Source organism: Cavia porcellus, unplaced genomic scaffold, assembly GCF_034190915.1.
Source record: "Cavia porcellus strain 051 isolate PalLab524CR breed Dunkin Hartley unplaced genomic scaffold, mCavPor4.1 scaffold_4, whole genome shotgun sequence".
In the NCBI taxonomy this organism is placed as follows: Eukaryota; Metazoa; Chordata; class Mammalia; order Rodentia; family Caviidae; genus Cavia; species Cavia porcellus.
In genome coordinates this window covers 118,865,163-118,925,137 of record NW_026947487.1, presented here as the reverse complement: position 1 = coordinate 118,925,137, position 59,975 = coordinate 118,865,163, and the positions used below count along the sequence as shown (strand labels likewise).

General features: G+C 58.2%; 1 protein-coding gene across 1 annotated transcript; it reads left to right on the top strand.

Moving 5' to 3' along the window:
- Positions 1–36,326: 36,326 nt before the first annotated feature.
- Positions 36,327–44,252, top strand: LOC134475556 (basic proline-rich protein-like; the record flags this gene model as incomplete). Its single annotated transcript, XM_063246685.1, has 5 exons — positions 36,327–36,504; positions 36,573–37,267; positions 37,660–38,295; positions 43,635–43,741; positions 44,174–44,252. Coding segments are annotated over 5 exons (1,695 nt in total), but the record flags the coding sequence as incomplete, so codon positions are not given.
- Positions 44,253–59,975: the final 15,723 nt, after the last annotated feature.

Below are 59,975 nucleotides of genomic sequence, written 5' to 3'. Positions count from 1 at the left end.
CAAGACTGAGCTCCCTGAGCATTGTGCCCTGCCCAGGGCCAGCAGGAGGTCAGCGCGAGGACAGAGGGCAGGGCTCACTCCCCTGTCTCTGGGCTGGCTGAGTCTGCCCCGGGCAGGGTTTCCTCTCCCTGTCCCTTTGGGCTCTGTGGACAGCATCGCTGCTGCTTGTCCTGGTCCCTGTGCCATCTCCTTTGGCTCCCTACAGGCCACCTGGCCCTTTTGTGGCAAGGATGGAGTGGGGCGGTCACAGCAGAGACGCAGCACCTGCAGTGCTCTGGGCCTCTGCTGGCCTTGCTCAGGGAGCCTGCTGCCCTGGGAGGCCGCTTGCCCAGGGGACCGTCTCTTTGTGGGTCTCACGGGTCAGCTGATACCTGCAAGGACAGTGTTCTCACCCTTTCCATTTCCACAGGGGAAACTGAGGCCTGCTGAGACTGGTGACACGCTCAGCCAGGGCCAGGGTTAGGTCCTAGCTTGGAGACACCTGCACTTCCTCTCAGGCCCCAAGCGTGATCTGAGCCCCAGCTCTGCGCCTTGGAGCCTCTGCCTGGCATCTGTGTCCACACTTGGGACCGCAGTCAAGGGAGCTGGGCCTGCAGGCGGTGTGCGGGTTGGCAGGGCAGCCCTGTCCTCCCCCTCTGCCTCTGCGCCATTCCCTGGATGGCATGGCTAGCTGATGTACACGGGCATCAGTGGTACTCCCTGGACTTCCTCTCTGGCCCCAAGTGTGACCCAGACGCCGGCTCTGGGCCAAAGCCCCTCCTGCCGGGGGAGGTGGGACCCGCAAGCCAGCCCTCCTCCCCAGCACTGGGACGGGGGCGCAGTGGGGACCAAGCAGGTGCACTCCAGGGGTCATGTGATCTGCGCCCTCCAGGCAGGGTCCTCGTCCAGAGGCAGCGTGGCCCTCAGGGACATCTGGGCAGGGAACCATCAGGGCTCCTCTGAAGACCTCAGACGCTAACATGGCCTCCGGCATGGACTGCTCCTGTGTAGTGACCAGGAGACTGATGATCCCTAGCGGCCGCCCTGCTGTGCCTGTGCAGAGCTGGGAACCAAGAGCTGGCCCGGCTCCCCCTGGCCGGCTGTGGACACCTGAGGGGCTGGAGGGTGGCGAAGGGCAGGGCTGGAGGCGGGGACTGGCTCGCCAACCCTCTCCCTGTTTGTGCTGTGCAGTCTGTGAGGTCCCTGATTCCTAATTTCCGATCCCTTTTGCTCACCTGGAAAATGGGAACCATCGTGGCGGTTTTTCCTGAAAAGGCGTTGGCAGCGTCCCGGTGACCGCCTGGCCGCCTCCCCTCAGCCTGGCCTTTCCACCCCTGCTCCCCGGGCAGCTCCGCACCTTCCGCCCTGGTCATGTAGTGGGCTCTCACGCCTATCCGTGCCGGCTTGGCTTCCTCCGTGGATGGTGCCTGGCTTCTTTGGGGCTGGGTGGCCACTCCGGCTCCCGCAGGGAGTGGTCCGGTCACCTGCACATGTCCAGTGGCAGCCTGCCGTGGCCGGGGCACCACGCCACCTGGGGCGTGGTTGTGTCCGGGGTCACGTCCTCTCCATAGTTTACACTGAGTTCACCTTGACTGGCTGCCACTTCTCTGAGGTTGACAGGGCCGGGCCATTGTCAGGACTGCGGCCATCTCTTGGTGCTATGACCCCTGCCTGTGTCCCTGAGATGTCCCCTGGACCAGGAGAGGGCCCAGAGGCTCTACAGAGCTGTGTGCTGTGTGCTCTGAACAGAGCAGTGCCCTTTCCCTGTCCTCTTGGCGAATGGACTCTGGGTGGGGACAGCAGTGTCCATTGAGGCCTGGTGCTGCCCACGTGGGCCTTGATCTCTCTCCTCCTGTAGGTCCTGGTGGCCTCCAGCTGCAGCCCTGAGCTGCCTATGGCTCTGCCCGTGTCTGCCTAAGGTGACAGGAGTTCCAGGGTCCTGGCCTTGCCTGTCTGCTGTCCCCTGGGCCCGACTGTGTCTCTGCCTCCCACACATGGGCCCTGTTCCACGCTCTGTGGTGGTCCAGGGCCGGGAGCCCCGTGGCATGTGCCCCAGGGGACACAGGTGCTGCCTGGGCCTGGAGGCTGCGGGGAGGACTGCAGCAGGTGGCAGAAACCCAGAGTGTGCAAGGGCTGGGCTGTGGGGGACCCCATCCTGTGTCAGGTTTCTTCTCTGCCTAGCTGGAAGGTGTGGGGTCAGTCCCATGAATGCTGGCTACCTGAAGGCCAGTCATCTGACTTGTCTGAGCCTCGGGGCAGTCACTTTGGTCTCAGCTCCCAGGCGAGGGATGGAGAGAGGGACAGACCTATGCCCATTCCACCTGTCATGGGCCCTGCGTGCCTGAGAGTGGCTGGGGTGCCTGGTGCTTGGTTAGGGCTGCCTGGGAAGTGCCTGGTACCAGAACCAGACCCAGACCCAGGTAAGGTGGTGTGCACAGCCGGGCCCCGGAGGGAGCTCAGTGCCGGGATGAGGAACCCGAGGGGCTCTGTGCCCAGTTCTGTCTAGGACAAGCAGCCTGCACCACTGGGGAAGGTTCCTCACCTGTCTCGGGGCCCAGGAAGACTTGGGCAGAGCCACGTGAGACCTGGCCTGGCCTGGGGAACAGATAGGGGCAGGGAGTGGAGGGGCACACAGCAGAGCCAGGAGCAGGTCAGTGGTGGTGGAGGGCGACAGGGCCAGGTGGCAGGAGGGCTCGGGGCTGGGCCTGGTCCTGCTGTCCTGGACTTCCCCTCATGCAGCAGCTCCCTGCTGACCTGTCCCTGAGCTCTGGTGCATGGGTCGCTCGGCTCCTGCACCCTGGCAGCCATGCATGGGGCTGCTCTGCCTCCTCAGGACCAGCTCCTAACTGCAGGCCTCGACTGCCCAGACGCCGCCCCTCTGTCTCCCAAAGCGGCGGGGTCCTTTCTCTTCCCATCGATGGAAGAGCTTCCTGTTGTTGAGAAGTTTTATTTTATTTTGCATTGCTGGGATGGAGCCCAGGCCTCACACACTAGGCGAGAGCTTTATCTCTGAGTGCACCCCCTGCCCTTCTTACTTTGAGTCTCCTTAGGTCGCCCAGGCTGAGGTCAAACCTGTGACCCTCCCACCCCGTCCCCCAGTAGCTGGGATGACAAGCCCATGCCACTGCCCTGGGCAGGAAGGTTCATTTTTACCCCCACCCCATCTCCATCCAGCAGGTGACTGTAAACCCGGCTTCCAGCAACAGGGTGGCCCAGCTCTTCACCCCGAGGGACTGTGGTGTGGTCACTTAACGCCACCTCCATCTCTCGCACCTGTCCCCAAGACAGGCCAGGTGTGACTGGTCCCGGGGGTCAGGGTGAGGTGACTTTTCACGGCTGGGGTAGACCAAGCCCCTGGAGACCAGGCTCCGTGTCGGATGACCCCTGCAGGTCCAGCGTCATTGCAGTGTCCTGCAGAAAGGACTCAGGAGGGGACGACAGAGCCGAGGTGGGGGAGGCGACTCCCGGCTGGCTTTGGGGCAGAAAGGCAGGACAGGAGCCCTGTTTCCCCGGAGGCCGTCACCCCTTTCCTGTCCGCGCCTCCTGGTGGGCAGAGCTGGCCAGCGCTGCTGAGGCCACGCCCCTGTGGTCAGCCAGCGGTGGGGTGGCTGCAGCTGCTGGGAGAGCAGAGCCTCCTGGCTGTCCCGCACCTGGCTTCTTGTTCATCCCTTTCAGTCTGCCAGCCTCGGCCTCACAGGGGAGCCACACTGGCCCGGCACTTTGGGGACACTGGGGTGAAAACCCCAAAGTTGAAAATAGCTCGGCACCTTGCTTGGTTAGGTTTCTGCTTCTCCGCCTGCTGTGCGGCTGCGGCTCACTAAGCCACTTCCTCCTGCCGGCCCCTGCCAGCCCCGTCCCCCGGGCACTGCCCTCTCCCCGGGCCCCAGCTCGGGTCTCTGCTGGCCCAGGGCTCAGCCCCCAGGGCCGGCCGGAGGAGCTGCCCCCTGCAAGGCTCTGGGTCCCGGGCCGGGCCATGGAGGCTTTCTGGACCGGAAGATGCCGCCTCTCCCTCCTCGCTGCCCGTCTTCCTCGTTTCGAGGTTAAAGTTGGCGTTTCCTCTCTCTCGGGGTGTGAGATGCAACCATGATGCCGTCACAGCTGAGCAGTTATTTCCACCCAAACTGCTGCGAGCCTGGGCCTTCTCGAGAAATTTTCCTTCTCTCCCGTCGCGTTCGGGGGCTTGACCGAAGGCCAGCGGTCACTGGGAAACGTAAATGGCGTCATCAGACGCCTTGTCTCGGGCTGCGTGGGAGGCAAAGGGTTATTTTAAACAAGGCTCGAGATCACTGTTTCATTTCACGTGGGATTGTTTAAAAATACCAAGAACACGGCCGAGGCGCAGGGACCCAGAGGAGACGGGAGTCGAGCCCCACCGTGTGCAGGAACCCAGTCCCCCCCACCTCGTGCCTGCCGCGGGGCAGCTCCGGGCCTGCAGTGGCCCTGGGCCCTGGGACACAGGCTCAGGAATGCAGTGTGAGCACGGGCAGACCCAGGCTGTGCTCCCCGCTCTTTCAGTGTGGGGCAGTGGACTCCGTGTGGTCACCAGAGCAGTACCTAGTGGGGAGGGCGGGGGGCTTTCCTAAGAGGTCCTGGACATGGGCTCTGAAGGGAGCAGGAGCCAGCTCTTCCGGAAGGAAAGGGAGTGTATCCTAAGCAGAGGAAATGGCATGTGCCAAGGCCCTGGGGTCGCTGCAAGGGTCTGGCATGCTAGAAAGAGAGGCCAGTAGGCAATGGTGCAGCCAGAGCCAGGTGACGAGGGGAAACAAGAAGGAACCTGGGCCCAGGCCTTCATGGGCCACAAGACAGTGACATGTGACCTGGGACATGTGACATACCCCTCGGCTAAGGAAAAGCTGCTCGGGTCCACTCATTAGCAAACACCTTGCAGGGTCACAGGACAAAAGGCACCTGGAGACCAATGTCCCTGTTTTCCTGTAATCTAAAACCGTGCTGAAGAAAAGAGAACCCTGTTCCTAAGCTCCGGACCCCAGTGCGGTCTGCAGAGGGTGGATGCGGGTGCTAACCTTGCAGCCCCAGATGTGTGGCCAGGGGTGTGTGGTTCTGTCCTGTGGGGACCAGGCAGGGAGGAAAGGCCACTGGGCAGCTGCCCAGCCTAGCCACAAGGCTGCCTGAGTTAAGTGGGTGCTGAGTGGTGTGAAGCACATGGTTCAGGATTCCTGAGTGGGGCTTCTTGGTCCCCACACCACGAGGGGCCCCAGCTCTCGAAGGGAACAGTCGCCAGACTCGGGCGGCCTGGCTCAGGCCTGCTGACTTCTGGGTGGGTCACTGGGAGCTGCCATCCCCACAGCATCATGGCAGCTCACCTGCTGCTCCCAGCCCCCGGGCGGGCCACATGTGGTCAGGCTACATCCATGCCACAGCCCTCAGGGAGCACCACACCAGGATGGTGAGGGTTCAGCGCTGAGCCTGGCCTCGAGCTGGGCCGTGAGTAGTCTTCGTGGCCTCCGGTAAGCTGCTCTCCCTCTCCGAGCCTGTTTGCCCATCTGTAAGGTGGAAGAGAGACCTGAGAGCAGGGTGATCTGCTGACCGAGCCATTTAGGAAGCGCTCCTCAGACGGCAACTGTTACCACCGTAGGCAGAGCTCTGCCACATCAGAAGGCGTGGCAGCTCTGTCCCTGTGTAATTAAACACAAGGTCTAGCAGGTCAGCCTGGAGGGAGCAGGGAAGGAGACCCAAGCCCGTGCCCCCACACTGGACCCCGGCTTTCCTGAGCACGGGCTCTTCCGAAGGGGCCTCCCTTTGCATGTGATGTGGGTGACACAGGAGAGCCCCACTCACAGGGGCCAGTGGAGACCCAGAGGGGGCTGGGCTGGGACCCCAAGGCCGTGCAGTCCTTGAGGCTTCAGTTGGCAGGGCGGGACTGGGAGGGGTAAGGAAGTGGAGCGGGAGATGTCCTTCAGCATGCCGGAGGGACAGACGCATCGCAGGGGTGTATGCTGCAGAGGCGTGTCTGAGCCCGTGGCCTGGATGGCTCTCCAGCGCTCATGTCCAAGAGCCAGCACCACCCATGGGCAGACAGCAAGATGGCGGCCCTGTGCCCGCACCACACGGTGGAGCAGGTGGCCTTCCCAGGAGCCCCAGCCATCTCATTGGCTGTTATGCAGTCACATGCCCCTTCCTGAACCAATCACTGTCAGGGATGAGGGGCCACGGTTGCCATAGAGACTGGGTGGGACTCAGAGCTGGGCAGTGACACTGCCTCAGGAGATTCTCATCACTAAGTCCCTGTCGTTCCTGCCTTTCCCGTTTTGTCCTCCCTTGGGTGGCATTTAACATCACATTCCAAGTGAGGGGACACGAAAGTTGTGAGTTGTCAATTTGAGATTTCTAACTTTAAGCCGGTGCCCCAGTCTCCCCGGCTGGCTCCATCCAGCTGGAGTGATGGTGACTCCAGCAGGCCTGACCCTGTGACTGCCACCCACAGCCCAGACTCTGGGCATCTGGAGGGCACACGGCCCCTCGCTCTTCCCCGAGGCCTTGCCAGAGCTGGCACGGCACTCCTCCTGTGGTGAGAGAGACAGCCTGGCTCAGCTCGGGCTTCTGTCCTCGGGGGGCTCCCTGGGACTCTGTCCCCCTAGAGAGCTTGCTGACCGCAGCCTCAGCCTGCCTCACCCTAACCCAGCCCCTGAGCTCTGGCTGCACGCTTGATCTCAGCTTTCTGGGGACCAGCAGTGCCAGTCTCTGGCCCAACCCTCGCCTGAGCACCCAGTCAGTGCCTGCACTGCAGGCATCTGTGTGTCTTCTGTCAGACAGAGCTGCCTGCTGTCACTGAGGCCAGGTGTGGGCCCTCCGCTTGCTCTCGCTTGCTCCCTGCTGGTTCACTGCCCCACATTCACTCATTCACCCACTTACTACCAAGCCAGTCATCTACCCATTTACCCACCCACCCATCCACCCATCCATCCATCCATCCATCCACCCATCCATCCATCCATCTACCCATCTATCCATCCACCCATCCATCCATCCATCCACCCATCCATTCATCCATCCATCCATTCATCCATCCACCCATCCATCCATCCACCCATCCATCCACCCACCCACACATCCATCCATCCATCCATCCATCCATCCACCCATCCATCCACCCACCCACACATCCATCCATCCATCCATCCATCCATTCATCCACCCACCCATCCATCCACCCATTCATCCACCCATCCACCCACCCATCCATCCATCCACCCATCCATCCACCCACCCATCCATCCATCCACCCATCCATCCATCCACCCATCCATCCACCCACCCATCCACCCATCCATCCATCCACCCATCCATCCATCCACCCATCCATCCACCCACCCACACATCCATCCATCCATCCATCCATCCATCCATTCATCCACCGATCCATCCATCCATCCACCCATCCACCCATCCACTGATCCATCCACCCCCCACCCACCCATCCATTCGTCTACCCACCCATGCATCCACCCATCCACCCACCCATCCACCCATCCACCCACCCATCCACCCATCCATCCAGCCATCTATCTATCCACTCATCCACCCACCCACTCATCCACCCACACATTCACCGACCCACACACTTTCCATCCTTCCATCCACCCTGTTTCCTATACCCACCTACCTACTCGTGCCCTGGTCTACTGAGTCAAGTGCAGAACAAGCTTGAGACTAAGGTCAGAAGAGTCATTCCTACCCTCAAGGAGCTTACAGTCTCGGTGACCCACCAGGTGATGAGTCCAGCCTGTCCGTGTCTTACTGGACCTTCCAGGCCTTTGGTACTTGGAGCTCTCTCCAGGGCGTAGAGACCCTTTAGATATGTCTTTAGGGCTCGGCGATCTCCCCTGATGGGGAGGTCTCTGTAGGCGGCCCCTTTAGGACTTGGAGACGTCCTTTAGCTATCTCTTTGGGACCTGGAGGCTTTGGAGAGGCTCTGTGAGTTCTGACAGTGGTTCAAGGTTGGGGCATCACATTTGCATTTTGTGCCATTTTGGTCTCAGTTGCACAGAGGACACTTTCCTGGAAGTTAAAAAAAACCAAAGAAAAAAACACAGGACACCGTGTCTTGTGTTCTTAGTGGCGACTCTGGGGCTCATTTTGCAGCCGGCTTTTTTCTGTTTGAAGCCGAGTCTGGAGCATGGAGCGAGGTGCTTGCTCCGCAGAGCTCCTTGTACAGATGAAGAATCCGAGGCTCGGCAAAGCCAAGTGACAAGTGTGCCCTGTTGGGGCGCACACTGACTCCCCCAGAGGCCTTGCGAGCAGGGTCTGCTCCGGCGTCCCCTCCCCACACACGATCCCGGCCAGAGCAGGGTGTCGGCCCCGCGGGATGTGCGGCCCGCGCCCGCCCGGCTGTGTCTTCTGCTTTCTATTTCGGATCTTCTCACTCTGAATTTCATTTCGGCTCAGATTCCCACCTCGGCCCCCGCCCCGGACACGAGAGGCAGGTAGTCGGTTCCACAGGCCGGCCCGGCTCCCGGGATTACTCATGCACCTGTCTGATAAGAAAAGTGAAAACGTGAAGTTGGAGGCTGAAGGCGCCCGGCAACTTCCTGAATCCAGGCTGGCTGCGTCCTGCCCAGGGGAACAAGCGACTCCCGGCCCGGGGTCCTGGGTGGAAGTCTCACGTTCGGCTGTGTCAGAAGGGGAACTGGGCCCCAGGGAGGTTTGGTTTCAGGATCTCACCTCGACCGCAGGTCAGGACGGTGGTGGCGAGGTAGTGCCCATGCCATGTTTGGCAAGGTGTCCGTCCGTCCTCGGCCCCCGGGTCCAGCATCTGGAAGCTGTGTCTTCCCTGCCACCCTCTGGCGACACAGCTCTGGAGGGCCCGAGACTTCTGGCCAGAGCTGGCCCCGGTGCCCTCGGCGAGGGCCGAGGGTGATGGTGGCAGGAGACCCCGGGGCGAGCCGGCACCCTGCTGCAGGCACTCCGTAAACAGTAAGGCCTGACCCCGAGGTTAAGGATCAGACACCCCAGGAGAGGGGCTGCCTCCTCCGCCCAGGAGCTGGGCGACCCCGCCAGCTCTTCCTCTGGGGGCCTCGGTTTCCGCATCTGTTCAAGGTGGGGACGTCAGGACCTCCCTGTGTGATGAGGCTGGACCCCAGCACCGAGAGGCTGAGCCTCCGGGGAGGCTGTCGTTGGGCAGGTGCGTGCGGAGTAGGTGAGAATAAGGGTTTATGTCACCTACAGAGGCCAGCGGGGGCCCCTACAATCCTGCCCACCTGAGGGACTCGATACCCAGCCAGCTGTTGAGAAAATCTGGTTCGGAAATCATTTTAAATGTGCAAAAAAGTTCTGAGAATGGTACGGAGAGCGTCCCTATACTTTTTAACCTAGATTTCCCTGGTTGTGTGTGTGTGTGTGTGTGTGTGTGTGCGTGCACACGTGCGATGTCTGCTGGGATAGGATTCAGGCAGCGCTCACCTGAAACAACCATTCAGTGCTCTTCACCTGTGCACAGCTGTGGGGCCGCCACCCTGTCAGTTCTAGAACTTTCTTTTCACTCTCCTCCCCTGAGTCTCCCCAGCCATCCACGTCTCCCTATTCCAATCTTTTCCCAGTGTGAATACTTTACGCCCCTGTGGGTTTGCGATTTGCCTCCTTCTGGGGTCCTGTCAGCAGTAAACGCTCTGCAGAGGCCTCGAGCTCGGTTACTTGGGCAGCTCGGGCTGAGCGCCTGCCCCGGGCCAGCTCAGTACCTGCAGCAGATGGAAAAGCAGCCCTGCGGCCCAGGGGTGGGGGCTGATGGAGGGAAGCATGGCGCCCTCGGGAGGTGCGGCAGGAACCCTGGGCCAGGGCACCAAGTGCAGATGCCGGGGAGCGGCCTGGAAGCCCAGCTGGCCTCACGCCCAGTGCTGTCCTCGGGCTGCACCTTGCTGGCTGCTCCGGGCCGGTGGGCGCCGTGGGGAGGGGCAGGGCCCTCCCATCGTGGGTGCAAGCCGCTGAAGTTTGACTCCAGCCCTGAACTTTGCCGCCGCCTGCTGCCCACGCCTGCTGCCCACGCCTGCCAGGCCTTGGCCTTGGCCTCCGGGGTCCAGTGTGGCAAATCGGGGCCACCTTGGGGTTCTAGAAGGACCCGGTTCTGGAGGTCGGTGGCCCGATCTGGCTCTCACTGGGCTAATGTCAGGGGTGGGGTCCTCTTTGTGCCTCGACCACCTGTTAGAGCTCAGAGCTGCTGCACCCCTGAGCTCGAGGCCCTCCCTTGTCCTCAAAGCTGGTGCCCTCCGGTCCTCACGCCGGAGGCCCTGCGAGGCCCAGGATAATCTCTGTCCTGAGCCGGTCAGCCGCAGCTGTCCATAGGCCACCCTCCCCTTTCCGTGTCACCTGACGGTCACAGCTTCTGGGTGAGGACTGGGCCTCTACCGGGCACCTGCCCACCGCAGTGTGTGCCAGTCATGTTTTCCATTTGCAGACGGAGAAACTGAGGCTCTGGATGACTGACAGGCTGGCTGTGTTCCTGCAGCTGGCCCCCTCTGCTGTCCCTGCAGCCCCGGCCATGCCCTCACCCGATTCAGGGTGCCTCCCGGTCCCCGGTCAGGGCAGACGTGGATCACGCAAAGAGAGGTGGCCTCCTGTCCACTCCCAGTCTCTGCTTCTGGATGGGTCAGCGGGCTCCCCAATTCAGCGCAGAGGACACACTGAGCTCAGCTGGAGGGATAAGAGGGCACCGGGGTGACAAGTGGGGCCTCTGTGCGTGTTTTTGGAGGTGGAGGAGCCAGGCAGTCTGCAGGCCTTGTGTGGCTGGACTTGGGCTGCTTTTTTTTGTTGTTTTGTTTTGTTTGGAGAGGGCCTCATTATGCAGTTCAGGCTGGCCTTGAGTTTGCAATGATCCTCCTGCCTCAGCCTCCCAAGTGCTGGGATTATAGTGCTGGCTTCACACATGGTCACACTCACGGCTCTGGCTGAGGTGCACGGTGTGCATGCCAGAGCGGGGACAACAGGAAATGTGTCCTCCAGCTTCCTGCGTCTGGGGAGAGTCAGAAATGAGGGAGGGTGTCGGGGTTGGGGGTGGACCACGTGGAGGCCAAGGGCCCACGCAGCCCAGGCCAGAGGGGTGACATTGCCTGGGTGGAACCTGGGCCTCGGGGGCAATGTCTTTGTTGAGGGCCCAGAAGCCACTTCTGGCTTGTTGGGAAGGGACATTGTGCTTTGTGTGTGTGCTCCTCAGACCCCTGTTACGAGCTTCCAGGTCCTGAGCCGGGCGGTGCCCCAGAACCCTTGATCACAGCAGGGCCCAGGTCCTGGGGGTGCAAAGCCCCCAGGTGACGGGCGCAGGGCAGCTGGAATCCTGAAATCCTGTCCACCCCTCTCCTTGAAATCTCTACCTGCAGACAGAGGATGTGGGGACAAATCCAATCTGGGGTTTCATTCCTTTCTCTGGGTTTTTTGAATTTATTTTTGTAATGAAAAATTAAATCACCAGGCAAATACTATTTGTGTGGCGTTTCCAAGCCTGACTACAGAAGCCAGAGCCTGAAGACTCCTGGGACACATTCAGCAAATCTGGCTGCGTGGCCTGCTGGTGAAGCCCTGCGCCCAGATGCGGACGGCACATGGCCCCTCGGTCCTGGGCTCGGAGTGGGGCCGCTGCTCGTCCCTCCTGGGGCGGCGGGCGGGGTGGGAGGGCGTGCTGCAGGCTGCGGGGGCTTCTCCATGGCTTTGCTGCACAGTCCGGGGTGCCTGCACCCCAGCTATTCCAGGGCCTCTCCTCTGCTTCCCATTGAGATCCCTCTCCCCTGGCACCCACTCCTGGAGCTCTTCACCCCCAGGTGTGAGGGCAGTGGGGAGGGGGCCTCTTCCTGGTCCAGCCGGGAAGCTGGTGCTGCTTGGCTGCTTGGAGGTGGTGAGAGCTGGGCCCGGAGCTGGCAGCACAGGCCGGTGCTTGACCCCAGGGCAGGGTGGGCGAAGGCACACGGTCCCCCGGGGAGCCCCGCAGCAGGCCTGGTCTGGGGTACCCGGGAGGAGGGTGGCGGGCGGGTGGGGGAGCGAGGCTGAGGACAAGCGGGGCAGAGGCCTCTGCCGGCCCGCAGGTGGCTGGAAGGGGTTTGCAGCCTGGCGTCCTGGCTGACTGTGCGTAGCATCCAGGGAGAAGCCTGGGTGACTCCTGCAGGACAGCGGTGTCGCACTGATGCCGCCTGGCGCCACAACTGGGGGCCTCCCCGGGCCGGCCTTGGGCCTCGGTGGGTAGGTGACACCCCGAGACCCCGTGGGTCTTGGAAGGTGCAACTTCAGGCAGAAGCCAGGTGTGTTTCGGGGTGAGCGTGTCCGGGTGACCTGTGCAGGACGGCCGGGCCTGCTGGCTGGAGGCAGGTGAGACAGGCGGGCCACGCGGACGGGGCTCGGAGGAAGGGAAACCAGCTCGGCGCGGCCTCCCGCTTGGCCCCGGGTTTGGTTAGAACACATTTCCCCCCTTCGCGTTTTTTTTATACAAATTATAAATATAATACGGCGCAGCTGCGTTTCATGAAATCTGAAAATGGGAAAAGAGAGCGTCAGCAGTGGTCTGGCCGCCCTCCCCGCCTTCCAGCTCCAGGCCACACGTTCAGCTGTGATTTAAATGAAACAAAACAAAAACTCATTATATAACGCATGTTTTCCTCACGCTAAAATGTCTTCCATCATCGCTTGGAGTCTGGAGAGCTGGGCACCACTGTCTGCTAAAGGGTCCCTTGTGGGCGGCTCATTGATTTCCTGGGAGGCACCGCAGTTGGTGCATGACACCCGACCCTGGAATTACCAGGTAGCCATGGGGCTGGTGTCCTCTCCGGCCATTGCTCCAGCCGCTCCCCTTGGTCCTGCACTCCCATTGTGTGTGACCACATCAGCTCCTGCTGTCCACGATGCATGACCTGAGACCTGCCCCAGGCCCTTTGCACGGTCACTCCTTCCTCCCAGATCTGCTGCCATGCTGTCTCCTTGGAGCACTGCCCTCTTTCTCTGTTTCTGTCTGGCCTTTTTTTCTGGGAACACCTGTCTCCACCCAACGCTGACCAGCTGCCACCTGTCAGGGCAGGGAGTGGGCACATGTTGGTGGATCTTCAGTGCTTATGTGTGCCTGGCATGGGGAATCACCATGTAAACACCTCAGGGCATGGGTGCTGGGGGGTTCTGGGGAAAAAGCATGACTCTGTCTTCCAAGGTGCACACTGTGGGCATCCTTTGGTCACCAAGTCTGGAGATTTCAGAGTCAGAGCGGGGCCTCAAGTGCCAGGGCCGAGTCTCCCCCAGTGGGCACGGAGCTCACCTGCACTCAGCACTGCTGGCGGGGCAGAGCTCCCTGTGTGGAGGGAGACCTGTGTGGGTCTGCCCCTGTGCGGAAGGTTGTGGCTCGCAGCTATTTACCGACCCAGGGGTGAGATGCACCGACCTGGAAAGGGCAGGGCCTGACCAGAAGGGCCCCTTTCTCCAAGGCAAGGCTGCGGCTTGCTGTGGCTTGAGGACTGCTGGACCTGGCTGCTGGGTCCGGGATGCTACCAGGCAGCGTGACCAGGCAAGGGCTGCTGAGGAAACCCGAACCAGCCCAGTTGCCGTGTGACCTCAGACAGGCCACACGCCCTCACAGCTGTCCAGCGTGAAACATTTGCGCCTGGTTGCAGCAGCCGGGTGCTTGGGATGCGTGGAGCCTTCTCCTGCGCGGTGGCTGGGTTTCGTCCGGTCCCTGAATCACAGGACTCGGCGGTGGCCTGGGCTCAGCCCCAGCTGCTCTGCGCCTCTGTCTCAGCCCACCTGGGTCCTTGCTGTCCCTGTGAAATGTGGCTGAGGACCTGTGGTAAGGGGCGTGGACTCAGACCCCAGCCCCACACAGGAGGCAGCCGCCTGCGCGCTGGTGGCTCTGGCCTCCATCCTGGGTGGCTGTGGCCGGGTGGCTTGGACTCTGGAGCTGGGCATTCTCAGCAAGGAGAGCCTTTGGCTCCTGTCTCCTGGGGCCATGGCCAGTGAGCAGGGTGAGCGGTCAGTATGAGGTGCTGCTTAGCTGACCTGGAGGGGAGACCTGGCCTGTGGGCCCACCGCAGAGCCTGACTGCCTACTGGGCACAGCACTTGATTGCTCCCCTCTGAATCCCAGGGCTGGGGTCTCCCGCTGTGTCCCGGGAGATGGGGGAGACCTCAGCAGGGCCCTGAACCCCAGGGTGGTGCTGATGTCCAGGCAGAGGGCCCAGCCTGGCTCTGGCCTCAATTTCTCCCTCTGCTGACCAGGGACCATAGCATGCGGGGGGCTGGAGAGATGCGGGGGCCAGGCTGTGAGCTGCTCTCCGGGGGCTCCCATGTGCAGTGGGGGATCCTGAGTCCTCAGTGCTTTCTAACCCCAGGTCGGAGCTGGGTAACGGTCCCCTGGGCTGGTGGCATTGTTTTTCCCATGTTGCACAGCAGGAAACTGAGGCTCAAGAGCCCCACCATGACACAGTGAGAGGCAGAAGGGGACGGATCCCGGGGCCGTGGCAGGTGCAGGAGGAGCCATCGGCAAGGGGCCGGCTGGCTGCAGAGGTGGCCGTGGCCCTCGCTCCTGCCCTGTCTCCCTGGCAGGGCCTGGCCCGTCCTTCCGAGCGCTGGCCAGGTGATCCCAGCGCATGTGGGCCCCGGCACCTGGAGAAGCCACAGCCCCGGGAGCCCGGCCGGCCGCGCGGCTCCTCTTCCCTAAATGCCGACCGCGAGGTGGAGGCAGCTGAGGCCGCGGGCGGGCGGCACCTGCACCCCGTGGCTGCTTCCTCACCCAGGGAGGAACCGGTACAGGGAAATCCCACTTTCACTGCGCTAATTAAAGCTGCGACAGATGGCGCGGACGCTGGATGGAGGGACGCTGGGAAGTCATGCGACACCCAGGTGTTGTTCCTTTTATAAATCAAAGAACAGGCTTTCTTCAGGTTCCCGGCGAGGCTGAGGGCAACCTCAGAGCACCGTGCACCTGGGCTGGCGCCGGCACGGCCCATTTGCAGTGGCCCAGGACATGATGATGGGCCTGTGTGGACGAGTCACGGCCTCCAGAGACCCCCACTGGGCAGGGCCTGCTGCGTGGCTGGAGCTCCAGGGGGATCTGGACAAGCCTGAGAGATGTGCCCCCCTGGGCGGGTCCCACACGCCCCTGGAAGCCTCCTGCTTGCCCAGGCCTCTGGATTGTAGCCGGGTGTCACCTGTGGCCAGGGCCAGGAGCAGTAGGACCCAGGCGGTGGGCTTGTCTGCACCTCCATTTTAATAAGACGGGAGGGAGGGGGCGGGGACTGATCTAACTGGTCATGAACAACTTTTTATTATAAAAAATAATGTTCTGTGGAGCAATTACAAAACACAGGAGTTTTGAGGTTGTTATTGGTTTTCCTGTGCTGTGGACAGAACCCAGGGCTCTGCGCATGCCAGGCCAAGGCTCTGCCACAGGACTGCGTCCCCAGCCCTCGAGTGAGAAGTTTGAAGCTTAGACCAGATGTTTCGAGGATGTTTGGACCTTTAAAGCTGCTTTAAAGTAGCAACCTGATATGTGAAAGTTTGCCAGTTTGCAGGTGCACCACAGTCACCTCGTGATGTCATAGGCCGCAGAGGTGGGGACACGGCCATGGACACCGCTCACCAGCTGCCTGTGCTCTGTACACGATGGCCTGGCCGCCTTCCCGAGCTCAGATTTCTCTGGGGGAGGAGGGTTGTAGATCTGGAGAGGTTGGAGAGGAGAACACCAGTCAGGGGTCCCCTCACCTGCAGGCCAGGCGGCAGACAGCCTGTCACAGGTGACTGGACACACCGAGGATCAACACAGCACATGGCTGCAAACCCAGCCCCAAGGCCTGTCGGTCGGCCTCCTCACAAGCCGGTTTGCACGTGTTTACGGAGCACCCTTGAGGCCCTGGGGGTGCAGCAGGGACTCTGGCTGGGCTGAGGTGCTCGAGGCCCCCAAAGGCCATGCAGGGTAGAAACAAGCAGGTATCTGACAATGGCCCTGGGCTGCACCCCTGGCCAGGCGTCTCTGCTGCCCAGCTGTGGCTCGATGTCCACTGGCTGCCTCTTCCCCAGGTCTCAGTGACCAATGTGGGGATTTCACAGGAGCTTGGGTCACCAGTGCCACGTGATTCCAAATGGGCGGACCAGCGATGAAGTCTGGTCCTTCAAAGAGCTGAGCTGGCTGAGTGTGGTGGTACACAGCACTTGGTAGACTGAGGCAGGGGGACGGCCTCGAGTTTGAGGCTGGCCTGGACTACACAGTGAGACCCTGTCTCAAACACCACCCTAACCCTAACCACCAGCAACAGCAGCAACACCAAAGAGCTGAGCTGGCCCAGAGGTGGAGGGTACAGTGTGGGCCCCCGACCCGGTTCTGCTCTCACTGCCCCGTGCAGTGGGCCCAACCCCCTCCGAGCCTCAGTCTCCCTGTCTGTGCGGTTGGGGGAAGGCAGCTTGGCTGGCCCGGCTGCCGCAGGGTAGAAGGGCACAGTGCATGCCTGGGCCTGGCAGGGAGGTGCCTACCATGGTACTGGTGGCAAAGCTGTGGACGTCGGCTGCTGTGGAAAACCTCAGTGAGGTTAAACCAACGGGCCGCTAAGTGATCCAGGTTACACTTTTCAGACGGGAGAACCAGGGCCAGACAGGGAAGGAACTTGCCCAGGTCACCTCTGGGATGAGGATCGAGGATTAGCCTGGGCCTCCGGCTGCCCCCAGGAGCTGGGCTGGGGTGTGGTGACCATAGGGCAGCACGAGGACGTCATGTTTTTTCTTTTTTTGAGACAAGTTCTCACTATGGGGTCCAGGCTGACCTGGAACTCACAGAGAGCCTCCTGCCTCAGCCTCCTGAAGGCTGGGATCATGGGGGCATTATTTGAACTTGGGTCTACTCTGCCTTTTGACCAGAGAGACAGACACATCTGGTTCTGCTGAAGTGCGGCTGGACCCTCCAGACCCGGGGTGCCTGTCAGTGGAGCGCAGATTGTGGGAAGGAAGCTGCCACATGGCTCTGTTGAATGAGCATCGTAAGCCAAGCAACCGCCACCTCGTGATGACTCTGGGGCCCTGGACCGCATGCTCTCCTCCCTCACACCCCATGCTGCCCTGTGCCAGTCCCGGGCCCCTCTGAAGGTCCCTCACTTCCGAGCCACCAAGCTCGCAAGGAGCTGTGGGAGCCAACGGGACATGGACCGGAGCTGCTTTGGGACGCTGGCTCCCCTGGCCTGTTTCACAGGAAGCCGTGCCCACCCACCTCCCCTTCCCTCGTGCAAGAGCAGGCGGGGTCCCTGGAGCCGCGAGCTCCTCCCCGGGCAGGTGGACAAGAGCGGCCCCAGGTGACCACTGGCTGAAGCTCCGGGCCTGCTGCAGTGCGTGCCAGGGGCTCTGGCCGGAGGGGAAGGGTGTGGGCTGCAGCCGCCTCTGAGAAGCCTGGGGCTGTGGCTGGTCCAGGGGAAGTTCGTGGGAAGGGCTGGCTGGGCGGAGGGCAGGGCTGCACCCACCCCCGGGGAGCGCCCTGAGCTTCTCCAGGACCAGACTCACCCCGACGTGGGGGCGAACGTCCCTGCCTGGCAGGTGGTGCCCGGGGCATTTGCCGGACGGCCCCTGCGGCATCGCTGGGTGGAGGTTCCTGGTCTTGGGGACAAGGAAGGCAGTGTCACTTGGGGCAGGGCCGTCCTTCCCGGGTCAGGTGTGGGCTGGGTTCTGCTTCCTGGGCTTGGCCAGCAGTGGGAATCAAACCCAGTGGTCTGAAGGGTGAGTCTGTGCCTGGGTCACAGGCAGGACCACAAAGACAGGCTGCAGGATGTCCTCGAGGACCTGGCTCTGTGCCTTTCTCTGCCACGCGGCGGTGGCAGCTCCAGAGCCACACTGGTGACACCTCTTCTGCGGCTTCCTCCTGGGAGCAGGTGCCTTCCCTGAAGCCCCTGGAGGCCTTGGTCTTCCGTGTGATTGGCCAGATGGGGGTCACATGCCCATGCCCTAGCCAATCACTGTTTGTGCTGGCCCCTCCATCAAAAGTCCAACAGCTGAATACGCCTGGGCGTCTTTCCGTCTCCTTTTTACCCCAGTGGTCCACACGTCTGCCTGCCTCTGTGCACTGCAGGCAGGTCTCTTCTGGTCCACATGAATGTTAGGGTTACTGCCTGTATCCTGCGGGGAGTGCTGTTGGTATTTATGTAGTCGGGATGTGGTGAAATCCACGCATCGGTTTGGCGCTGTGGCCACGGTGGTCTCTCCATCCTCTGATGTCCTCTTAATCCCCTTCCCCAGAGCGCTGAAGTTCTACTGCAGAGGTCTGCGTTCCCTCCGTCAGCTTAATTCTCACGTATATAAGTTTTCTTGATCCTCCTGCGAACAGTATTATTATTTCCTAAATTTCTTTCTCCACGAGTTCATTGTCGGCATACAGAAACGCTACTGATTTTTGTGTGTTGATCTTGTATCCTGCTGCCGCTGGATCCGGCTATTAATTCTGGGAGTCTCTGGGGAGTTTTGGGTCTTCTGTGTAGAGGATCCTGTCGTCCGGAAAGAGTGATAGTTTGACTTCTTTCTTCCCTGCATCTCTTCCATCTGTGTCTCTTTCTTGCTTGCTCTGGCTAACGCCTCAAGTGCTACACTGAGCAGCAGGGTGCTGACGGTGGCCGTCTCGTCTCGTCCCTGAGGTTGAGGGCAGCTTTCAGTTTCTTCCCATTTGACACGATGCTGGCAGGAGCTCGTCATCAGTGGCTTTTGTGAGATCGAGAGACACCCTTCTCTACCCATGTCCTTCAGGCTTTTTCATTTTCAAATCATAAGTGGATGTTGGGCTCTGCCAAAGTCTTTGTGTGTGTGTCTGCTGAGATTATTATTTTTGTCCTTCTATTTCTGTGATGTAGTTTATTGATTTACACATGCTGAAGCATCCATGCAGTCTTGGGATGAAGCCCGTATGTTCATAATACATCTTTTGACGATTTGTTGCATCTTGTTGAAGTATCTTGTTGAAGATTTTTGTGCCTGTGTTTATTAAAGGAATTGGCCTGTAATTCTCTTTTTTGGTTGGATCCTTGTCTGGTTTTGGAATCAGGGGAACGCTAGCTTGCAGGAGTGGCTTTGGATGGTCTACCTGAGGAGTGTTACTGACATAAAAAGAGACCTGGAGAGGAAGAGTGGTGGTCTTAGTGCTGCTTCTCCTGTTGCTGTGGGTTCTGGAGGAGCTTGGCGAGATTCTTTCTAGATACGAACTTGACTGTTATCATCAGAGGAGCTTGGGACCTCTCTGTCACTGAGGACGGCTTGGTATTTTTCAGGGGAGCCCTGGCCTTACCTGGAGCATCGCTTCCTGGCTCCAGTACGGACCCCTCAGCCTCTGGCACACATCTTTCATCCCCCTGGTGCAGACTTTCTGGTTCCCACCATGGACCTTTGGGCCTTCCCAGCCCAAATCTGTAAACAGACTTGCAGGAGTTTTCGTTGTGGGCTCTAAGCCTCAGCTGGACTCACGCAGGACCTTGCCGTGGGATCCAGGCCCTCAGCTGGATTCTTTGGGTCTTGGTGTGTGGACAGATCTCCTGCACTTTTTCTTTTGTGCTCGAATCTTTGGGTCACCATTATAGAATGATTCTGTGGATTATGTGTCCCGTTTACCTTCCAGTCCCTGACTACAACAGGGACCATAAATTCCTTTCAGAAATGGAAATATTTCTTTCTTATGTGGAAATATCTTATTCTCCATCAATTTTGGAGGAGAGTTTTGCTGCCTGTATTTTCAACAGGAATTTTCGTCTCCTGAATTTCTGCTCATACCTTTTCATGGACTCTGGTTCTTTCCTGTGCTGGCCTTTGTGTCTTGCATTGCTTTGTTTAGCTACTGTTCACAGCATCAGCGCAGATTTGCTGATCATTATGCTTATTAGGATCATTATCTATTTAGCTGTACAGTCTTCGAAATGGCAAAGCACCTTACCGATGTGTTTTTGAATCTCTTCTGTTATCCTTTCAAATAATTTGGTGGTGTGGCTTTTGATTCCTCTCCCTTAATGATCCCCTGGGTCAGCCTTGGGGAAGGCGGGAACTTTTGGAGACATTTTTTTGCCTGGTCTTTTCATGTTTTATTTTTATTTGTTTGTGCTGAGGCCTGTGGGAAGACTTTGTGGCTACTATGGAGATCCATTTAGTAAGACCTAATTTCCAGTGGCGCACTCTGGATGTGGCTAAATATCAGCTTTTGCCGTTGTCACAGAATCCTACAACCTCTGTTTATTTGGGAGGGGAAGCTGCAGTGTGTTGGCTCGGAACCCAGTTCTCGGGGAATCGATCACTGAACTGTTAACGACGCCAAGGAATCCAGCCATCGGCGGACAAGGAAAACCAGTTGATGCACTGACGGTGTTACCTTGGCTGTAGAAATACAATCAGCAACAGTGACAGTGTCAAATCAAACTGGACGTAGATGTACCCTAAAGACCAACGATGCATCACACTTACCCACAGAAAAGAGACCTACGATTGTGGTAGGAACCTACAGTAAGCAAAAACCAAATGGGGCACCTTCATCTCCGCTGACTGTGGAACAGGATTCCACAGTAATAGCAGGTGTTTAACTATCTGCAGATTCACGAAGCCTGCCGGACACACTAGTAATCCAGAGGGTGTGGCTGACAGGGCCACGCTGAAAGTCACACCTGAGAAGTTAAGCAGCGGAAGATGAGGAGGCAGGCAAGTGACATAAAGGATCCTGTGGAAGAGAAAAGGCAAATTAATAGGATTAGTTAAAAGTAATGGAAAAGGACAAATAGAAAAAGGAGAAGAGAGAGAGAGAGAGAGAGAGAGAGAGAGAGAGAGAACAAACTAGAGGAAAAAACAAGAGAAAAACGACAGTTCCAAACACCAGAGAAAAATCAATAAAGGAGAGAATAAATACAGATCCAAAAAGTTCCCCTGCATTTCCAAATAAGTGTTTTCCCTCCCGGATCTGCAGCGAGTCCTGGCCCTCTTCACCCAGCTTTACAGGGCTCTGGGAGGCGCCCCCTGCCCCAGAGGCCCCTCCACCCATCCACCCCGGGCCGCGGCAACTGCCCAAGCCGAGGTGCATCCCAGCTCCTGCCAGTCAGCAGGAAGGAAGGAAGGAATCAGGCCACGGGCCTTTGCCGGTGGCAGGCGGGGGGCATCCGGTCAAGGCGTGGACTCCATGGCATCGTCTTCGGGTCCAGCACCCTGAGAGCCACGCCCGCCGAGCCTGGCTTCCCTGAGCTTGGACTTCTCGGGGGAATCTGTGGCCAGCCCTGGCCCTCTCCGGGTCTGTCTCTGGGGCTGTTTCTCACTTAGTGGCTCTGGTATGCCGACGCCCGAGGTCCTGAGTCTGTGGTTCTCCGTGGCTCCGTCCCACACCAGCAGCTCCTCCCGCAGTGGCCCCGTTACATTCTCTGTGCTGCTTTTTCTGCTCTGACCCTACTTCACCGTGAGGCAGTCACCCTGGGAGTAAACCCCAGACTGCTTTGCAGTTTACAACAGCTGTGTACTTTTCTTGGCCTGGCACTGCCAGCCTCTCCCTTAATCTCCTCTGAAGCTGCGGCTCTTTGAGGACTCACCTCCTGTCCTGGGCCATTGGCCCCGTCAATGTCCAGGTTGCTTGGCCGGTCATCGCCTCTGATGCTTGTGTGAGGGGACCACAGATGAAGAGCAGGCTGGGACCTGGAGGTAGCCAGGCATGGAGCCCGAGGTGCAGACGTGGCTGGGGTGGTCGTGGTGCAGCAGGTCCGCTGTCCACTCCTGAGGGAGGGGCTGCAGGATTGGCTTAGAGCACCGATGAGCAGTGGCCTGGGCGCTGAGGTTGGCATCCACGTACACTATGGTCTAAAAGGTCGTGGTTCTCTGGGCCTTGGGGGTTCCCTGGACACAGCACCGCTGCACTGGAGATGCCACGCTTCAAGACCAACCTCCAGCAGCTCCCCTGGCTGACGTGGCTGTGCTGCCCTCCACCACGGGCATCGCCGACATGCACCCTGCCACCCGAGGCTCATGGGCATCTTGGCTTCGGCTGAAGCACACCATTCCCAGCCTGTCTCCTTCCTCACCCTGACTGGAGATCCTTACCCTGCCGCCTCTGATCTCTGCCACCTCCTCTCAATCTGGGACATGCCCTGCCCCATCAAGCTGAGTCTGCGGCAGGGTCCAGAGAGCCCTTTGGAGTGTTTGCTAGGAACAGACTTCTCCTCCGTGGCTCCAGAGCTGTGATTGCATGGAAGACCTTTAATACCGCTGTTAATATCCACCTCCTGTGGAAATTCCCTTCCGTCACGGATCCACCTTCGTTTGACTCCAAAATAAAGTCCACTTTTTCTGGCCGTGAGGGGCTGGGAAGTTTGCTTGAAACGACCAAAAGTGCGCTCAATTCAGAGCAGCTCTCCGGGCAGCTTCCTCCTGCCTTTCTCTTTACCCCCCACGATCTCTCAGGGGAGGATTTTCCAGGTCGCACCCAGGGCGGACCCCAGATGGCATCTAATCTGCAGCTCAGGTGCCCTGGTGTCAGGGGCTCTTGGCCTCATGTGACGCTAAGGCCACAGCTCCTCGGGCTCTGGTCCCGGTTGACGGCGTTGATTGACTCTCCCAGGGAAGTGGCCCTGAGGTCTGTGGCCGTACAGCAGTGGTGGCCTCCATCAGGCACACTGTAGATGTTTTCCAAAACACTGGGTGATAGAATGGTTATCGTACTTTCTGGGGCCCCAGAAAAATCAGCTGGCACCTCAGAAGATGACGCTGGCCCCTTCGCTGTTCTCCTGTGTCCATGAGGCCTCCGGCCTGTGGTCCAACCATGGCCTCGAGGAGTTCAGCTGGCACCGCAGGCCGGGCTATGCACCAGGTGAGCTGCCTCCCTGGGCTTGTGGGCTCAGGGACACCACATCCCCACCCTGGGGCCTGAGATGGCAAAGACAGCCTTCGTGGATGCGACAGAAAGACTTGGCACAAGGAGATGACCTCGTGGGTTCCAAATTCAGTCTCAAGGGTTTTAGTAAGAGGGGCCCAGGAGACCTTTACACAGAGGCAGGGGAGACGGGGTGAGGACGAGGTGGACGCTGGCTTGACGAGGCCACAGCCAAGCAAAGCCAGTGGCCACCAGGAGCAGGACGGGACAGGAAATCGTTTCTCCTGCAGCCTCCAGCACAAGCGTGGCCGTGCTCACAGCCTGACTTCAGCCCATGAACTGGACTCTGTGGCTTTCAGACCTGTGAGCAGAAAGGTCTGTCCTTGAACCGCCGGGCTGGTCCCTGTCACAGCAGCTGCAGGCAGTGACTGTGGCTTGGTACAATGGGCTTATCTTTATTCTCCAGAAAAGCCCCTGAAGCCCCACAGGTAGGCCAGGCCAGTGAGCCCGGGGGCAGTGGCACTCTGGTTCTGTCCCTTGTGCTTTGTCATGGATTTCGTTTCAGCCCGAGGCCTGAAGACATGGCCTGTGTGGGCGGCAGCCAGGTTGGGGACCGGGCTGGAGAAGGAATTGCATTGGTGCCCAGGATGGGCACAGAGGCAGCTGCCCAAAAGTAAGCCCCTTCAGTGCACAAATGCAGCCATAGGAAGCGTGTGTCCGCTGTGTGCCTTGGAGCCGATTTCAAGAGCAAGAGGGGCAGCGGGGTTGTGGGGTCCAGTCACATAGGTGGGCATCGGGGAGGAAGCCAAGGGCCCTGCAAGGCCAGGCAGGACACTGCCCTGGGTGTCTCCGTAAGGAGACAGTGTGAGCCCATCCCAGAGAGATAAGCACACACGCCAACTCGGTTCCAGGGTAAGTGTTAGAACCGGGTTGTCGCCCTGGTTCCTGTCGTGCGTGTGAGTTAGGCCAGGCCAGGTGAGGCTGCAGGAACGGATCCCAAGGCTGGGGATTTAGCTCAGCGGCATAAGCGCCTGCCTTGCAAGCAGGCAGTTGTGAGTTCGATCCCCAGTACCGATAAAAAAAAAAAAAAAAAAAAAGAAGAAGGAACGGATCCCAAGGCGCAGCCGGGGCGGGCTGTGGGGCTTCCCCAAGAGCCGCACCGCTGGGTCCCGGCCAGTGTCGCGGGAGGAGAGAGGCTGAGCCTCCTGCTGCCCGCAGGGCCTCGCGTGCTGCTAACTTGAGAGGGAAAGGAGGGAACGGAAGACACGGGTGACGGGGACTCTGAGTCCCCAGTTTTACTGAGAAGCCAGGGCACTGTGTTCCCCAGCGTGGCGCCCTGTTAGGTTAGCAAGGCGTGAGGGCTCAGGCGAGGGCTCAGGTCCTTGGAAACTATCCCATGCGGCTCCTTCTGTCTCCCCTCTGCCTGTCTCCCCTGCGCCCCTCTTCAAGTGGCTCCAGCTCCTCACCAGCAGCTGTCTTTTGCGCCCCAGTGTCGCCCTGAGCCGATGTTAACCTGTTGGTTGCCGAAGGAAGCCCGTGGTTTGCTGTTGCTGTAACATCCCCAGGTTGGGTGCTTTATAAAGAAAAACGTTCCTTTAGCTCCCAGTGCTGGCTACTGAGGTCCCGGCAGCTTGGCACAGGCTCTGGGGGGCACCTGGTGACAGGTAGTGTCACACCAGGAGCAGAGGGTGGGGGCAGAGGAGTGGGGGCGTGGGGAAGGTGGGATGCCCACAGCAAGGAGCCCGGGTCCCACTCTGCATCTCGGCCCCTCTCAGAGACTGGAGCCGGGTCCCCTGGGAGCCATCCCAGTCCCTTTCAAGGGCCGGGCCCCCATGGCCCGATGAGGTTCCCTGCACCCTGCTTCTTTTTTTTTTTTTTTTTTTTGTCCTTTTTGAGACAGGGTCTCTATGCAGTTCAGGCTGGCCTTGAGCTCACTTTGTAGCCCAGGCTGGTCTCCGACTCACAACGATCCTCCTGCCTCAGCCTCCCGAGTGCTGGGATTACAGGCGTGCACCACCACGCCCGGCCAAGGCCCTGCTTCTTTTTTTTTTTTTTTTTTTTTTTTTTTATTTAAGAGGAAAAAGAGAAAAACACAAAACAAACCAAAGCGGCGGAAGGGTACACGCAATACAGAACTACAAAACAAAACAAAACAAAACAAAACAAAACAAAAAAACATAACAGTAAGAAATCACCTGCTAGTAGATTACACACTATCTTCTTGAAAATAGTTCCTCAAATCACGGTATCAAAGAACACAAGGTGGACATTCAAACAGGGAGACTGCAAACAGCTGTGTTCAATGTTCCAAAAACATTGATAAAGTCAGCTATTTAACACCCCCAAACACACTTGCTGTTATATCCGTTAGAGCTCTTTTTCTTTTTTTTTTTTCCCTCTCTTTTTTACAACAAAATTTACACATCTTGGATTTTATTACTCCTTAGTGCTTATTACTTTTTGGGGGGGGGGAAGAATACAGTCAAATATGGCAAAACAAAGCTGTCAGTCAATACCAAGGATAGACATAGCACATGGTGTAGAACAGAGTACAAGTTTATCAACAATGGTTATCAACGTTGTCCCTTGTTTCCTTAAAAAGAATTGTCTATCTTATTAGATATTATAAAGTTGGACAAAACAGTAGAGAACAAGACCAATAAGACTTAGGCATTGTAAACATTACAGGACTTCCAAAGAAGACAATAGTCAAACCAGAATGGGTATCTTAGTGAATCTTATTGTCTTCAAAGTAGTTGCCTATGTCTTCAAACTTGATACTATCATATAGAATGGAACAGAGTCTAATCAGTCAAAACAAGATCGTGGGAGTACTACAGGACTTCAAAACAAGTTAATAGGAAATCGAAAAGAGTTACTATTTATATATCCTAATTTTTTTGAATTTTTTCTTTAATTAAGACAAACATAAGAAATGACTAAATAATTTTTTTTTGAAACAATAAGGGGGAGATTGAGATAAAACAGGACATAACAATATAACAATAGAGGTCACAGCATGACTGTTTCAACAACCTAGTACTTCACCACCTTATAACCTGACTTAATAGTAGTTACCATAGTGTCTTTTTCCTTGAAATATTTGGATAAAACTTCATATACTCTAGCTTCAAATATTTTCATATCAAGAAGCCCAGAATAAAGCCTTTCTAATTAATGAGTGAAAACTTTATAAGGCTTCAAGGCCACATAATGGGGAATCATGATTACCACATATTTTTATATATTTGAATCATTACTTACATTAGGGAAACTATTCGGTATTCACACATGCGAGATTGATTTATTTCACTAATGAGTATGGTCTCAAGCTGCGCCCATTTATTGATAAATATCTCAATGTGATCCTTCTTTATAGCTGAATAATACTCCATTGTATAGAAATACCACAACTTTTTTATCCATTCCTCAGTTGATGGGCACTTGGGTTGTTTCCAAGATCTGGCGATTACAAATTGTGCTGCTATAAACATAGGTGCACATATATCACTGTGGTATGATGCTTTCAGTTCTTCTGGGAATATGCCTAGAAGTGGAATAGCTGGAATAAATGGGATTTCCAGTCCCAACTTTTTGAGAAATCTCCAGACAGATCTCCACAAAGGCTGTACCAGTCTACACTCCCACCAGCAGTGCAGGAGAGTTCCTTTTTCCCCACAGCCTCTCCAGCATTTGTTGTCGGTTTTCTTGATCCTGGCCATTCTTTCAGGAGTGAGATGGTATCTCAGTGTGGTTTTAATTTGCATTTCTCTAATGACCAATGATGATGAGCATTTTTTCATGTATTTATTTGCCATTTGCATTTCTTCATCTGAGAATTGCATATTCATCTCAGATGCCCATTTTTGGATTGGATCTTTGAATTTCGGAGGTCTGAGTTTCTTTAATTCTTTATATGTTTTAGACAAGAGGCCCTTGTCTGAGAGAGAGTTCACTAAAATGTTTTCCCAGTTTGTGGGTTTTCTTTTCACTATGCTGGAGATTTCTTTTGACACACAGAAACTTTTTAATAAGAAGTGGTCCCAGTTATTGATTCTGGGAAGTATTTCCCGTGCGGTTTGAGTCCTGTTCATGAATTCTTTACCTACTTCTATGTCTCCAAGGTTTCTACCTATTTTGTCTTCCAATAGATTTAGTGTTTCTGTTTTAATATTCAGATCTTTGACCCATTTAGATTTTAATTAAGTACATGGTGATAGACATGGGTCTAGCTTTAGTTTTCGGCAAATGGAGAGCCAGTTTTTCCAGCACCATTTATTAAAGAGACTGTCGTTCTTCCAGTGAACCTGCTTGGCTCCTTTATCAAAAATAAGGTGGTTGAGTGTGTTCGTAGTTGTGGTTGTATCTTCTAATCTATTCCACTGATCTTCAGCTCTGTTTTGATTCCAATACCATGTTGATTTTACTACTGTTGCTTTGTAGTATAACTTCAAGTCAGGGATTGTGATGCCTCCTGCTTTGTCTTTGCTGCTTAGAATTGCCTTTGCGATTCTAGGTCTCTTCTGGTTTCAGATGAAATTTAGGAGTGATTTCTCTAGATCTATAAGGTATGTTGATGGTATTTCTATTGGGATTGCATTGAATCTGTATAACAGTTTTGGGAGAATGGCCATTTTCACAATGTTTGTTCTTCCTATCCATGAGCAAGGGATGTCTTTCCATTTTCTGAGATCATCTTCAATTTCCTTTTTCAGTGTATTATAATTTTCACTGTATAAGTCTTTCACTTCTTTCGTAAGAGTAATTCCTAAATATTTCATTTTTTTGCTTGCTAATGTGAATAGTCCAGTTTCTCTTATTTCCCTCTCTGTAATTTTGTTGTTCGTGTATAGGAATGCTATTGATTTCTGAGTATTGATTTTGTATCCAGCCACATTACTGAATTTATTTATTGTATCTAAGAGTATTTCAATGGAGTTTAGGGGGTCTTCTATGTAGAGTATCATGTCATCTGCAAACAATGATAATTTAACTTCTTCTTTTCCTATCTTTACCCCTTTTATTTCTCTTTCTTGCCTAATTGCTCTGGCTAGTACTTCCAGTACTATATTAAATAGGAGTGGTGATAAAGGACATCCTTGTCTTGTACCCGATTTTAAAGTAAAGGCTTTCAATTTTTGGCCATTTAGTATGATGCTGGCTGTTGGTTTGTCATAAATGGCCTTTATTATATTGAGGTAAAGACCATTTATTCCAATTTTCTGTAAAGTTCTTATCATGAATAAGTGTTGGACCTTATCGAAGGCTTTTTCTGCATCTATAGAGATGATCATGTGATTCTTATTTTTGGCTTTATTGATATGGTGGATTACATCTATTGATTTGCATATGTTGAACCATCCTTGCATTCCTGGGATGAATCCCACTTGGTCATGGTGTATAATCTTCTTGATGATTTGCTGGATCCTATTTGCCAATATTTTATTGAGGATTTTTGCATCTGTGTTCATTAGGGAGATCGGTCTATAGTTCTCTTTTATAGTTGGGTCTTTCTCAGGTTTTGGTACTAGAGTAATATTTGCTTCCAGGAATGACTTAGGAAGGATTGCTTCCCTTTCAATTTCATTGAATAGTTTGAGGAGTGTCGGCATTAGGTCTTCTTTATATTTCTTGTAGAATTCTGCAGTGAATCCATCTGGCAAGGCCCTGCTTCTTAACAGCCTCCCTGCCTTTTAAAGTCACCAAGGGGGGGACCCAGCTTGTAGCACAAGAACTCTTAGGTGACCATCAGTGCCCCAGTCCTGGCACCAGGCATTGTCCCCACGCCCCGTGTGGTCTGGGACACCCAGATATTCGATGGGATCTCTGTGTCCGGAGTCTCAGTGTCAGCAGGGAGCCGCTGACCCTGCTGGGGCAGAGCTGTGTCCCCTGGACCTAGACTAATCACGATCAGTGGAGCACGCAGCCTGGTGGGAGATGGTCGTGTGATCCTAACAATGTTACATGGGGGAGTCATGAATCCCAGCACCGCCTTCGCTGTGCATCTTGGTCACAGCATTGAAGGCTGAGCCCATCCACACCATCCGAGCAGCTCCCAGGGCCCAGGGTGACCTCTCAGCAGTGAGCTTGGCCTGTCCATCTGGTTCCCACTGGGGCCTAATGCTCAAGACTGGGAGGTCCATCTTTCATTCTTCTCTGTAGGCTGTGGGTTCAGCAAGCTTCCCAGGAGCCTTTGTGGGCTGGTCCAGCAGTATCTGCTGAGACATATTGGATTTCAGGATTGAGCAGGTCACTCTACATATCAATCTGTTTACTTATCAGTTATTTATTCATTTCACCCATTCCCACTGTCCTCCCCTATCTATCCATTCATCCATCATCCACTCATCCATCCATCATCCATTATCCATCCATCATCCATCCATCCATCATCCATCCATCATCCATCAATCATCCACCCATCTATCATCCATCATCCACCCAACTATCATCCACCATTATTCATCATCCATCATCCATCCATCATCCACCCATCTGTCATCGATCATCCATCATCCATCTATCAATCATCCACCATTATCCATCATCCATCATCCATCCATCATCCATGATCCACCCATCCATCATCCATCATTCATCGATCCATCATCCATCCATCATCCATCATCCACCCATCAATCATCCATCCATCATCCATCATCCATCATCCATCATCCACTCATCCATCACCCATCCATCATCCACCCAACCATCCTCCACCCATCCATCATCCATCCATCATCCACCCATCTGTCATCGATCATCCATCATCCATCTATCAATCATCCACCATTATCCATCATCCATCATCCATCCATCATCCATGATCCACCCATCCATCATCCATCATTCATCGATCCATCATCCATCCATCATCTATCATCTACCCATCCATCATACATCCATCCATTATCCATCCATCCATCCATCATCCACCCAACCATCCTCCACCCATCCATCCTCCACCCATCCATCATCCATCCATCATCCATCATCCATCCATCATCCATCATCCATCATCCATCATCCATCATCCACCCATCCATCACCCATCCATCATCCACCCAACCATCCTCCACTCATCCATCATCCATCCATCATCCATCCATCATCCATCATCCACCCATCAATCATCCATCCATCATCCATCATCCATTATCCATCATCCATCATCCACCCATCCATCACCCATCCATCATCCACCCAACCATCCTCCACCCATCCATCATCCATCATCCATCATCCATCCATCATCCACCATCCATCCGTCATCTATCCATCATCCATCATCCATCCATCCATCACCCATCCATCATTCACCATCCATCTGTCATCTATCCATCATCCATCCATCATCCATCATCCATCCATCATCCATCATCCATCCATCCATCATCCATCATCCATCCATCATCCATCCATCATCCATCCATCATCCATCCATGCATCATCCATCCATCCACTCACCCATCCATCATCCATCCACCCACCCATCCATCATCCATCCATCCATCATCCATCATCCATCATCCCTCATCCATCTTCCACCCATCCATCCATCCATCCATCAATCCCTCAGAACATCTGTGGCCCTTGCTCTGGGCTGTGGCTCCGGGAGGGGGTGCAGACACAGCTGTGGTGGCGGGGGCAGGGGAAACCCAGGCCAGAGCCTGTGCAGGGAGGTTACTGCAGGCCAGGGCCTGGCCAGCAAAGGGGAAGTCAAGACCAAGCAGAGTTAGAGGGATTCTGGGAACAGCAGGCAGCTGGTCAGGCCAGGAAGCGCTGGCAGCAGGAGGAGGGTTCAGCACCCCCTGGGCTCGCTGGGAGGGGGGCTGTGGAGTAGCAGAGACCTAACCAGGGCCCCAGACGGGGGATTTGCTACATGAAGCAAGGAAGGAGCGGGGTCTCCACTAATTGGAGCATGAAGTGGGGCGGCCAAGGCCCGTGACCAGGCAGAGAGATCCAGGAGGCCACGGTCACAGCTGACGCTCAGGATTACTCTGAGGACCAAGGGCACAGCTGAGGCCCACGCCAACCTTTAGCAGAGCCCAGGGCTGAGCACAGAGGAAACGGCAGGGATGGGGCGCTGTCCCCTGCAGAGGCCACGGGGCCACGGGGTGCCACCTCTGGGCAGACGCGAGTGGGACGGAGGCCAGGCTATGCGCAGTGGGGTCGGCGAGGTTGGGAAGACCCAGGACAGGCACCGGCTCCCGCAGCTGCATATGGCCCTTCGTGTGTCTGGTCACAGGGTGTGAGCGGCACGGCCCTGGGCGCAGCCAGACAGCCCCGGGTGGGGGCGGGGCGTGGGCTACGTGAGGAGACTGCCCTGTGGGGGCCCAGGTGAGCGTGCGTTTGTGGAGGTCCAGGCCCAGCTGCTCCCAGTCCCCCGGGCGTGAGGTCCCTGTGTCTGAGGTCGAGCCGTGGGGCCGGGGTCCACACTGACTCCATCTCGCTGGACTGAGCAACTCGGGCCTCTCGGGGAGACTGCAGGGAGTCCGTCTCGGGTGACTGGGCCTGAGGTGCTGGTGCTGGATTCCCTCCCTCCCTGCTCCCTGCTTGTCCAGCACCACTGCTGGCCACAGTGTTTGCTGGGAACTGGGAGGGTCCCTTCCTGGAAGATGAATCCTAAGAGGTGCCCTCTGGCAGCACCTGGGCAGGCAGACCCAGGCTCGGCACACTGAGTGTACATCTTCTATACAAAGAAAGAGATGCCTGGCTCCTGCCCGGGGGGAGCAGCTGTTCCAGCTCCACACGAAAACCCCGAGCTTGCGCAGTGCACAAACCCCACCGCCGGACATGGAGTCCTCCGTGGAGCCCGAGGCACTGGCCAGGGAGGCTCAGTGGTGTGATCCCCGCCAGGCGCAGCTGGGGCCCCCTGAACCCCTGTGTTGCCAAAGTGAACTTAGAAACACAAAGCCACAGCTAGCCCAAGGACATGGGGATGGACAATCTAAAACCGAAGTTGTAGATGGTGTCTGTTCCCAAACAAACCAACTTTGAGTCAGAAAATGGCACAGCTGTGTCCGGGAGTCTGGGTCCCCTGAGTCATCTGCTGGGCTGCACTTTGAAAGTGCCCTTCCCGCGGGTGCTTTCCAGCACGCCCGCAGGCCTGAGCTGGGACACCTGGTTCCTCAGTCCTCTCAGGAACCGCTGGGACTCGGGTGGAACCCTTTCTGATCTTTGTCTCACTGGCATTCCTCTTTTATAGGGTGAAGGATAAATAGGCCAGCCTGGAAGGCTACCATGGCCGTGCTTTTTATTAAAAAAAACCCCTGAGCTCTACAGGGCATGCAGGGTGGGGTGCACCTGAAATCCTAGCATTCAGGAAGCTGAGGCAGGAGGATTGCTTCGAGTTTGGGGCCAGCTTGGGAATTGCAAAACGGAGCCACTCAGGGAAACGAGCTGGGAGGGTTTGCAATCATTCTTTGGGCTCACAGATGAGGGACAAAGTGCCAACCCCTCCCCGCTCTGAGTCCCACACAGCCCTCTCGGGTCAGAACCCCAGTCACCCCCAAAGGTCCCATTCTCCGGCCCCCAGCCTTGCCCAGCCCGTGTACCCCATGGAGGCCTCAGCTCGAGCCTGGTCCCGTGTCCTGCACCCCTTCCCTCGGTCCTGGATGCTCCTCCACCTTTGGCTCCACCCAGGGGCTCAGTCGGGGACCCCCAGGCAGCAGTCCCTCAGGACAAAGCCCGTGTGAGAGCTCCTGAGCCGAGCCCTGCTGCACCGGCCTGGTGCCCCTTTGGGTTTTGTGGTCGCTCTGAGCAAAGCAGAACAGCAAAACCCACTGCAAAGTCCTGTTTATTGGCCGGGTGCGGGCAGCATGCTGGGCACACAGCTGAGGGGCACAGCTACGGGGCAGCAGCCTTTGGCATCGCTTCTCGTTCTTTTTCATTTTTATTTTTTTGTGGAACTGGCGGTTGAACCCAGGACCTTTGCATGGAGCCACATTTTCAGCTCTTTATTTTTATCTTGTAAGACAGGGGCTCACTACCTTACTGAGCTGCCCAAGCCGAGCTCAAACAAGAGACTCTCCTGCCTCAGCCTCCCAGAGTGCTGGGATCACAGCTGTGCGCCTCCACACCCACTAGCCCTTTTTTTATTCTTGTACAACTTTCAGCATCCAATCCAGCACTCGGGGTGCAGTGGTTCACAGACGGTCTCTCCTGCCAGTTTTTACAGAACAATGCACAGAAATGTGACAGGGGTACAGAAAAGCTATGTGTGTACGCAAAACCGTAGATGACAGAGAAGTGCAGAAAAGAAAACCCCTGATCGACGTGTTTTGAAATTTTGTTTTAGTTTTTCCTTTTTCTTTTTCTACTTGAAAAACAATGGATTAAAAAAAGAAAAGAAAAGAAAAGAAAATCTGGACGTTTTCACCATTCTGAAAGTTCCAGGCCAGTGGTAAATGACCCCAAGGGTTTCCTGTGCCTCCTTCCTAGGTGTGTGTGCTTTTTGCTTTCATAAAAGAGGGTTAAATGCTGAGTAAGGGGGTGCGTGACTGTAATCCCAGCGTTCTTGGAGGCAGAGACAGGAGGACTGAAAATTCAGGCCCGACCTGGGAGGCTGAGGAAGACCCTGCGGATGCTGGGGGACTCGGCTCTGGGCAAAGGCCCTGGGGTCAGTCCCCAGCACTAAAGAGGTGTGTGTGTGCATGCATGCAGGTGTGAGTGTGTGTGTGTGCGTGCACGCGTGTGCACGATGATACCAGACGCACGGCCCTTGCCTGACCTGGCGGTGCCCTGAGGGAGTGCAGTGTCACAGACTGCAGGCGGCGGCTGTCACCGCTTGAGGTGCTTGTCATGAGGGAGAGAAGGGAGCCCATGGGTGCTTGAGCCTCAGTCTCCTGCAGGGCTGAGGCAGCCAGGGGCCGGCAGGGTGCTTGCTGCCTGGGTCTGGGTCTCCATGGGCAGCGCCAAGGTTTCAACTTTTCCTGTGGGTGGTGTGCGAGGGAGACTCTGACCCAGAGCAATCCTGGGACACAGAGAGCCACAGAGCCAGAGACAGAGAGAGACAGAGAGACAGAGAGGGAGACAGAGACAGAGACAGAGACAGAGAGGCAGAGACAGAAACAGAGAGACAGAGACAGAGACAGAGACAGAGACAGAGAGGCAGAGAGGGCCCCTGATCAGAATAAAAAGAGATGTTTTGCAAAAGCACCAAATTGAAGACACACAGTGTAAGAGCACTGTAGAGCCGTGTTCCCTAAAACGCAGTGACCGTTGATGGGGTGCTCAGGGCTGGTTATCAAAGGCTGATGTGTTGTCCCAGGGTGACACAGAAAACCGCCCTGGTCCCGACGGCGTGCGGATGTCACAGCACCAGCTCCAGGCCGCCTGGAGCAGCCGAGCCCTCGTCTGGTGCATGTGGGACACCGGGGTTCCCGGGGAGCTGCTCCTTGGACTAAGAAGAGAACCCCAACCCCATGGCTCCTGCTCCCTGGGGGCGGTGAAGGCTGGGTAAAAACAGACAGCCATGATCTGTTCGCGAGCAAGCCCCTGCCACTCCGCAGATTTGGGGTGCGGGGCCCCGTTGCTCGGGGTCTCAACTCCTCCCAGGCGGGCTCCCCTCCTCCCTTCCGGCATCCCCTGCTCCAGGATGCTCTGTGGCTCTCTGGTCCCCTTTTGCTTCTGCACTGGGAGTGTGGGCAGGGGTCACAGGGTCTTCAGCTCAGGAGCAGGCCTGGTGGCTCCGTAACCTCTGGCACTGGCACTGGCACTGGCAGGGCCACAGAGCCCCGACACATGCGGCTTCCGGGTTCTGCAGCCACGTCCCCACCACCCTGCTGACTCGGTGTCTGGTCACACTGTGTGGTCACCACGATGAGACAAGGCCCCGGAGGCCCCATGGGCAAGGCAGCAGACCAGGAGGAGGCCAGGACGCTGGGGTGTGTGCCAGTGGGGTGCCCGGGCAGCAGGGCTTAGGGCTCTGCTCCTTTCAGGTCGGGGGGTCCCAGCTCCTCCCAAGGCTCCAGTGAGACGACTTGTGGCTATGTGCTTGGTGACCACAGCCTTGGGCTCAGGACACCCATAGGGCGCAGGATGGACACTGTGGCGAGGGTGTGTGCCATGTTCCTGGGTTCTGAGAGCTCAGGTAGAAAGGCCTGCAGCTTTGGGAGATCAAAGGCAGGGTCAGCCCCAGGGGCTGGGCACAGAGCCACAGGGAGCGGAATGTCTACCGTGATGGAGACCCCTGTCCAGCATGGCAGCCGCAGTGCCTTTGGGAGGTGGTGAGCGGCGGTGCCCCATGCGCTCTACAGTCCGCTAAGCTCTCAGTGACACGGACACAGGCTGGGGTGACACTGGACAGCAGGGCTCAGCCTCAGGCAGCGCCCCGGGCCTCTGTGACAAGGACCTGTTGGACCAGCACAGCCAGGGTGGAAGCTGCCTGTGCTGTGGCCACCGAGCGTCCAGTTCTTCACACGACTGTGTTCCATTGCTCTCAGCTTGCCTGGTGTCGCGTGGGCGGCTGGGCCTCTATGTCACGGAGAGCCTGGCTCTTTCATAATCAGCCTGCTGCGTCCACATGGCCCCACCCAGGTGCCCCGGGCTGTACCCAAACCCCAGGGGTTTTTCATTTTGGGGTGCGCAGTTCCTGAGGAGCCCCATGAGTGCTGGCCCTGGTTTTAGTACTCATTCAGCAAACACGCGAGGGGCTCACCAGCGGTCAGGCGCGGTGCTGGGATTTAGAGGAGCAAGACAGGGAGGTCTATACTTCGGTGGACAGGCCTGCGACCAACAGGTGAGCAGCGGAAAAGTAGGGCTGCATGGCTGGGGCAGCAGACTGCCCACTGCAGGGGCTTCGGGGCAGGGTCTCCCGGGATGAGGAAGAGGAGGGTGTGGGTACAGGGGGCTGCACAGCAATCCCACGGCCCGGGACAAAGGAGGCTGGTGGCACGGGAGGCAGAAGGCCAAGGTGGAAGGGACACGGTGAGAGGTGATGGCTCGCTCCATCTGCTCCCCACCAGGGTGTGTTAGCCAGGGCTGCCAGCCCCTGCTGTGGGCCTCGCCCACGTACAGAATGCAGAGCCCACAGTGTGGTGGGGATGGAGGCTCCAGAAGGATGGTAAAGCCCTATGGCAAATCAGCCTCCCAGAGGGAAACGGCCACTGCCACGTGTGGAAAGTTCCCTGCAGGAAAAGGACCTTCAAACAGTTAAGTGTGACAAACCCACGTGTGTGGTATGTACTACATTCTCAGTGTGGCTATGGGAGCTGTCATTATGAGTGGATTTCAGTCTTGAAGCATCCCTTTGGGGCTGGGTATGAGTCACATCACCCCACCACCACCATCATCACCACCATCACCACCACCATCACAACCACCATCACCACCATCACCATCACCACCATCAATACCATCACCACCATCACCACCACCATCACCACCACCATCACCACCATCACAACCACCACCACCACCACCATCACCACCACCATCACCATCACACTATCATCACCATCCCCATCACCACCACCAGCACCACCATCATCACCATCACCATCACCACCATCATCACCACAATCACCACCATCACCACCACCACCACCACCATCACTATCACCACCATCACCACCACCACATCACCACCACCACCATCACCACCACCATCACCACCATCACCACCACCACCATCACCACCATCACCATCATCACCATCATCACCACCAACACCACCACCATCACCATCACCACCATCACCACGACCACCACCACCATCACCATCACCACCATCACAACCACCACCACCACCACCATCACCACCACCATCACCATCACACTATCATCACCATCCCCAGCACCACCACCAGCACCACCATCATCACCATCACCATCACCACCATCACCACCACCACCACCATCACTATCACCACCATCACCACCACCACCACCGTCACCACCATCACCACCACCACTATCACCACCACCACCATCACCATCACCACCATCACCATCACCACCACCACCATCACCATCACCATCACCACCATCACCACCACCACCATCACCACCACCACCATCACCACCACCATCACCACCATCACCATCACCACCACCACGACCACCACCATCACCACCATCACCATCATCACCATCATCACCACCAACACCACCACCATCACCATCACCACCATCACCACGACCACCACCACCATCACCATCACCACCATCACCACCACCACCACCACCACCACCATCACCACCACCATCACCGTCACCACCATCACCACCACCACTATCACCACCACCACCATCACCATCACCACCATCACCATCACCACCACCACCATCACCATCACCATCACCACCATCACCACCACCACTATCACCACCACCACCATCACCACCACCATCACCACCATCACCATCACCACCACCATCACCACCACCATCACCACCATCACCATCATCACCATCATCACCACCAACACCACCACCATCACCATCACCACCATCACTACGACCACCACCACCATCACCATCACCACCATCACAACCACCACCACCACCACCATCACCACCACCATCACCATCACACTATCATCACCATCCCCATCACCACCACCAGCACCACCATCATCACCATCACCATCACCACCATCACCACCACCACCACCATCACTATCACCACCATCACCACCATCACCACCATCAGCACCATCACCATCACCACCACCATCATCACCACTACCACCACCATCACCACCACTACCACCATCACCATCACCATCACCACCATCACCACCACCACCATCACCATCACCACCATCACCACCACCATCACCACCATCACCATCATCACCATCATCACCACCAACACCACCACCATCACCACCATCACCATCATCACCATCATCACCACCAACACCACCACCATCACCACCATCGCCATCACCACCATCACCACCACGATCACCACCACCATCACCACCATCACCATCACCATCACCACCACCATCACCACCATCACCATCACCACCACCATCACCACCACCATCACCACCACCATCACCACCATCACCATCACCACCACCATCACCACTACCACCATCACCACCATCACCACCACCATCACCACCATCACCACCATCACCACCATCACCACCATCACCATCACCACCACCATCATCACCACTACCACCACCATCACCACCACTACCACCATCACCATCACCATCACCACCATCACCACCACCACCATCACCATCACCACCATCACCACCACCATCACCACCATCACCATCATCACCATCATCACCACCAACACCACCACCATCACCACCATCACCATCATCACCATCATCACCACCAACACCACCACCATCACCACCATCGCCATCACCACCATCACCACCACGATCACCACCACCATCACCACCATCACCATCACCATCACCACCACCATCACCACCATCACCATCACCACCACCATCACCACCACCATCACCACCACCATCACCACCATCACCATCACCACCACCATCACCACCACCATCACCACCACCACCATCACCATCACCATCACCACCACCATCACCACCACCATCACCACCACCACCACCACCATCACTATCACCACCATCATCACCATCACCATGATCACTACCACCATCACCACCACCACCATCACCACCATCACCACCACCACCATCACAACCACCATCATCACAACCACCATCACTATCACCACCATTACCACCACCATTACCACCACCACCACCACCATCATTATCACCACCATTACCACCACCACCACCATCATCACCATCACCACGATCACCACAACCATCATCACCATCAGCATCACCACCATCACCACCACCATCATCACCATCACCACAATCACCACCACCATCACCACCATCTCCATCATCACCATCATCACCACCAACACCACCACCATCACCACCATCACCATCATCACCACCAACACCACCACCATCACCACCATCGCCATCACCACCATCACCACCACGATCGCCACCACCATCACCACCACCACCATCACCATCACCATCACCACCACCATCACCACCACCATCATCACCACCACCACCACCATCACCATCACCATCACCACCACCATCACCACCACCACCATCACTATCACCACCATCATCACCATCACCACGATCACCACCACCATCATCACCACCACCACCACCACCATCACCATCACCATCACCACCACCATCACCACCACCACCATCACCACCACCAGCATCACAACCACCACCACCACCACCATCACCACCACCATCACCACCATCACCACCACCATCACCACCACCACCATCACCATCACCATCACCACCACCATCACCACCACCATCACCACCATCGCCATCACTACCACCATCACCACCACCACCATCACCACCATCACCACCACCATCACCACCATCACCACCACCATCACCACCACCACCATCACCATCACCATCACCACCACCATCACCACCACCACCACCACCATCACTATCACCACCATCATCACCATCACCACGATCACCACCACCATCATCACCACCACCACCACCACCATCACCATCACCATCACCACCATCACCACCACCACCACCATCACTATCACCACCATCACCACCATCACCACCATCACCACCATCACCATCACCACCACCATCATCACCACTACCACCACCATCACCACCACTACCACCATCACCATCACCATCACCACCATCACCACCACCACCATCACCATCACCACCATCACCACCACCATCACCACCATCACCATCATCACCATCATCACCACCAACACCACCACCATCACCACCATCACCATCATCACCATCATCACCACCAACACCACCACCATCACCACCATCGCCATCACCACCATCACCACCACGATCACCACCACCATCACCACCATCACCATCACCATCACCACCACCATCACCACCATCACCATCACCACCACCATCACCACCACCATCACCACCACCATCACCACCATCACCATCACCACCACCATCACCACCACCATCACCACCACCACCATCACCATCACCATCACCACCACCATCACCACCACCATCACCACCACCACCACCACCATCACTATCACCACCATCATCACCATCACCATGATCACTACCACCATCACCACCACCACCATCACCACCATCACCACCACCACCATCACAACCACCATCATCACAACCACCATCACTATCACCACCATTACCACCACCATTACCACCACCACCACCACCATCATTATCACCACCATTACCACCACCACCACCATCATCACCATCACCACGATCACCACAACCATCATCACCATCACCATCACCACCATCACCACCACCATCATCACCATCACCACAATCACCACCACCATCACCACCATCTCCATCATCACCATCATCACCACCAACACCACCACCATCACCACCATCACCATCATCACCACCAACACCACCACCATCACCACCATCGCCATCACCACCATCACCACCACGATCACCACCACCATCACCACCACCACCATCACCATCACCATCACCACCACCATCACCACCACCATCATCACCACCACCACCACCATCACCATCACCATCACCACCACCATCACCACCACCACCATCACTATCACCACCATCATCACCATCACCACGATCACCACCACCATCATCACCACCACCACCACCACCATCACCATCACCATCACCACCACCATCACCACCACCACCATCACCACCACCAGCATCACAACCACCACCACCACCACCATCACCACCACCATCACCACCATCACCACCACCATCACCACCACCACCATCACCATCACCATCACCACCACCATCACCACCACCATCACCACCATCGCCATCACTACCACCATCACCACCACCACCATCACCACCATCACCACCACCATCACCACCATCACCACCACCATCACCACCACCACCATCACCATCACCATCACCACCACCATCACCACCACCACCACCACCATCACTATCACCACCATCATCACCATCACCACGATCACCACCACCATCATCACCACCACCACCACCACCATCACCATCACCATCACCATCACCACCACCATCACCACCACCACCATCACCACCACCACCACCACCATCACCACCACCACCACCATCACCACCACCACCACCACCATCACCACCACCACCACCATCACCACCACCACCATCACCACCACCACCATCACCACCACCACCATCACCACCATCACCATCACAACCACCATCACCACCATCACTATCACCACCATTACCACCACCATTACCACCACCACCACCATCATCACCACCACCACCACCACCACCATCACCACCACCACCATCACCACCACCACCATCACCATCACCATCACCACCACCACCATCACCACCACCACCATCACCACCATCACCATCACCACCACCACCACCATCACCATCACCACCATCACCACCACAATCACCACCACCATCACCACCATCACCATCACCATCACCATCACCACCACCACCACCATCACCACCATCACCATCACCACCATCACCACCACCACCACCACCATCACCATCACCACCACCACCATCACCACCATCACCATCACCATCATCACCACCATCACCATCACCACCATCACCACCACCATCACCATCACCACCATCATCACCACCATCACCATCACCACCACTGTCACCGACACCATCACACTGTCCGCGTTTTGCAGAAGAGGGGAGCTTCCTGGAGGACAAACTTCCCTGAGGTCAGGTTTTGGACAGGATGGCGCCTCCTCACTAAAGTCCCCATCTAATCTCCAAACCCTGTGACTGTGACCCCCGACTCTCCAGGTGTGATTAAACACAGGAGCTCGGGCGGCTGGTTGCTGTGGATTGTCCCGAGCCTGCTGCCATCAGTGTCCTCGGAGGGGAGGCAGCAGGTCAGAGTTAGAGCAGGAGCTGGCAGACTGAGGCAGAGCAGGAGCGGCGCTGGAGGGAGCTGGGCTGCTGGCTTTGAAGGCGGAGGAAGCCCAGGTCACAGCCCTGCAGAAGCTGGAGAGGCCAGGCCACGCCTCTGCCGGGGCTGCCCGCACCTCCCTTTAGATGATGGGACCCGGGAGAGGGTACATTTACAGTCCTGCGGTGCAGCTGTGGAGGATGGAGAGGAGGGTCTCCTGCCCGAGGGGGGAGGCCTGCCCACAGCGCCCTCTGAGCTGTGACCGTGGGCGGCCGAGTGCTGAGTGTCCGCCCTGCCCTGGCTGCTGCCCCTGACCTCCCTGCCTCTCTGTGGTCCTGTGGGCAGAGAGCTGACTCTGGACTGTGACCTGTCGGGGTCTCAGGAGCACGCAGATGCGTCACAGAGACTTGTCACAGAGAAAGGTCAGGGACAGAGAGCAGCTGGTGGCCTGACCGCTCCCGTAAGAAATAACAGCGGCGATCAAGGAAAGGAAACCGGACGCAGGGCGCGGCTGGGGCACAGCTGCGGAGCCTGGTGGGCGAGGGACTGGGCCAGGGCTGGACAGGCCACAGAGGCGGCTGGAGTCACGGGTGACTCAGTGCTGTGTCCTCTGTGGCCCCGCAAGGACCCCAACCCCAGAAGCTATCAGGGCCTCGGCCAGGACCAGGGCGGGAGCAGCAGCAGCAGAAGAATCCAAAAGGAGGGGAACTTGGCATGACCCAACTTCTCTAAAATATTAAAAGCCTGCGGCCCACGAGGCTGCGTGGCGAGGCCCTGGGTGCCGCCAGCCGGGTCCCGACCGTTAGGACCCCGCGGTCCTGGGGTTGAGCAATAGGATGGTGCCTGGGGAGGCGGCCGCTGGGCTGGCCGGGGTGGGGGTGGTGGCCAAATGTGGTCTGCCACAGGCGCTCCTGGGGCCAAGGTCCTGGCTGCCTCTGGGGGGCTTCTCCAAGGAGAAGTGGGGGAGTCTCGAGTCCCCAGGCCCCCTGGATGGGTCCTGGCCTGGTGACATAATAATTCACAGAGTGGTGCCCAGGTGCTGGCCCTTTCCATGACCCTCAGAGGATCCCAAACCCCTGGGAGATGCCAGCCCACTGAAAGCCTCACTGTTCAGAGGCCGAGGCCTAAGTCCTGAGGGGCGGAGCTGTTTGCCTGAGGTTGCCCAGCCCTGGGCAAAGATGGAGATACTGGGCCTGGGCAGCTCCCATCCCAGTTCCACAGAGGGTGCTCAGCTGGAGGTCCACACTTGCCTGGAAAGCGGGTCGTGCCCTGTGGCTGGGCTCCTCTCCAGGCCCGAGGTGTGAGGCAGGGGCAGGGGAGGACTTCACGGGGCCCTGAGACCTCTGTCCACTGTCCCTAACTCCTGGGAGGCAGCACTGAGGCTGGGCACATGGGAGGCCTTCACCTAGAAGCACGGTGGCCGCTGAGCAGGTCTAGGGCCCATCTGGGGCAGCAGGAGGCAGCCGTCTGCAGGCCCGTGCTCTGGGCTGGGGTGCTGTGTGCCCAGCACGGGCCTGGCTCTGTGTCCTCAGGTCCCTGAGTCTCTCCATTGTGCATCCTGCAGTGGCACGCAGGCCGGGGCATGTCACATAGTCCAGGTGTAACAGTCGGAACATTATCACCCGGCTTGGGGCATCTGCTTCTGGGGCCCAGCACGCCCCCAGGCCTCCCCATGGGGACAGAGGCACAGTGACAGACTGCAGTCCTTACACGGCTGTGAGCACTAAAGAATCGGCAGGTGGCATTCTTACATGTGGCTGTTATGGTCACCCAATCAGAGGGGGCTGGTGGCCCAGAGCTGGGCCTTAGCCTGGAGTCCAGGCCCACGGTGGCCCTGTGGTCATGTCTGCAGGTGGACCCGAGGGATCTGCTGGCGGCCATGGCCCTGTCATTGCAGGAAGTGGCTTTGGCCTCCATTTCCTGTCACCTGCTCCCAGGTGTGTGATGTCTGCTCCTCTGTCCCCAACCGCATGTCCTTCTGCTGCAGGGCAGAGCAGCACACGAGGCTGGCCGGCAGGGCTGCCCGCCTGCAAGGGGCGGCTGGGTGAGTGGGGCCCTGGGCCCTGGCGTCAGAGGCCCCGTTCCACCCTGCGCTGCTCTCGGCTGCCCTGGGGTCCTGACTTGGTTTACCTTCCTGAAAAGGCCTCTTGTGAGGACTCCACGGGCAGGTGTAGAGACGGAGCACCTACGAATCCCGGGTGTCTGCCACCGTTCTAGTGGAGATGGTCATTTTGTGGAGGGGAGACAGGCCCAGAGAGAGGGAGGGACCAGCCCGATGGCTGGGGAGAGGGCGTCTCCTGAGCGCCCTGCTCCTCCCTCAGTGGCCAGGGCGCCTGCACAGGAAGTGGGGGCTTCTGCCTGGCACCATCCCAGGGACCTCGCATCCTGGACGATGCTCTTGAGATGTGGACGAGGGACACCGCGTCCCTGTGCTCGAAGGGGGCGCCCGCCCCTCAGCTCTCACTCTGTCCTGCAGAGACACCAGCTGTGGGCAAAGTGCCTGGCCACTCTCAGATGGGGCAGAGGCTCCTGAGGGCCCCAGCGCCATCACTTAGCCAGCCTTTCCACCCTGGGGTGGGGGAATGTTCTAGAACTTGTCTCCGAGGCCGTGAACGCCTTGGAAATACCCTGAGCAGACGAGACCGCACAAGGGCCATCATCCGTCACTGCACGGATTCTGGGAACTTTTCTCCTTGACCTTTGGGTTGGAGGAGGCCGGCGCCCCCGCCAGCCAGTGACAGCGCCAGGTCCAAGTGCAGTGCGGGCTGACTTTGGAGAATGAAAGTCAGAAAGGAAAAAGGACAGAAACCAGGATGAGAAAGAAACAAACACAGAAAAACGTGGGGAGGAAAGCCAAATGTTTGTCGCAAGATGCCGAGCTGCCCAGGAACCCTGTTCTTTGGGGGACAGCGCCCCGCTTCTGCTGGGTGGGCAGTTTCAGGGTGTCGCCCTCAGGGAGCCCGTGTGGGCCACTGGGGCAAACCTTTCTCTTCTGCAAGCTTCTCCCACACCAGGGTGCCCAGGCAGCTGTGAGGCGGTCGCTGAGCGTGGGCAGCCCCGGGCCTGCCCAGGGTGCAGTGTGTCCCAGACCCAGGCTAGGTCAGGAGCCCCCCTTCTGCGTGGTGTGGTGACACTGATGTGTCCTTTAGGCAAGCATCCCCCGGGTACCCTGTGCCATTCCTGCCAGGTCCCGAAACCCATCTGCTAAAAGCTGCTGTAAGCACACAGCGGGAGAGGTGACAGAGGACATCAGATCCCCGGGACTCGAAAGAGACACATGTGCTCAATTCTCCATGGGTTTTATGACTGAAGAAGTAGCCAGGGAGGCTGAGGCAGGAGGGTCGCAAGTTGCAACTTAGCCGGGCAACTCAGTGAGACTCTGTCTAAAAATTAAAGAAACTAAGGGCTGGGGTAGAACGCAGCGGGAGGGCCTGGCTTCTGTCCCTAGGAGCGCGCACATGCACACACCCCAAAGGAGAGGCTCTCGGTGGGGCTGAGCCTGGCCGGGGTGCAGGGCTCTGGTCTGGTGGCCCAGCACAGGACAAGGCTCAGCCCAGGGGAGGAGCCCAGCAGGGCGGTCCCTGACCTCTGAGCCCCGCTGTCCAGGGCTGGGTGGCTCAGCGCTTATCAGGATGGACACTGTCCGGGGCAGCTGTCCTTGCTGCCGGCGCTTTCATTTTCACTTTTGGTCTCACGCTGCCCTTCAAAGTCCAAGGGCAGGGCCTGGCTGGGCCGTGGGGGCGGGGCTTGGCTGGGCCGTGGGGGCGGGGCCTGGCTGGGCCGTGGGGGCGGGGCTTGGCTGGGCCGTGGGGGCGGGGCCTGGCTGGGCCGTGGGGGCGGGGCCTGGCTGGGCCGTGGGGGCGGGGCCTGGCTGGGGGCAGTGTGTGTGTGTGTGTGTGTGTGTGTGTGTGTGTGTGTGTGTGTGTGTTTTTGCCCCCCTGGAGTCATGGCGCCAGGTCCTGGGGGGCAGCAAGGCTCTCCCCCTGCGCCCTGCTTTCCTCTCCTGGTGGCCAGGCCCTGGAAGACAGCATCTGGGGTGTGGAGGGTGCAAGGACGTGGGGTCCTTCCTGCCCAACTGTCTCCTGTGCCCACCTTTTACCACCACCGATGGCCTGTCGGGGGCTCCTGCCAGCTCCAGTGTTCTCGGGTCACCAGCCAGACCACACCCCCTCCCCACTCCTGGACCCGCGGTCGCTGGGAATGCCAAGGGCAACAGTGCCCCCTGCTGGCCGGCCGTGGCACCCCCGCCCTCCCTCTGCCCCAAGACACGCTCGCTAAGACCGGGCATCAGACGGGTGGGTGGCTTTGATGCATTCTTGCCCCTGAAGAATCCACATGAGCTTCCACAACGCATCCCTGCATCTCTGCACCCAGGAGGTCCTCACCTTGGCCCCCTGGGGCCCAATGGGCGCTGACCACTGGACGTCCACTCCCCGTGTGGGGAGGTGGCTGTGCTTTGCTCCCACAGGTGGTGGTGCTGGGTGGGGCGGGCACCGACAGGGCGTGGGTGTGTCTCAAGAACAAAACGCAGCATTACAGAGCCGGGCCACCTCTAGGGACCGTGGTCAGCAGGAGTGGGTGTGGCTACTCTTGGGCAGGACCGCGGGGAATTGCCAAGTACTTTTCCCGTCTCTCCCTATAGTCCACAAAAAGACGTTTTTGTGTCACTGAACAGGACACACAGGAATGTGCTGGATGCTGCAGAAGAGAACGGGGTTTACCGTGCAGAACAGCCGGGGCCAGGAGTCAGGTGTGGACGATTCCGTTACCCAGAGCTAAAGCCAGGCCACACGGCTGCGTGGTTAGTGTGGACTGCGCCACCCTTGGGGGCCGCGGGGCGATGGACGGGGACCCTGGGTCCAGTCCCTCCGTGTTGCACTGGGCTTGAGATTCAGGTCCTTCTCTGTCCCTGCGTCCGGCTGCAGGGCCAGGTGAGGCAATGCCCACTGCCGAAGCAGCTAGGGACACACAGGCTGGGGGCCTGCGGAGGGAGGGGACCTTCTCCTGTCCCCCTCGTCCCTGGCCTCTCAGTCGCTGCCTGGCGGGCAGGGCAGGAGGAAAGTCCTCGCTAGTGTTTTTCTTCCCCTGCAGGAGGTGGCAGGTTGGTCCCGAGGCCCGTGGCCAAGTGGGTGACACACTGGGGAGTTGGGGAGATGGTCCGAGCTGGACAGGATGAAAACCCGAGCCTCGGCTAGGGCCGTGCTGATGCGGGGTGTGGGAGGGGAGCCTACAGGGGAAAGTGGGGGACACAGGGCTTCAGGGCGTCCCCGCATCGCCCACACCCTCAGGACACGTGGGAGGTCCAGCTCCTCCCATCCTGTCCTTCAGCTGTGGCTGGGAAAGGGCTGACGGGCAGCCCGGGCCTCGGGCGCGCTGGTGGGGGCCACTGCCAAGAGTGTGGACCGCACAGCCACAGTGACAGCGTTCAGAATTACTAGAAAAATAAAATAACAGAGTTCCACAGACTCTAAGTCCAGATGTGTTAGCAAGAGATGGAGGATGATGTTGGATCCATGCGGGAGGTCCTGAACTCTTCTGCTAACGTCTTTGGTCCTGGGGGCCCTGAAGCTGTCTGCGGGTGCCCGGGCCACGTGTAGAATCCCCTGGCCCCCGTGGCTGCCTCACAGTGGACCCTGTTATGTGGCATTTCTCCCAGATATGAGAGCCCCTGGAGCCTCCAGCTCCTCCCTGGTGTGGGCGTGCACGGGCAGGACCTCCAGCATGCGCCTCTTCAGGGTGAACACCTCTCCTCAAGGTGACATCCTGGTCCCTTGAGTAAAACGTACTTAGCAAAGTCTCCAGCCTGGAGGAAGTTGCTGCTCAGAGATCTTGCCGGATCCTACAACGAACAAACGAATGTACTAACAAGTCAGCGGTGGCCGGGACTCGAAGCCTCAGCTGTGAAACAGGCCAGGTGCGCCGAGAGCGCATCTCCAGCCCGCTAAAAACACACCCGGGGCCGGGCTGGGCTTCCCTACTGGGCAGGAGCCGAGCCCGGAATGTTTGCACAAACCGCTGCAGGGTCCTAGGAAGGCAGCTTTCATGCTGCCTGCAGCCCTGGCTCCAGCCGGGTGACCCCGGTTACACTTCTTAACCTCTCCGGGTCTGTCAGAAGAGCCAGCTGGGCTCTGTCCTGCGGGCCGCCGCTGCTGCCCAGAAGTGGCCACCACCTCTGTCCCCCACTGAGTCCTGGGGCAACCTAGTTTGATGGACGCAAGTCCAGCTCTGTGTGATCATCAGGTGCTTTTTACCGATGAGGAAAAATGGGGCCAGCAGGTTGCCACCTGCCCTGTCACTCGCGCCGGGTCACACAGCCGGGCAGGACAGAAGTAGACACTGTCCCTTCGGCTTCTGTTCTGGACTCTGTGTCACCTCTCTGGTTTTTAACATGAAGGTTTCCTGGTATTCCTAGAAGTTGAAAAAGCAGAGCTAACATCGTCCGTCCAGCTGCCCCCTGGATCTCGTGGCGTAACCCACACTGTGGTCTCCCTCTGCTGATGGACGCCGGTCCCGTGTGGACACTCGCCCTGGAAGCATGGCACAAAGGAGTGGTTGACGCATGCAGAGCACTGGGCCCCGAGCCCTGCAGGTCCCCCGCCGTCTCTGCCTCTCCGTGGTTTGCATTTCTTTTTCTCTCCTCGGCCTCTTGCTGAGCCCCGAGCTCTGAGGTCCTTCATGCCGAAGCACACTGTGGTCTCCCGGTGCCCCTCCCAGGCTCCCATTGGAACCGAGGCTCTGAGGGGCAGTGGGAGGCTGGTACTCAGGGGCGCGGGATCAGGGTGGGGTGTTGGGGTGTGGCTGGGCCTGAGCGCCCCACTCTCATAAATGGGTAAGTGGATTCACACCCTACGCAGGGAATGAGAGTGGGCGTCAACACCCCTCACCACCATGTGGGCAGTTGGGCCCAGATGGCGAACACAGGCCCCAGCGTCTCGGCCTTGGGTTCCCAGTTCGCCCGAACTGTGAGGGAAACATCTGTGTTATTTACAGTCACCAGTGCAGGTCATTTCATCACTGCAGCAGGAACTGCCCAGCACGGCGTGTGCACCGGTGAGCAGCCACGGCACCTCCGGCTGGGGGTCCCGGTGCACAGGAACAGCCCCTGCTTCTGTGCCCACAGTTCCTGTCACCCGGTGCTGGCCGGTCACCAGCACGGCTGCCGTGGACACCTGCATAAGGCGTGAGTGAGGTGACCACAGACGGGGGGGGACGCCCTGCAGCTCCCTTCCCTCGGAGGACCCCGCTCCGTCCCTGGAGCTCGTGGATGGGCTCGTGCACCGCCCAGGGGACTGTGCAGGTGGAGTTAGGGTTGGGGACCTTCAGAGAGCGCGAGCGCCCTGGTTCCCAGGGTGTCCCCGCTGATCACACACCTCAGGAAGCACCTCTGTGGCTGCAGAGGGAGGAGGGAGAGGGTGGCATCGCCTGCCGGCCGTCCTCCACAGTGCTGGCTGTGCTCAGTCTGTTGAGGCACCCACACTTTTGCAGCCTTTGCAGTTAGACGTGTTAGCGCCACCTTGTGGTTCACCTCACACCTCCGGGGGCTCAGCTGACTTCCACCGACCCTGGGCAGTGCAGCGGGGGGTCGGGGTGCCCTCTGGTCCCTTCAGAGCTTAGGTTGTTTTCTGAGTACAGAACTTGGAGCGCTCTGCGTGTTCTGGGCGCAGACCATTGGTCAGGCAGGTGTGGCCTTCCTGCTCTGGGATTTGCTGTGTTATATTTTTCTGGTGTTTTTAGGATATTTAAGAGTACAAATCCTTAACCCTTAGGTCACTCTTAGTTTGTTTTTTTTTTTTTTCCTTTACGGGCCGCGGCTCTGGTGGCGGCTGAGGGAATCTTCATTTAGCCTGGGGTAACAGGGTTCCTCTCCTACTGAATTTATAGCTTTAGGTTTTACGTTTGTGTCTGCGATCGATTTTCAGTTAGGATACGATGCATGGACGGAAAAGGATTTGGGGCCACAGATAGAAAATCCTCCTGACGCCGGTTACTGAGGAGACGGTACTCGCCCTCGCTTGTGCCTGTGTTGGAAATCAGCTGACAGGCAGAGGCGTGGGGGGTTCTGACCTCGCTCTGCTCCCATGAGGTCGCGGCTTCCCACGTCCCCCGCGCTGCCCTGGGTGCTGCAGCCTTGAACCCAGACAGCAGCGAGCCTGCCGCTCCGTTCTTCTTTCCCAAGTGTGCCCCGGGTGCTGCGTGCCCTGTTGCTGGAGCAGGAGCCGCTGGTGCAGCCCGGGACAGAGATGCCCGGGAGCAAGCGGCCCTTTCTTCCTGCTGTCCGTAGGAGAAGCAGCCATACGCTCACTGATTGGGTGGGGTTCGCCTGAACCCCTCCACCGGGCACACCAAGTCCCCTTCTGCTCTAAATCTACTAAGAGTTTTTTTGCAAAGCATTTTTAAAAGCCAGCGATGTACGTTAGTGGTCATCAAGGGCCCTTCCAGCCTCCGTGGAGACGACCGTGAGGTTTCTCCGCCAGGGTCTGTGAACTGCAGGCTGCAGACCCACCCGGCACCCTGGCGGCAGACTGCGCCTCCCAGTGTCCCTGGATTCTTTTTGTATACCCTTGAGCTCGCCCCTGCCTTTTTATATTCTCGGTTTTCTTTGCTAAATTTTTGTTACAAACTTTTGATCCGCATTCATGAATTCCACTGATCTATAATTTTCTTGGGATAACCTTATCTAATTCAGAAATTAAAATAATTCCACCCCGACTGATGTACTTTAAAATTCTGTTGTAGTTCTTCTTCTTCTTGTTTATCTATGAATAAAATGGATTTCAAAAACAATAATTCCAGCCTCAGAGGAGAGAAGGAACACACGTGTCAGGAACACGTACAGCTCCCCAGGACCAGTGTCGTTACCGGGGACTGCAGACACGGGCCAACACAAATCAAAATTTAAAAAGTAATTCTGGCCCCATGAAGCTAGAGCAGAATACTCTCTTCAGTTTTATGACAGACTATGTGTAGCATTGATGCCACCTTTTCTTTTTCTTTTTGGTACGGGGATTGAACTCACGACCTGGAGTTTGCCAAGCAGCCACTTAGGCTGCCGAGCTGAACCCCGGCCCCACGCTACCTTCTCCTTACATGTAGCTGATGAGTGAAATCACTGGGGTTTGGTATTTTTTTCTCTGTGGGGAGTTTTGTAGTTGCAAAAACCCACCTTTTCCAGATATATAGATATTCAGAGTCTCCCGCGCCCCAGAGAGAGCTTTCTTGTTTTTCTTCCAAGAACTCCTCAGCCTTCCTGGCTGTGGCACTGTGTGCCTGTAAGCCTAGCACTCGGGAGGCCGAGGCAGGAGGATCACTGCAAGTTTGAGGCTGGTCCATGCTACACAGTAAATTCAAACTTGGTCTGAACTGCACAGAGACAGTGTCTCAAAAAAAGCAAAACTTCTCAATTGCACCAGGAGGTTCAAATTTATTGAAATCAGTTACAGTTTTCATGTGTTGTATTCTTAGAATCTGTAGAAGCTGTGGTCACAGTGCCCTTTTCGTTCGGGCTCTGGGAACCCCTGTCTTCTCTCTTTCCTGATGGCCCTGGTGAGGGGTGACATGGGTTGCACTGAGGTTTTCGCAGGGCCGGCTCTGGGCTCCCTGACTCCGGGCTCCCTGATTCCGGGGCTCCCTGACTCTGGGCTCCCTGACTCCGGGGCTCCCTGATTCCGGGGCTCCCTGACTCTGGGCTCCCTGACTCCGGGGCTCCCTGATTCTGGGGCTCCCTGACTCTGGGGCTCCCTGGTTCCGGGGCTCCCTGGTTCTGGGGCTCCCTGGCCTCTCCGCTGCGTTCCGGTTTGGTTGCAGCTCATCCTGGCTTCTTGGGTGAGCTCGACCAGGCCCCTTTTCCTTCTCATGAGGTGGGAAGGAGGCCGGGAGGGCCCCCAGCTGCCACCTCAGCCTGGGCCCTGTCACCCCACTTTTAACCTACTTGTGACTTTGTGGTTACGGGCATTTCCCGCAGCTGGACGGTGGGGGCGCCGCGTGCCCTTCAGCCTCCCAGGGCCTGCTTTTAAGGGGTGTTGGTGCTGTTTGTTGTGCACCCTTGTGACCTAACGGGGTCCAGACCTGCCAGCCTGCAGAGCGCTCCGTTCGTCTCACTGGGCCTTTGATTTTTCTCTCTTTTTTAGCCTTAAAGTTATGTTCCTGATATTCGTCTCTCCTGTCGGCCTCAGTGGTTTCCTGAGGTTCCGTTGTGTGGCGTCTGACTTAGCAGTCTGTCTTTAAACTGTGTCGCCTCCCAGACAACACAAAAGTCCCCGCTCCGAGCAGTCTTTTCCTCCGGCTGCTGAGATTTGACCTTCATCACGGGCTTTAATACTCGGCTTAGGATGGGCCCTGGAGTTTCTTTCATGTTTCTTGAGCTTAACATTTAATTAAGTTCTTAGGTTTGTGGCTTCGGGTATTTTTTAAAACCAAACTGGACATTTTCTAGATATTTCTTCAAGCTTTCTTTCCCATGCCCACTCCACCCTCAAAGCCTTCCTTCCATCAATGATGGGCCGCCTCCCCCTGACCCTCCTCCGGCCCCTCCTCCAGCCATTCGTTAATGTGGGACCGAGCTGTGTCTTCAAGGCCTGTGTTTTAGGGTGCATCTCACAGGAAGGCCTGTAGGCTGACTGTTCAGGAGAAGGGCCGGGCCAGGCCCCGTCCCCGCCCCTCGGACACAGTGGTGCTGACCCTCGGCTGGCCGTGGGGATGCTGTGGGCTCCTGGGAGTGCACACAGCAGGCGCTGCTGATCGGAGGGCCAGAGACCCCCAGGCCGTCTGCCCGCCCCTCTGTGGCTGGGACGCACCCACAACCTAAGGAGAGGCTGCTTTAGTGGCAGGACAGCTGCAGGGGAACCCGGCCTGCAGTCCTGGAAAAGGAGAGGAGGGAGGAGCGGGAGGGGGGACCTCCCAGGCCACGCCTGTCCCCGCCAGGCCCCGTCTCCTGCCCCCCAGTCAGCATGGTGCGTGGCCCCAGTGCTGCAGGCTGCTGGGGGACACCTGTACCCTGGTTCTTGAGTAGGAACCCTTGCCATGGTCTGTTCCTCAGATCCTCAGAACAAATCTGGGGTGGGTGGCTGTGGTGTTTATTTTACAAATGGGGAAACTGAGGCACGGGCATTCAAGAGACCTGGCCCAGGCTCCTCAGGGAGAAGCCGCAGATTCTGGATGTGAAGCCTGGTGCCTGGCTTTGGAGATGCCGGGTGGGGGGCCAGAGCCCCACGTGTCTAGGAGGAACCACCAGCCGACAGGGACGGAGGCCTTGGGGGAAGCTGTGGCGGTGTCAGGCCAGGCCCAGCAGGCCAGTTTCAGCTCACTGGGAGTTTGGGGCCATTCTCTCTTGAGGGGCTCCTTGAGGGTGGCGAGGGCCTGGAGTCACCATCACCGGGTGGCACCCATCCCTGGGTGTTGGTGGCCACCCCTTCAACTTGGGAGATTACGCCGCAGCTGAGGCCGCAGAGTGACCACACAGGGGGAGCACAGGGAGCTCAGAGGAGGACCGTGGGAACACGCACAGCAGGCAGGTGTGGTGGGCACGTCTATACCCGGCACTCTGGGAGGCTGAGGCAGGAGGGTTGCGAACTTGCCACTTAGTGACTTAGAGAGGTTCTGTCTCAAAATCAAAAACAAAAAGGGCCGGGGGTGGAGCTCAGTGCAAAGGCCCTGGTTTGGTCCCTCGTGTCACAAAGGAATAATTGCAAATAGCAACAGCTCATGCCGCCCGCTCCCCTGAGCCCAGGCGCGGGCTTTGCATGGCCCGGGGCTGGTCCTGTTCCTTTTCCCTAAGCACCCCCCTGCCCGGGTCACAGGTGTCGCCATCCCTTGGCCTGGAGGATGTTGATGGACAGGTGTCACTGCTGCCATCACTGCAGATTAAAAAAACAAAAACAAACACTGTTTCTCTGAGGTCTTATGACCAGTTCCTCTTTCAAAGGTGGACAGAGCACATCGAAACCAAGAGAGGTGGCTGGAGGTGGCTGGGGCCCTAGGACACACGGGCAGGGTCCACCTGTGTAGTTCAGGCTGGACTTGAACTCACTGTGTAGCCCAGGTTCGTTTAGGACTTGCGGTGATCCTCCTGCCTCAGCCTCCTGAGTGCTGGGATTACTGGCATGCACCACCATGCTCTAAGAATGTGTTCTTCCTCAGGAAGCTGGTTTGTAGGACACACTTCGGGCCCCCCAGGCCCGGCGCCCAGCTCCGGCTGGAGGAGCTCTGCTCTGAGTGCCTCCCCCAGGACCTTAGACCCAGGACCTCACACTGACCTCACCGGACAGGCGCTGGTGGCATTGGTGCTGATCGGGGGCCACAGATGTCCCTGCACCACCCAGGGCTCACCGGTGTCACTGGGTTTGTCAGATCCTCCAAGAAGCAACGCCCAGGGGTGTCAGCTGCGCAGGAGCCCCCTGTGAGGTGGCCAGCGCCTGTCCCTGCCCGAGAGCAGCAGAGCCTTGGTTCCTGGCACCCCAAGGCTGGTGCTGATGTGCAGGACAGAGGCCGGACTGGGTGTGTCACTGCCCAAGTGTCCCGCAGGGGACCTCCCACGCTGGTCGGTGGCCCATGTGTAATCTCTCTTGAGAAAATGGACCTGAGCTGCTGACCTGCTGGGCGAGAGGACACTGTGGGGCTTTCTCTTCCTCAGGCCTGCGGAACGCACACACTCCCACCCTGAGCTGGGGCCTCGGGCTGTGGACCCTGCGGATGACCTGACGGCCGAAGCTCCCGCAGCGGCTCCTTTCCCTGGCCCCTCAGCGCCCCAGCCTGGGCCTCGATGTGCAGATGAGGCAGGGGTAACACAGACGGAGACCATCCGGCTGTCCGCAGAGCCCTCAGACGCTCCGGTGCCAGGGCACAGGAGGGCAAGTCTGATTAGGGCCGGTCTCGCCTGCATGCCCGCTGTACTGGGCACTGATGGGTGGGCAAGGGAGATGCCAGAGCCCAGGGTTGGCACAGGGGCGTGGCAGGGCGGTGAGGGAGCCCTGGGGTCCTGCATACGGCTCTCAGCCAAAGCGTTCAGTGTCAGTGAGGAGAAAACAAAATGTAAAGGCAGGTAGTGGCTGGTATCTTGATTGGTTGTGGCCATGGCTTAGATCATTGTTCTTACCCTGATCACCACCACCGTCACCACCATCACCACCCCCACAGCCGTGCTCTGTCTGTCTGGCCGGCTGTGTTGGCCTTGGTGAGCGGGAGGGTGGTGGCTGTAGGGAATGCAGTCTCCCTCTTCGGGCTGGCGGTGTGGGGAGGCCTCGAGGAAAGCGTTGGGGTGCTAATCCCAGCCTGCCTCTGAGGCCCGTGGGAGCAGCGGGGCCTCCACTCCCTTCCTGGTGGCACCCAGCCCTGCTCAGGGAGAAGCTGATTCCAGCTCTGTCGTGGGAGGCGGCCCCTCCAGGGAGGCCCAGTCTGCTCCAGTTTCGCCCCAGGACGTGGCCCTGCAGCTGCTCCATGCCCACCCCTCCTCCTGGGAAGGTGTGTCTGTCCCTCCTTCCGGGTGTGATGTGGGCACCGTCCTGTGAGGGACCCTCATGGTGGGAGGCCGGGGGTGGCCGCCCTGGCTCAGCTGTCCCTGCTCTGCACCTGGCACGGAGGGCCTTGGGACATCACAGATGGGCACAGATGGGCACTGTGAGACGTCTCCACGTTGAGAGAGCAGGGCGGGGAGACCCTCGGGGCTGGAGGGAGCTGGAACCAGGCCACCGCTGGCTCGGGGTGGGGTCATGGCATTTGATCGACCCCCAAGCCTGGCAGAAGAGGAGATCTGGGAGCTGGTGCCTAGGGTCCTGCAGCATTGACCTGGGAGCTGCTTCCGGCAGGCTCTGGGGTGGCCCCACACGCTGGCCTCCCAAGCCCCCTAATCGGTTTCTCCCCCGTGGGCCCCGGTCTGGTATCAGCTGCCCTGCCCTCCGGGCCTGTGTGAGAGGAGGTGGCTCGGGGCCTCCCAAGACACCGCAGACCTTAGCCGAGGTTGTGCAGAATGACAGGGCTGGGCTTGGAGCTCGGAGCCCTGAGGACCCCACATCCGCCCTGTGGCCCAGGCCTGGGACTCGGGGCTCTGCACAGTGGCCTCTGAGGGGTGGACAGAGCTCAGGCTGGTGACCTGTGCCCCTCTGCAAACCCTGCGGGCAGGCGACCCCGGGGACCCCACAGCAGGCACTGGCTCAGCACTGGGACCCGCCATGGTATAACTGGGCTCTGCCTCCCTCTTGTGGCCAGATCTGGGAACTGCCCAGTGTCCCCCAGGGCCCCTCGTGTAGGGCTGAGCCAGGCACCCAGTGAGGGCCTCATCCTCAAAGGGGCAGAGTGGTCTGGAAAGGCACCGAGGAGCCCTGAGCCGCCCTGGCACAGCTTCCCCTTGGCCGCACCGTGAGCCCCCGGGGTTGGGGTCTGGAGAGGCAGGAGGAGCTGTGGATCCAAGGCCTGGTACGTGGTTCGCCGTGCTGTGTGGCCTTGGGCAGCTCATGCCCCCTCTCTGTGCCTCTGTTCTCAGCCCTGGGACAGGTGGGTTGGACTAGAGAGGCAGATTTGCTTGGGCTGATGCCTCTTCCTGGTCTCGCTGGCCCCCAGCGCACGGCAGGAGGGGCCGGGGTGGGTGCAGCGACCCCGGACGAGACAGTGACCAGAGTGGGCACTTAGAGTGCCTGGCCACCAGGCCTCCCTTCACCCTTCATGGAGGACAGGCCGGGGGTGCCAGGTCCAGTGCCCATGCTGTTGGCAGAGTGGGATGTGTGACCACAAGGTGCCAGCTGCCCCTTGGCCGAGGCGAGGGCGGGCTCCTCTGTCCGGGGCTCTAGCCATGCTGTGTGCCTGACACCGGGAACTGTGCGCTCTCAGGAGGGGGTCGGCTGCCCACATCCTCTCTGGAGCTGCCCAGCCTCCCAGGGGGACCGGGTCAGGATGGTGGGGACCCCTGCAGGGGCTCCCGAGGCTACCCAGGGAGCCGAGCGGTGGAGAGGAGAGAGCCTGGGTTTCTGCTGCATGGTTTCCCCGGCAACCAGCTGTTGTCAGGAAACAGAGCAAGAGGGATCAGTGGGGTCACATGAGGTGATGTGTAGGGGCGGTGTGCGGGGACAGGGACGTGGCCCCGGGGTCCTGGGCTCAGCCCTGCCACCGTGCCCCTGTGCGGAGGGGCTGTGCATGCCGCAGGTTCCCCCATGGACCCAGGGTGTGCTCCCAGAAGGCGGCTTGGGTGAGATGGAGCGGGCTTGGCTCTCTCTGGGTTCCGGGGTCACCGATGGGGTCCCAGGCCGTGGGAAATCATTCCAACCTGGGTGGCTTCAAACAGCGGTCTGCGCTGCTCACGGGAGATGGCACTTCCGGTCCCTTGTCCATGCTGGGGCGAGGCCCAGTGTGACCTTGGCCCCACTTCCTCCTGCCTGAGAGCTGGGGCTGCCAGGGGGCCACCTCCAGACTAGCACTGGTCCTCGCTGGTGCCAGCGCGGATGTGGGTGGGTGCAGAAGGTCCCTGGTCCCCTCCCCAGGATGGGGGCCCGAGGTGTCTAGGTGAGGTCCCCCACACCATGGCTCTGCCACAGGACCCCGAGGGGACACAGCTGGGGGTGTTCAGGTGTCCTGGAGAGGGGACACAAATCCCCAGTGCCACCCAGGCAGGGCCACATCGCACACGGCATGCAGGAGAGGCCCGGCTGCTCCCAGTGCCCTGGGTGCCCTCGCCTAGCCCAGAGCCTGCCGGGCCCCCATGGGAACTGCGGTGTCCGCCGGCTGCAGGGTGCTTTCATCTCAAAGCTGGGCCGTCTCCCCCAGAGCCCATGGGCTTGGGTGACCGGCTTGTGTCTTGGGTATCAGAGCAGTGTTTTCAGGGCCTGTCACCCTGGCCGTGTGCCTGCTCTCCAGGGTTTCCGGCCCTGGTGTACGGAGGCCCCACCTCCCTAGGGAGCGGAGTGGCAGCTGCAGGACCAGGACCAGCTGGGGGGCACCTGCTCGCTGTCACAGGCTTCAGGGGCTACGGGATCCTCAGAGAGGGTGGGGCGGTGCCCAAGGCTGCCCAGTGGCAGATCGAGCTGACACTTAGCTCAGCACCTTTCCAGGTTCCCTAAATTCCCAAACTGGGACAGACAAGGATGACCTGGCCTTGGGACCCCAAACAGCTGCCCTCAGTGACCTCAGATCTACCCTTGTCTCAGCCGGGTCCTCGTTGTCCAGCCTGGGCTCTGTACCTCATTACCTTCGTGTCCATTTAGCTGGGCGCTCGTTACCTCCTGTCTAGTCCTCGTCTTTACCTTTAGCCGGAGCGGGACGGGCCCCAGCCTCCGACTGAGCCGCAGCCCTGGCCCTCTGGGGTGTAGTTCGAGGCAGGGGCTCACCAAGTCCCTCAGCTGGCCAGGCAGGGCTGGACCCTCCTGCGGCCCAGGATGGCCGTCCTCTCTGCCCATCCGTCTGTCGGTCAGTCTGCCTGAAAATCACTTGGGGCTTTGAGCCTTCGGCTTCCGGCGACGCTGCGGCTGTGTCCACCAGCCATTCCTGGGTGCTCTGTGGGCCGTGGACAGCAGCAGCTGCCCGGTTCCCAGCCGCACTCGGCCCCTGCGGCCAGGCTGCCCGTCAGCGGTGCGGCTGAGACCAAAGCAGCCTCTCGCTCCTGACGTCTGACAGCCGGGCCGGCCGCCTTCCGCTGCCCTTGTCCCCCGGGAGCCCTGCTGGCTTTGAAGCCACTGGGAACTCGGCGCCCAGGGCGGCCCTCAGGGTCCCCAGACAGGATGGGGATCCGGGTCCCAGGACAGGCGCGGGCGGGGACTTCCCGTGTCCCCTCCTGGCCTGGACATCGAGGCCACGCCGGGGCTGCTCCAGGGCCCCGTTGCCCACCCCGAGAGCCCCTGCTCTTCTGTGGCCCTGACTGCTCTGGCCGCAGCCAGGGCTGAAGAGGGGCAGCGGTGATCCAGGTGCGCGTGAATGTTCGAAGAGGACGTTTATCACGTGACAGACGCAGTGCCACGATCCCCTGGACCCCCCTCGCTCGCACGCTCGTCCATCTTCACCGCCTTCTGCTGCGGCTCTGGAGTCCTCTTTCCGGAGGGTCTTCGTGGGGCCCGAGGGAAAATACGGTGACGCGCTGTCGATGCGACGGGACAGAAAGGCAGTGTGGGTTCCTTGTCCACCTCGGCCACTGCGTCTGCTGCCGTGTGACTTCCTGCTCTTCCCCCATGTCAAAATGACCACGAAAGGCCAGCATCCAGGATGACGTCCCTGGGCCCGGCCAGTGGCTGGGAGTCGTCCTGTGGCCGCAGCCTTTCCAGCTCAAACCTGGAGGCCCTGTGACCTCAGGCAGGCACTGACCTCCCGGGCCTCAGGGTTTCCCTTGAGGATGCAGTAGCCAGGGCCCATGCCTCAGGGCTGTTGAGGTGCGTGGTGGGCGCGTGCTGAGCAGGACCAAGCCGGACTGAGCTGGACTGAGCATGCCGACCAGCATGTGCGGTCGTACCTTGGGCCACGCTGGGTCTCCCAGGGTGCTCTTGTGTGCTGAGGGGTTCAGGCTCAGGTCAGCCCCGATCATGTGGCAAAGGGAGCCAGATGGAGTCCAGGCTAGAAAGAAAGCAGTTTGTTGAACGCAGAAGTTCTGGGGTGAGGTTGGCTTGACCCAGTGCCCACGGGGTCACTGAGGGCCTGCTGTCGTGGCCTCTCTTCTTCCTCCAACTGACTTTCCTCTTGGTTGCAAAAGTGCTGCAGAAACTCCAGGCATCAGCTCTGCACACTCCCCATTCACAAGGAGAAGGAACTGAACGGCTCCCTTTCCTAGAAGCCTCTCACACACCCCATCCAGCCTCTTTGCTGCAGCTGGGCCTTGAGCCCTCTGGCTGGAGGAACAGCAGGCCGAGCTGGCTGAGGTAACTCGAATTTACATGGGAGCCTTGGGAAGAACCATTTCCTACCCTACCTGGGGATGGAGCTCAGTACAAAGGCCCTGGGGTCGAGCCCAGTCCTGGAAGAACAGAAACAAAGACTACACAGGGGTTCCTGTGCCAGGGGTGCAGCTGGGGGACTGCAGGGGCAGGGGCAGGGCCAGGGCCGCCCACAGTGACTTTACACCCTCAGCACCACCAGGCCTGTGGAGCATGTAGCCTCTGAGAGCTGCCCACCCCGAGCCCAGCACTGTCCTCCTCCCCACGAGGCCCAGCGTCCCTGGCCCTCCTCCTGCATACCCCTGCCCCACTGAGCCCCCTACCTGGCCTCAGCGCCCCCCAGCAGGAGGGGAGGTCTCTTCCCTACCACCCTCGAGGCCCCCCGCTCCTCCAGGTGCTGAGTCCGGTCCCCAGGAGGCAGCCGGGTGTCGAAGCTCTTGC